Here is a 72,089-nt window from a genome sequence, read left to right as displayed (position 1 = left end):
ATAGTCTTTTAAGGCAGGAAGGGTGATGCTTGGTCAGTAGGGCACAGGTGATTAGGTGACCTTGCAGAAGGAAGGCATGCAGTCCCTGTTACAGTTGGAGCTGGTGGCTGATGCATCTGATGCTGTCTGTATTCACAGTCTATGGAAGTTGCTGGGCATCAGTTGCTGAAGCCAACCCTGACTTTATTTGAGTTCATGTGTTCCTTCATGAATGTGATGACATTATATAATATGTGTCAATCATAGCGATGCACTGATAGGGTTGTTTGGTGATTGACCTAATACAGTTCAATTTATTGGCTATTTTCACCTAACATTAAGTCCCCTTGAGGCACACATCGGACTTCCCCATCCTTCTGCATTACAAACCAAGTGCACCCGGGTCCTTGTGCAAAGGTAATTCCCACATATGGGCTTACCTTTACCTGAAGTGGGAATAACCCAGACAGTCTTCCCCAGCATGTTGTTAAGGTGCACTACTGGGATTTTATCTCCATCTACAGTACGCAGAAGGTTGGACTGGGCAGGGCCAGCCTGGTTGGCAGATCCTCTTCTATTGACTAACCAGGTGGCCTTTGCTAAATGTGTGTCCCGGTGTTTAAAAGTTCCACCTCCCATTGCTCTCAGCATGGTCTTTAGTAGCCCATTGTACCGCTCAATTTTCCCAGAGGCTGGCGCATGATAGGGAATGTGATATACCCACTCAATGCCATGTTCTTTTTTCCCAGGTGTTAATGAGATTATTTCCAAAGTGAGTGCCATTATCTGACTCAATTCTTTCTGGGGTACCATGTCGCCACAGGACTTGTTTTTCAAGGCCCAGAATAGTGGCCTTTCCAAACAGAACCCCTGCACATCACCCACAGCAACCTTGTGGAAAACATAGGCATGATTTGTGTCAAGATAGAGTATGGTGTGATAAGTGTAATTGTTGTACTCTATGTGGATCTGAAATGATTTGTGATCACTATAACCTGTATAATAATTGTGGTGAATGTTGGAATCAAATGGAGACTGTGTAGGAATATAGAGTGTGCTTCTGGCTTGGAACAATGTAACCGCCTTTTAGAAACACTCCCTAGGGCAAATGTAAACTCTCCTTAGAAAACCTTCCCCTAGAGCTGATGCAATAGCTGCTTAGAAAAGGCCCACGGAAAGATGAGACCCCGGGACTTTCAAAAGACCCAATAGGAGGAAAGCACGCCAAGAGGTGGAAACCTTCAAACCTTCAAAAGATCCAATGAGAGGAGGAAACTACTCCAACAGTTCAAATGACCCAATGGAAGAAGTGCAGGACGACTATCTGATGGAAAGGGATTGGTCGAGACGCTGGTGAAAGAGTATAAAAGACATTGCTTTTAGAACTGAGTGTGCATTGTGGCAGAGTTGAGGCTCTCCACGCACCCAGCGCGGCTTTGCCTATTGCTTCTCACCCTGAATTGATTGAACCCAAATAAAATTATATGCTTTTTATAAAGATTGGCTTCATTCATTTGTATCAGCGGGACTTCCTGTGTGCCAGGTGGGGCTTCCTGTTTCAGCAGGCTTGGGGGGTGGGACTTCCTGGTACTGAGTCTGTCTGGGTGGGACTTCCTGGGGCTATAGTGGGGCGGGATTCTCCATTCACAGGGCTTGGGGGAGGAACTTCCTGTTTGGCCTGGAAATAGGGGCGGGGCTTCCTGTTATGCCTGTGGAAGGGGGTGGGTCTTCCTGTTCCGCTTGGGAGAAGGGGCGGTACTCCCCATTCTGCCTGGAGATGGGGGCGGGGCTTCCTGTCATGCCTGGACAGGGAGGTGGGGCTTCCCATTCCCTGGCAGGGCGGGGTGTGGGGGTGTGGTGTGTGGCTCCGCCCCCTGAGGGGTGTGTCCTGGCACAGGCAGGAGGCGGGGGTGGAGCTGTCGGGAATGGCCATGGCCGAGATGTCCCTGCTCAGCGGCTTCAGGCCCCATCGGCTCGACCTCGCATGGTACGGGCGGGGGGGGTTGGGGTGTGGGGGGTTGGGGTGTTCGAGGGTGTTGGGAGTTGGGGGTGTTGGGGGTGTTGAGGTGTGTTGGGGGTTGGTGTTTGTTGGGGTTTCTTGGGGTGCGTTGGGGAGTGTTGGGGTGTTGGGGGTGTTGGGGGTTTTGGGGAGTGTTGGGAGTTTTGGGGTGTTGGGGGTGTTGGGGGTGCTAGGGGGTGTTGGGGGTGTTGGAGTGTTCAGGGGTGTTGAGGGTGTTGGGGGTGTTAGGGGGTGTTGGGGGTGTTGGAGTGTTCAGGGGTGTTGAGGGTGTTGTGGGGGGTGTTGGGGGATGTGGTGGTGTTGGAGTGTTGGGGGGTGTTGTGGGGGGGGTGTTGGGGTGTAGGGGTGTTGGGGGTTCTTGGGAGGTGTTGGGGTGTTGGGGGTGTTGGGGGTGTTGGGGGTGTTGGGGGGCTGAGGTTTGTTGGGGTTTCTTGGGGTTTCTTGGGGGGTGTTGGGGAGTGTTAGAGTGTTGGGGGTGTTGGGGGTTGGGGTTTCTTGGGGTTTGTTGGGGGGTGTTGGGTGTTATTGGGGTATTAGGGGGTGTCTGGGTTGTTGGGGGTACTGGGGGTGTTGAGGGGGTTTGGGGATTTTGGGGTGCTGGGGGGTGTTGGGGTCTTGGGGTGTTGGGGGTGTTCAGGGGTGTTGAGGGTGTTGGGGTGTTGGGGTGCGGGGGGTGTCAGGTGTTGGAGTGTCGGGGTGTCAGGGTGCGAGGGCACAGGGGGTGTCAGGCATCGGGGTGCACTGTTGGAGTGTCACCATGTTCCCCCCCGGCTGCGGGACGTGGTCGATCGCTGGATCAGCCACTACGAGCTCAGCAGGACGCGGCTGGTCATCTACCTTGACGAGGTGGGGCACCCCCAGCCCCTGTCCCCTCTGTCCCCCTGTGTCCCCCCGTGTCCCCCCCCGTGTCCACCCCCCTGTGTCCCCCCACATCCCCTGTGTCCCCCCAGGTCCCCACGCGGCGCCAGTGCATCAGCTTCGGGGCCACCCAGGAGGTGGTCCTGGGGCAGATCCAGCCGGCCATGGCGGCTATCTACGACTACTATGAGCTGGGTGGGTGTGGCCAGAAAGGGGTGGGCGTGGCCATATTGAATTGGCGTGGCCAGAATGGGTGGGCGTGACCAGAAGGATGAGGTGTATTTGTGGGTGGGCTCTGGGTGGGGGGCAGAGCTCTGCTGTGGGTGGAGCACTAGTGGGTGGGTCCTGGGGCAGGGTGGGGACATGTCTCCCCACTGACTCCATCCCCTCCAGCTCAGCACTGCACTGTGTCCTACAGCGACCCCCACAGGAGCAGTGTGCCACCCACCCTCTGCTCCTCCCAGCTCTACCTCTGCGCCCAAGGTGGGACCACGGCAGGGGGGACCCCGAAATCTGGGGGGACACCCCGATATCTTGTTGGGGGGAGAATTGGGGGGGGTGCAGGGGTTTCAGCCTGCGATGCACCTCCCCGCCCCTCCAGGCGTGTGCCCCCGCCTCTGGCGGGCATTGCCGGCCCTGATGCTGGGCGATCACCTGGACTTTGCCTGCTACAGCCCCCACATCAACTATGGTGACCCTTGACCCCGACCTTGACCCCTGACCCCAGCGCCCCAGTAACCCCTTTGACCCCAGCGAAGCCTGACCCCTGACCCTCATGACTCCTCCAAACCTCAGGAGCCTCCTTGACCCTCCAACCTCTGTGACCCACTGTCCTGGTTCAGGCTGGACGAGAGTTCCTGTTCGTTTTAGTAGCGGGAGGAGCTGCAGCCCCCTGAGACCCCAGGGGCTCCCCAGGCCCCAGTGCCCTCACCTGTGTGCGGGGGTGGGGGAGCACAGCTGGAGGGCTGGGCCGGGATTGGCCGATAGTCCATGTCACGTGACATTATGCTCACCATATAAAGGCAGGAGAGGGCTGGGAGAGGGGCCACTTCTGGGAGTGGGGCTGTGGGGCCTGTGTGTTTGGGATTGCTGGCTGGGGAGCAGGCGGGTGTGGGTCGGCGGGTGGTGAGCAGCTGTATTGTACATTACCTGCTGATACTGCTGTCAGTGTATTATTCTGTTACTATTATTAAACTGTTTTTTATCTCAACCCACGAGTCTCCCTTTGCCCCTCCGATTCCCTCCCCATTCCCAAGTGGGGGGAGGGTGGGTGAGCGGCTGTGTGGCGTTTAGCTGCTGAGTAGGCTCAAACCACAACAGTCCTTTTTGGCGCCCAACGTGGGGCACGAAGGGTTGAGATAATAACAGATTTGATCTGTGGGTACTATCAAGTTTGTTATAATGCCGACTGCCCATCCTGTTATAATGTCATTTGCTTGGCTCCTAAAATCGTGGGATTTGTTGCTGCAGTTGTGTTATACATCACATTACTTAACATATGTAGTCCCCATGTCGTTGCTTATTACCCGTGGGAATTGGATTAAGATTTTTGCCTTGCTGTATTATGTAACTCTAATTTATGGCATGATAAAATCTTCGGTCCTGGGAGTTATGGGGCACCTACTGGAGTGGGTTAGTAACTATACCCTCCACCTTTTCTCCTCAGAAAGCCCACCCAAGGGGGAGATACCTTTTTCCATCTTCCCCTTCTCCAAGCTACTTGCAAGTATACTTGAGAATGCTGAGAACTCTGAATATCCATGGAATGCTCATATTAATGTTGTTGTCTTGTTTCTGGAAGCTGTAGTGTTCCTGACTGTGGTTCAGGTTCTGTTTCGGGTTAAGCAACTGTTTCTGAATACCAACCAGAGGTCTACCCCAGGGTTGCAGAGTTATGAGTGGTTGGGAGTGTGGGGTAGCATGGGCAAGTACCTAGGACAGTGGGGACCTCCAATGTTTTGGAATTTCACCCCTGAACAAGTGCGGGATCCTGAGAAATTAGTAAAATATTCAGAAAAGGTGTGCTGTCATCCTGACACCTCAAGAGAGACGTAGATCATTGCAACATGCTGGGGCCTGGCCCGTGGCTACCGAACCCTGCTTGCCACCATGCAGTACCCTCAAAAGGAAGACGTCTCTGCATCTGCGAGCAAAACAACCGGCACTGCAACCACTCTGACACCCCCACCAGGCACTGCAGCCACTCTAACTCAGGCGACCGACGCTGCAGCCAATCCGACCCCTACGATAAGTACTGCGCGTGAACTGGAGCATCATTCCACAACAGTATCAGTTGCTCCCATACAGAAGAAGAAATACACTAAAAAATCCCCTCGCATTATAAAAGATGATGATGAACCAGGGCCCTCACAAGAACGAGGAGGAGGCAGAGCCAGTGGTAATCACCCGATCTCTATCCCTGAGTGAACTACGAGACATGAGAAAGGATTTCAGCTGCCATCCAGGCGAACACCTCCTTACCTGGCTGCTCCGATGCTGGGATAGCGGGGCCAACAGTGTGGAATTAGAAGGTAGAGAAGCCAGGCAACTGGGATCCCTGTCCAGGGATGCAGGCATTGACAAGATTATTGGAAGAAAGACACAAACGCTCAGCCTTTGGAGATGACTACTGTCAGGTGTGAGGGACAGATATCCCTTCAAAGAAGATCTTACATGTCATCTAAGTAAGTGGACTGCCATGGAGAGAGGTATCCAATACCTGAGGGAACTGGCTGTGCGGGAGATGGTTTATTATGATCCAGACGATGCGCGGCTACCCACAGACCCAGATGGAGTCCAATGCAGCCGGCCCATGTGGCAGAAGTTTATACGGAGTGCTCCATCTTCACATTCGAATGCACTAGCAGTATTTGACTGGAGAGACGAAGAGGGACCAGCTACGGATGACTTGGCTCGCCGACTCCGGCACTACGAAGAAAGTCTCTCTTCTTCCATCGTCGCGGCTGTGGAGGAACTGTCACAAGAAGTCCGACAACTCAAAGAGGACATGTCCTACTCTCCACCTCCACAGACTAAGGTCTCAGCTATCAGGAGCAAACGACTCCCTACTCAAGCGAGACGGTATACACCACGGGGGAACCTATGGTATTACCTGCGTGACCATGGAGAGATATGAGGAAATGGGACGGGAAACCCACCTACGTTCTAAGAGAGCTGGTCCGAGAGTTGGAAGGAAGAATGGCTACAAATCAAGGTTCTTCCAGGATAAGTGCTGCTCCAGTCTCAGCTAATCAGTTACCCAAACAGCGTAGAAGAATTGACTTTGCTCCTGATCCTATGAGGAGAACTTCTGAGTCGTACTTACAAGAAGTGAGTAACCAGGATGAGACCAAGGTTCGCACAGACTGCACTAACCCCTTCATCAACAATGGATACTATGAGCAGCATTAGAGAGGCCCTGCCTCCAGCCAGGTGGAGGAGAGGGACAATCGTGTTTACTGGACTGTGTGGATTCGATGGCCTGGCACATCGGATCCCCAGGAGTATAAGGCTTTGGTAGACGCTGGTGCCCAGTGCACCCTGATGCCGTCGAATTTCCAAGGGACAGAGGCTATCTGTATCTCAGGAGTGACAGGAGGTTCTCAACAGCTGACTGTGTTGGAGGCTGAGGTGAGCCTAACTGGAAATGAGTGGCAAAAGCAACCTGCTGTAACTGGCCCGGAAGCTCCCTGTATTCTTGGAATAGATTATCTCCGGAGAGGGTATTTTAAGGACCCAAAAGGGTACCGGTGGGCTTTTGGTATAGCTGCCTTGGAGACAGAAGAAATTAAACAGCTGTCCACTCTGCCAGGGCTCTCAGAGGATCCTTCTGCTGTGGGACTGCTGAAGGTTGAAGAGCAACAGGTGCCGATCGCTACCACGACTGTGCACTGACGGCAATATTGCACCAACAGAGACTCTGTAGTTCCCATCCACCAACTGATTCGTCAACTCGAGAGCCAAGGGGTGATCAGCAAGACTCGCTCACCCTTCAACAGCCCCATATGGCCAGTGCAGAAGTCTAATGGAGAGTGGAGACTGACAGTGGACTATCGGGGCCTGAATGAAGTCACACCACCATTAAGTGCTGCTGTGCCAGACATGCTGCAGCTTCAGTATGAATTGGAGTCAAAGGCAGCCGAGTGGTACGCCACAACTGATATCGCCAATGCCTTTTTCTCCATCCCTCTGGCAGCAGAATGCAGGCCACAGTTTGCTTTCACCTGGAGGGGTGTCCAATACACCTGGAACAGACTGCCCCAGGGGTGGAAACACAGTCCCACTATTTGCCATGGACTGATCCACACTGCACTGGAACAGGGTGAAGCTCCAGAACATTTACAATACATTGATGACATCATTATATGGGGGAATACAGCAGAAGAGGTTTTTGAGATGGGAGAGAAAATAGTTAAAATTCTTTTGAGAGCTGGCTTCGCCATAAAACGAGGTAAAGTCAAGGGCCCTGCACAGGAGATTCAGTTTTTAGGAATCAAATGGCAAGATGGACGTCGTCAGATTCCAATGGATGTGATTAATAAAATAACAGCTATGTCTCCACCAACCAGCAGAAAGGAAGTACAAGCTTTCTTAGGTGTGATAGGCTTCTGGAGAATGCATATTCCAAATTACAGTCAGATTGTAAGCCCTCTTTATCAAGTGACCCGAAAGAAAAATTACTTTTTATGGGGCCCTGAACAAAAGCAAGCTTTTGAACAAATTAAACAAGAAATCGTCATGCTGTAGCCCTTGGGCCAGTTCGGGCAGGACATGATGTTAAAAATGTGCTCTACACTGCAGCCGGGGAGAATGGCCCTACCTGGAGTCTTTGGCAGAGGGCACCAGGCGAGACTCGGGGTCGACCCCTGGGATTCTGGAGTCGAGGATATAGAGGATCTGAAGCCCGTTATACTCCAACTGAAAAAGAGATACTGACAGCATATGAAGGGGTTCGAGCTGCTTCAGAAGTGATTGGTACAGAAGCACAGCTCCTCTTGGCACCCCGACTGCCGGTACTGGGCTGGATGTTCAAAGGGAGGGTCCCCTCGACACATCATGCAACTGATGCTACGTGGAGTAAGTGGGTCGCGCTCATCACAACGGGCTCGAATAGGAAGCGCCAACTGCCCAGGAATACTAGAAGTAATTACAAATTGGCCAGAGACCAAAGACTTTGGAATGTCACCAGAGGAAGAAGTGACCCGAGCTGAAGAGGCACCGCCATATAATGAGCTACCGGATAATGAGAAGCAATATGCCTTATTTACCGATGGGTCCTGCCGCATTGTAGGGAAACATCGGAAGTGGAAGGATGCTGTATGGAGCCCCACACATCAGGTCGCAGAAGCTGTTGAAGGAGAGGGTGAATCCAGTCAATTTGCAGAAGTGAAAGCCATCCAGCTGGCCTTAAGTATCGCCGAGCAAGAAAAATGGCCAGTCCTTTATCTCTACACTGATTCATGGATGGTGGCAAATGCCCTGTGGGGGTGGTTGCGACAGTGGAAACAGAGTGGCTGGCAGCATAGAGGCAAACCCATCTGGGCTGCTGATTTGTGGCAAGATATTGCTGCTCGAATAGAGAACTTGGTTGTGAAAGTACGCCACGTAGATGCTCATATACCCAAAAATCAAGCAACGGAAGAACATCAAAACAACCACCAGGTGGACCAGGCTGCAAAGATTAAGGTGGCCCAAGTAGATCTGGACTGGCAGCATAAGGGCGAAAAATTTATGGCTCGTTGGGCCCATGACTCCTCGGGCCATCAAGGAAGAGACGCAACATATAGATGGGCTCGTGACCGAGGGGTGGACCTAACTATGGACATTATATCACAGGTTATCCATGAATGTGAGACATGTGCTGCAATCAGGCAGGCCAAGCGGTTAAAACCTCTTTGGTATGGAGGGAGATGGTTAAAGTATAGATATGGGGAGGCCTGGCAGATTGATTACATCACGCTCCCACAAACTCGGCATGGTAAAGTGTTATGTGCTCACAATGGTAGAAGCAACTACCGGATGGCTGGAAACATATGCTGTGCCCCATGCCACTGCTCGGAACACTATTCTGGGCCTTGAAAAACAAGTCCTGTGGCGGCATGGCACCCCAGATAGAATTGAGTCAGATAATGGTACTCATTTTCGAAATAATCTTATAAACACCTGGGCAAAAGAACATGGCATTGAGTGGATATATCATATCCCCTGTCATGCCCCGGCCTCCGGGAAAATTGAGCGGTATAATGGGTTACTAAAGACCATGCTGAGAGCAATGGGAGGCGGAACTTTTAAGCATTGGGACACACATTTAACAAAGGCCACCTGGTTAGTCAATACAAGAGGATCTGCCAACCAGGCTGGCCCTGCCCAGTCAAACATTCTGCATATTGTAGATGGAGACAGAGTCCCGGTAGTGCACCCTAAAAACATGCTGGGGAAGACCGTCTGGGTTATACCTCCTTCAGGTAAAGGTAAGCCCATCCGTGGGATTACCTTTGCCCAAGGACCCGGGTGCACTTGGTGGGTAATGCAGAAGGACGGGGAAGTCTGATGTGTACCTCAAGGGGACTTAATGTTAGGTGAAAATAGCCAATAAGCTGTATTAGATTAGTAACCACACCACCCTACCAATGCTTTGTTATGGCAAACATGAACGTGGATGAAAATAGGACTGGTTCCAGCAACTGATGCCCAGCGACAGCCGCAGACTGTGAATACAGACAGCATCAGATGCATCAGCTCCAGCTGCAACAGAGACTGCATGCCATCCTCCTGTCAAGTCCAAGGACACCTCTGCCCTACGGACTGAGCATCGCTCCTCCTGCCTGAAGGGACTGTTATGACAGATGGAACCTGAAGCTATGGACCAAGTCAACTCATGATACATCCTGCAGTGATGGACCATGGACTGAGGGAATGACATCTGTATGCGTATGTCTTTGACCAAGGAAGAGGATTGTAAATAACAATAATGTATTAGAAATATGGAACATGAGCATAATGTAAAATGATATGGAATAAGGGGTGGATACTGTCCTGGTTGGGGCTGGACTAGAGTTCCTGTTCGTTTTAGCAGCGGGAGGAGCTGCAGCCCCCTGAGACCCCAGGGGCTCCCCAGGCCCCAGTGCCCTCACCTGTGTGCGGGGGCGGGGGGAGCACAGCTGGAGGGCTGGGCCGGGATTGGCCGATAGTCCATGTCACGTGACATTATGCTCACCATATAAAGGCAGGAGAGGGCTGGGAGAGGGGCCACTTCTGGGAGTGGGGCTGTGGGGCCTGTGTGTTTGGGATTGCTGGCTGGGAGCAGGCGGGTGTGGGTCGGCGGGTGGTGAGCAGCTGTATTGTACATTACCCGCTGATACTGCTGTCAGGGTATTATTCTGTTACTATTATTAAACTGTTTTTATCTCAACCCGTGAGTCTCCCTTTGCCCCTCCGATTCCCTCCCCATTCCCAAGTGGGGGGAGGGTGGGTGAGCGGCTGTGTGGCATTTAGCTGCTGAGTAGGTTCAAACCACAACACCCCTGTGACCCCTGTGACCATGACCCCTGTGACCTTGACCCCATGACTGCTGTGACCCTAACCCCTGTGACCCCCGTGACCCTGACCCCCATGACCTTGACCCCAGGATCCCCATGACTCTGACCCCTATGCCCTTGACCCCTGTGACCCCCATGACCCCTGACCCCCATGACCTTGTCCCCTGACCCCAGCACTGGTGGTTCAAGCACTGGCCCAGAGTGAGGTTGGGCCCTTCCTGGCCTTTGAGATCGAAATCCTGGAGGTTCTACTGGGAGGTGGGACTGGGGGGACTGGGAGGGACTGGGAGGTGCTCAGGGGGAAACTGGGGGTGGGGGTTGAGAGGACTGGGGGAAGAATGGGGGCATTGGGAGGGACTGGGTGGACTGAGAAAGGAGACTGGGGGGATTGTGAGGGAGTGGGAGTGGAAACTGGGTGGACTGGGATGGAAACTGGGGAGACTGGGAGGACTGGAGGGGCACACTGGGAGAGGGTGAGAGGACTGGGAGAGGAGCCTGGGGGCACTGGGAGGGGCTGAAGGGCCACTAGAGGGCGCTGTGGGACAATACTGGTCTATATTGGGATGTACAGAGAGGTGCTGGTGGAGCACTGGAGGGGCATAAGAGCACCATGGGGGTCCCTGGGCCATACTGGGAGGGGGGTTGGGCCATACTAGGGGGAACTGGGATATGCTGGACCATACTGGGGTGAAGCTAGAGGGGCCCTGAGTTATACTGGGGAGCACTGGGATGTACTGGGCCATACTGGGGTGGCACAGTGGGGACCCTGAGTCACACTGGGAGAGCCTGAGACTGAACTGGGCCGGACTGGGAAAGCTGGGGGGTGTGTGTGGGGGTGTGAGCTGCGCTGGAGGCGTTACTGGTGTGTACTGGTTGTTACTGGTGCTGACTGGTCCCAACTGGGCGGCAGAGGTGGCCCGGGGGGCGTGGCCAGGTGCTAGGGCGGGGCAGCTGCCCGCTGAGGGTCCGCCCCCCTCAGAGGATCCTGCTGATGGGGCGGGGATGGACACCAATGGATGGTGAGAAGGGACCCAAATGTCCCCAAAGGTCCCCGAAGGTCCCCATGTCCCCCCCATCCCCATGTCCCCAAGTGTCCCCCGTGTCCCCCCATGTCCTGAAAAGTCCTCAAGTATCCCCAAATGCCCCCCATGTCCCCAACTGTCCTCAATTGTCCCCAAATGTCCCCATGTGCCACATGACCCCAAGTGTCCCCAAATATCCCTCATGTCCCCCATGTTCCCCCATGTCCTCAGCTGTCCCCAAATAACCCCGTGTCCCCAAATGTCCCCCATGTCCCCCATGTCCCCATGTCCCCCCATTTCCCCAACTGTCCCCCATGTCCCCCCATGTCCCCATGTCCCCCCATTTCCCCAACTGTCCCCCATGTCCCCCTGTCCCCCAAATATCCCCAAATATCCCCAAATGTCCCTCATGTCCACCCATGTCCCCAAATATCCCCAAATGTCCCCCATGTGTCTTCATGTGTCCCCATGTCCTCAACTGTCCCCAAGTCTCCCCAAATGTCCCCCCATGTCCCCCATATTCCCAAGTGTCCCCAAATGTCCCCAAATGTCCCCTGTGTCCCTCATGTCCCCCCGTCATCAACTGTCCCCAAATGTCCCCAATGTCCCTGTGTCCCCAAGTGTCCCCAACTGACCCCAACTGTCCCCCCGTGTCCCCCCGTCCCCGTGTCACCGTCCCCCCCAGCCCCCAGTTCCTGCTGGGTCCCCACCCCTGGGTGGAGGAGGTGCCGCCCCGCCCCGCTGCGCCCCAGCCACGCCCTGCCGCCCCCTGCTGGACTTCCTGCACACCCTGCGCCCCTCGGCTGCCCCGCCTGACCCCGCCACCGGGAGCCACTGGGAACATACCACGAGCCACTGGGACCACGCTGGGGGGCCAACTGGGAGCCACTGGGAGCAACTGGGACCATGCTGGAAGAAACTGGGCCATACTGGGAGGAAGTGGGATTATGGGGAGGGGGGGTAACTGGGACCATGCTGGTGCAACTGGGAGTTACTGGGAGCAAGTAGTACCACACTGGAAGTGACTTGGACCATACTGGGGGGAAGTGAGATCATGCTGGGGGGCAACTGGGAGTGACTGGGAGTGTGCTGGGGGCGCACTAGGAGCAACTGGTATCAGACTGGGAGGAACTGGGAGCAGTGTGGACCAAACTGGAAGCAACTGGGAGTGACTGGAGGTGCCTGTGACCGTGCTGGGGAGACTGGGATATACTGGGAGAAACTGGAACTATGCTGTGGGCAACTGAGTTCATACTGGGAGCCACTGGGAGCACACTGGGAGGAACTGGGACCATGCTGGGGGTAACTGGGATCATACTGGGAGCCCCTGGGATCATACCGGGAGCACACTGCGGGTGAACGGGAGTGACTGGGAGAAAGTGGGATCACCCTGAGGGTGACTGGGAGTGAGTGGGAACATGCTGGGGGCAACTGGGATATACTGGGAAGTACCCAGTGGGTGACTGGGATCATACTGGGAGTGACTGGGAGCATGTTGGGGGCAACTGGCAGCATGCTGGGGGCAACTGGAAGCAACTGGGAATGTGCTGGGGGCATATTGGGATCACACTGAGAGAAACTGGGAATACACTGAGGGCAACTGGGATCATATTGGGAATATACAGGGGATATAATAGGAGTGACTGGGATCGTACTGGAGGTGACTGGGAGCAACTGGGAGTGATTAGGAACATGTTGGGTGAGACTGGGATCACACTGGGAGCAACTGGGACTATACTGTGGGCAACTGAGGTCATACTGGGAGCAACTGGAATCATATGGTAGGGATGGAAGCAACTGGGACCACGCTGAGAGCAAATGGGATCATACTGGGAGCAGCTGGGCTCATGCTGGGAGCAACTGGGGGTGACTGGGATCATACTGGGAGTGACTGGGACTATGCTGTGAGCATCTGGGGTCATGGTGGGGGCAACTGGGAACGACTGGGAGTGATTTGGAACATGCTGAGGGCAACTGGGATATACTGGGAGCAACTGGAACTACATTACAGGCAATTGGGATCATACTGAGAGCAATGAGAATCGTACTGGTAAGTAATGGGAGTGACTGAGGTCATGTTGGAGGCAACTGGGATATAGTGGGAACAACTGGGACCGTGCTGGGGCAACTGGGAGTGACTAGGCTCACTCTGGGGCAACTGGGATCATAGTGGGTTGACAGGAAGCATGCTGGGGGCAACTGGGAGTGATTAGGAGCATGCTGGGGGCAACTGGGATCACACGGGGAGCAGCTGGGCTCATGCTAGGGTCAACTGGAAGTGACTGGAACCATACCGGGAGTGACTGGGATCATATTGGGAGTGACTGGGAGTGACTAGGAGCACACTGGGGCAACTGGAACTGGTGTGGGCAACTGAGATCATACTGGGAGCAACTGGAGTAATATTTAGAGGGACTGGGAATGACTGGGAGCATGCTAGGAGTAACTGGGAGTGTTTGAGGGCATGCTGAGGGCAACTGGGATATACTGGGAGCAACTGGAACTACGCTATGGGCAACTGGATCATACTGGGAGTGACTTGAATCATACTGAGAGTGACTTGAATCATACTGGGAGTGACTGGAACCATGTTGGGTGTGACTGGGAGCAACTGTGGTGATGGTAGGGGCAAATGGGAGTGACTGGGAGTGACTGGGAGCATGTTGGAGGCAGCTGGGACCATACTGGGAGTGACTGGGATCATGCTGGAAGTGGGATCATACTGGGAGGGATTGGGAGTATGCTGGGGGAAACTGGGATCATACTGTGAATATACAAGGGTCAACCTAGGAGTGACTGGGATCATACTGGGGGTGACTGGGAGAAACTGGGAATGATTAGGAGCATGTTGGGTGTAACTGAGATCATACTGGTTGTGACTGGGACTATGCTGTGGGCAACTGGGGTCATACTTGAAACAACTGAAGTCATACTGTGAGGGACTGGGAGCACGCTGGGGCAGCTGGGATCATATTGGGAGCAACGGGAATCATATTGGGGACAACTGGGAGGGACTGGAAATGGCTGGGAGCATGCTGGGGGTGACTGGTATGTACTGGGAGCAACTGGAACTACTCTGGGAGCAACTGGGATCATACTGGGAGCAACTGGAATCATACTGGAAGTAGCTGGGACCATTCTGGGAGCAACTGGGAGTGATTGGGGGGCATGCTGGGGCAACTGGGATATACTAGGAGCAACTGGAACTGCGCTATGGGCAACTGAGATCATGCTGGGGCAACTGAAATCATACTGGGAGTGAGTGGAAGTGCTTAGGAGCATGTTAGGTGTAACTGGAATCATATTGGGAGCAACTGGGACTATGCTGGGGGCAACTGTGGTCACACTGGGAGCAGCTGGGCTCATGCTGGGAGCAACTGGAATTACATGGAACCAGACTGGGGGGAACTGGGATCACACTGAGGAACTGGGAGCGACTAGGAGCACACTGGGGGCAACTGGGATACAGTGGGAGGAGCTGGGAGCACACTGCTGGCTGCCGGATCGTACTGGGAGTGACTGGGAGCAACTGGGGTCACACTGGGGCAAGTAGAGTGACTGGAAGCACGCTAGGGGTGACTGAGAGCAACTGGGGTCACACCGGGAGCAACTGGGAGTGAGCAGGACCATGCTGGGAGCAACTGGGAGTGACTGGGAAGAGTGAGTCCATTCAGGAGGTGACTGGGATCGTACTGGGAGCAAGTGGGACCACAGGGGGCAAACAGATGCGGCTGGGAATCACACTGGTAATGACTGGGAGCATGTTGGGTGTAACTGGGGTCATACTGGGAACAAGTGCCTCCCCCCTTCCCCCGGGAAACGCTGAGCCAGCGCTCACCGTGGTGGGGCGCGGATATGCAAATTTATGCTAATGTCCCCTCTGTCTCTTCCCGCTCCGCGGCCGCCGAGTCACCATCGAGACGCGGCCTCCGACAGCGCAGAACTGCCGAGCGGCCGCCTATTGGTCGGGCCGTGGGAGCGGCGGGCGGAAGTGGCGTCAGGGCGCGGAAGTTTGAATCCATCCGAGCGCAGCGACAGGTTAGGGGGAGGCTCGGGGGGGGGGCTCGGCCGTGACGTCACGGCGCGGGGATGTCATAGAGGGGAGGAAGGGGGAGCGGTGGGGAGTGACGTAGGCTGGGGGGGGGGGGGCTTAGGGGCGGTTGGAGGGGGGCACCGCGGGCCGGACCCCTCATTCTCCCCACCCCTCCCCCCCAAGGGGGTGGAGCCTCGCCATGCCCCGCTCCAAGCCCGCCGCGCCCCGGCGCCGCCGCGTCCCGAGACCCCGCCTCCGGCCCCCGCCTCCGGCCCCGACCCCGGCCCGCCGGCCCCGTCGTGAGTGGAAGGGGAGGGGTTGGGACCCCCCCTATGGAACCCCCCTGTAGATCGCCCTGATCCTTCCCTGACCCCCTCCCCGGCCCTATAGAACCCCCCCAACCCCTATAGAACCCCCCTGACCCTATAGACCCTTCCCTGACATCCCCCCCAGCCCTATAGAGCCCCCCCGACCCTATAGACCCTTTCCTGACCACCCCCCCCGGCCCTATAGAACCGCCCCCCCACCCGGCCAATAAACCCTTCCCTGACCGCCCACCCACCCCAGCCCTATAGAACCTTCCCTGATCACACCCCCCCCCCTATAGACTCCCTCTGGACCCTATAGATCCTTCCCTAACCCCCCCCACCCTCCGGGCCCTATAGACCCCCCCCTGGACCTTATACATCCCTCTCTAAATCCCCCCTGGACACTACAGACCCTTCCCTGACCCCCCTCCACGGCCTTATAGACCCCTCTTGGACCCAATGGATCACTCCCTACCACCAGACCCTATAGATCTCCACACACCCTATAGATCCCTCCCCCTATAGATCCCCCCAACCCTATAAATTCCCCGATCCCCAGCCCTATAGATCCCTCCTACACCCTATGGGTCCCTCCCTACCACCCTGCATCCTATAGACTCCCCCAAACCCTATAGGTCCCTCCCAGACCCTATAGGTCCCTCCCTTTCCACCCTGGACCCTGTAGGTTCCCCCCCCGACCTTATAGTTCTCTCTCTTTCCCAAACCCAGCCCTATAGATTCCCCCGGGCCCCGTTGATCCCCACCCCCTCCAGACCCTATAGATCTCTCCCAGCCCCTATAGAACTCCCGGGAGAGGGACCCTATGGATCCCTGCCTCCCCCCAACCCTGGACTGGATGGATCCCTCTGTTATTCCTGCCCTGGGCCATATAGATCTCTTTGGATCCTATAGTTCCCCTGTCATCCTCCCTGGCCCTATGGATCCCTCCCAGACCCTATAGGTTCCCCCGTCCTCCCCCCCCAGCCCCTACAGATCCTCTGTATCCCCCATGCAGCCCCTATAGATCCCTCCCAGCCGCGTCCCCTCACGCTGAGACCTAGAGATCCCCCGGCCCTGTGCCCTGAGTCCCCCCTGCCCCCCCCCTCCGTGTCCCCTTGGTGTCACCCCCTGTCATAGCCCTCCCCCAGTGCCAGCCCCACTGACGCTGTCCCTGTCCCCCCCCATACCCCATTGGTGTCCCCCCCAACACTGTCCCTGTCACACCTGTCCCCCTCCATGTCCCACTGTTGTGACCCCCCAACACTGTCCCTGTTCCCCCCCGTCCCACCCGCCCTGTCACCCCCCAATGCTGTCCCTGTTCCCCCGTGTCCCCCCTGTCCCCCCGACGCTGTCCCTGTCTCCCCCTGTCCCCCCCGTCCCCCCTCCATCCCCCCCCGCCCCCCCCGAAGCTGTCCCTGTCCCCCCATGTCCTCCCCCCTCCCCCCCCCCCCGACACTGTCCCTGTCCACCCATTGTCCCCCCATTTCCCCTCCCCATCCCCCCTGACCCTGTCCCTGTCCCCCCATTTCCCCTCCCCATCCCCCCTGACCCTGTCCCTGTCCCCCATGTCCCGAGGGTTTCGCCCCAGCCAGCGGGTGCTGCAGGAGATCCGCAGGTACCAGAGCAGCACCACCTGCTCCTGCGCCCCGGGCCCTTCGCCCGCCTGGTGAGCCCCAACACCCACCCCGGGGGACACCAAAACCTCCCTGGGGGTCCCCAAAACTCATCTGCCCGCCTGAGCACCCCAGAACCACCCTGGGGGAACCCCAAAATCAATTCCCAGCGGAACCCAAAACCCACCCCAGGGGGGACCCCAAAACCAACCACCTTCCTGGGTGCCCCAAAACAACCCCGGGGGCACCCCAAAAGCACCACTAGGGACCCCCAAAACCCACCCACCTGCCTGGGCACCCCAAAACCACCCTGGGGAACCCTAAAACCCACCCTGGGGGCACCCCAAAACCCGCTCCCCCTCAGGCGACACCCAACCCGCACCCACTTCCCTGGGCACCCCAAAACCCATCCCTGCGGAGACACCCCCAAACCCCCGTGGGGGACACCCCAAACCAACCCCCCCACACCCCCTTGGCACCCCTAAACCCCCCCCAGATCCCCTCCAGGACCCCCAACCCCCCCCCAGCACCCCCAAACCTCCCAAAACCCCCCCCCGGAATCCCCCAGGCACCCCCAAACACCCCCCGGGTCCCCCACCTCCCCCAGCCCCCCAATGTCCTTGGCCCCTGCGATGACGTGGGTCCCCTCCCTCTGGCCTTGTCCCCTCCCCCTCTCCTCCGGTGACGCAGTGGCCTTGTCCGCCTCCCAATGTCCTTGGGGTGTCCCCGTCCCCCCACCACCACAGTCCCTGGGGGGTACGGGCTGTCCCCTGTGCCCCTCCCCCCAGAGGGGCACTGTCCCCATGCCCAGGGGGTCCGCAAAATGTCCCCAAGGTGCCCCCCACATCCCTGCTGTCCCTCGCCCTGGGGTGGGGGGCCCCAACATGTCCCCAACGTGTCCCCAAAATGTCCCCAAGGTGCCCCCCACATCTCTGGTGTCCCTTGCCCTGGCGTGGGGGGGTCCCCAAAATGTCCCCAAGGTGCCCCCCACATCCCTGCTGTCCCTCGCCCTGGGGTGGGGGGCCCCAACGTGTCCCCAGCGTTGTCCCCAAAATGTCCCCAAGGTGCCCCCCACATCTCTGGTGTCCCTTGCCCTGGCGTGGGGGGGTCCCCAAAATGTCCCTAAAGGTGTCCCCCACATCCCTGCTGTCCCTCGCCCTGGGGTGGGGTGTCCCCAGGTGTCCCTAAGGTGACACCCCAGGGTGTCCCCATGCTCGGGCTGTCCCCAGGGTACTCCCTCCCTCCCCCCCTCCCCCCACCATGGGGTTGTCCCCCCACCTGGGGTATCCCCACGGTGTCACTTGGGGTGTCCCCGTGTCCCCAGGTGCGGGAGATCTGCTCATGTTTACCCGGGGGGTGGATTATCGGTGGCAGCGGATGGCGCTGGTGGCCCTGCAGGAGGTGGGTGCTGGGGGGGGCCCGTGGGTGCTGGGGGGGGTCCTGTGGGTGCTGGGGGAGGCTCATGGGTGCTGGGGGTTCATTTGGGGGGGGTCCTATGGGTGCTGGGAGGGATCTGGGAGGGTCCTATGGGTGCTGGGGGAGGTATTGGGTGCTGGAGGGGTCTGGGAGGGTTCTATGGGTGCTGAGGGAGGGGAGGCCTCGGATGCTGGGGGTTGATCTGAGGGGGCTTATGGGTGCTGGGAGGGTCCTATGGGTGCTGGGGGGAGCCCATGGGTGCTGGGGGGGCGGGTCTGGGGGTTCCTATGGGAGATAGGAAGGGTGTGGGGAATTCTGTGGGTGCTGGGGGGGAACATCTGGGGGTGCTTATGGGTGCTGGGGGGGCCCATGGGTGCTGGGGGTTCATTTGGGGGGGTCCTATGTGTGCAGGGGGGGTCCTATGGGTGCTGGAGGGGGCCTGGGGGGTCCTATGGGTGCTTGGGGGGGGGAGTCTGGTGGGGGCGTCCCATATGGGTGCTGGAGGGATCATTTGAGGGGGTGTGGGGGTGTCTGCAGGGTGCTGGGGGGGGCCCATGGGTGCTGGGATGGGTTTGAGGGGGTTCTGTGGGTGATAGGAGGAGATTGGGGAGGTTCTATGGGTGCCGAGGGGAGGCGCATCTGTGGGTTCATCTGGGGGGCTTATGGGTGCTGGGAGGGGCATCCTATGGGTGATGAGGGTGTCCTATGGGTGCTGGGAGGGGCATCCTATGGGTGATGAGGGTGTCCTGTGGGTGCTGGGGGGGGGTCCCATAGGTGCTCAGATGGGTTTGAGGGTGTCCTATGGGTGTTTGGGGGGGTGTCTGGTGGGGGGGGATCCCTTATGGGAGCTGGGAGGAACATCTGTGTGTCTCCAGGGTGCTGGGGGGGCCATGGGTGCTGGGATGGGTTTGGGGGGGGGTTCTATGGGTGCTGGGGGGGGTGGGTATTAGAGGGGGGTTCCTCTGGGTGCTGAGGGGGGTTCCGTGGGTGGTGAGAGGGGTCTGGCTTTGGAGGGAGGTATCCCTGCCCCCCAGGGGTGTCCCCAAAGGGAGGGGGGGGGTGTTGGATTTTGGGGGGGGGGGGGGGGGGCCCTGAGTTGTTTGTTGTTTTTTTTGGGGGGGTGGGCGCAGGCAGCAGAGGCGTTCATGGTGCGGCTGCTGGAGGACGCCTCGCTCTGCTCACTGCATGCCCGGCGCGTCACCCTCTACCCCAAGGACCTGCAGCTGGCCCGGCGCCTGCGCGGCTTCGAGGGGGGCCTGGCCTGAGGGGCGCCCCCCAAAAAAAAGATAAACCTCTTGGGGGGGTCACCTCCCCCACCCAGTCACCGAAACCCCCCCTTGAACAACACCCCCCCCCCCCCAATCCCTTCCCCTGGGGCACATGCCCGCTACAGAAACACCCTGCAGAGTGTGTGTGTGTGTGTGTGTGTGTGTGTGTGTGTGTGTCCCTCTTTATTAGGGATTCCCCCACCCCAAACATTGAGGACCCTATTGGGGACCCCCCCCCCCCCGGGATTCCACCCCAAAACCCCCAGCCATGGGGACCCTGCACCCCAATATCACCCCCAGAGACCCTCACGGGTCCCCACCCTTTTAGGGACACACACCCCCCTCCAACTCTTGGGGATCCCCCACCTTAATGGGAACCCCCTCCTAACCCTTGAGGACCCTATTGGGGATCCCCCCCCGGGATCCCACCCCAAAACCCCCAGCCATGGGGACCCTGCACCCCAATATCGCTCTCAGGGTCCCACCCCAAAACCACCTATGATGGGGACCCTGCACCCCAATATCGACCCCAGAGACCCCCACGGGTCCCCACCCTTTTAGGGACTCCCCCAGCCTTGAGGACCCCCCAGCATAATGGGGACCCCCCCCAAATGTTGAGGACCTTATTAGGTCCCCCTTCTTTTGGGGACCCCCCCACCTTAATGGGGACCCCTGCAAGGTCCTGCCCCCCAATTACCCCCAGCCATGGTGATTTCCCCCCTCCCCCCAATGAGGGGCCCCCCAAGGTCCCCCCATTTATTGGGGACCCCCCCAGCCACTGCAGCCCCCAATAAACGTGTGTTCCCAGCACCCCCAGCTGCCGCCTATGGGGGGGACGTGGCTTCATTGGGGCGGGGCTTGGGGTGCCCCCCCAATATAGGGGCTCCTCCGGGGTGCACACACCCACCCCCCCTCCCAGCGATGGCGGCCGCGCTGGTGCTGGCGGGGCTGGGGGCGGGGCGAGGCGCGGGAGGCGGGGCCGAGGGGCAGGGCTGGCGCATGGGGCTGCTGCACCTCGCGCTCCAGCGCGGGCCCGTCCTGCGCATGCGCATGGGGGGCGCGGTGAGGTTGGGGGGGGGGGGGGACACGACGACACCACCCAAAACGGCCCCCCACCCCCTGCCAGACCCTGACACCTCCCCCGAACCCCCAAAACCTCCCGTTGGAGACCCCAAAATCCGCCCCCAGACCCTTCAAGAAACACTCCATCCATCCGCTTCCCTCCATCCATCCACCCACTGAGCCAGCCAACCAGTCAAACCTCTGCCCATCCATCCGCAGCTCCATTCGTTCAACCAAAGAGTCCCTTGATCAAACCCTCCTGCCACCAATCTGTCCTTCCAATCCTCCAAACGCTCCCACGCAAACATCTGGCCAGCCCCCACTCAGCACACAAGAGGAACCCATTTCACAACCGTCCCAAGCACCAGCACAGGCCCGGTCCCAGCTCCTGCCGTGACCCAAACCCAGAGCCCAAAGGGGACGGGGATGGGATGGGACCTGCAGGTGCCCCCTCACCTGTGACGGCGTCAGTGGAGACGGGGCCCAGACGTTTCCGACCCCACGCCCCGTACAGGTTGAACTTGTAGCGGCGCGACGGGGACAGCCCCGGCACGGTCACCGTGCGGGAACCCCCATCCACGGGCAGCACCTGCGGCTGGCCTTGGGCATCCCGGTACTGCACCGTGAAGGAGTCAAAGGTGCCCTTGGGGATGCTCCACTCCAGCTCCACGGACTCAGGGGGGACGTGGGAGGCCTTGAGCTCACCCAGGGTTGGCTGCAATGGTGGTTCCTCTGGCTCGGCTGGAGCTGTAATAGAGAGGTGACAAAGCAGGAGATAAACATCCATCCATCCATCCCTCCGTCCATCCACCCATCCATCTGTCCAACCATCCATCCGTCCATCTGTCCAACCATCCATCAATCCAGCCAGTCACCAAGTCACCCAGCCTTCAACCAATCCAACCAACCATCAAATCACACATCCATCTCTCCGGCTCTTTCTCCACTCATCCACGCAGGCCAACATCCCTTCACCATACATTTTGCATGAACAATCTTCCACCCCTGAGGCAACGCATTCAGCCAGCCAACCAACCATTAAGAAGGCCAGATCCCAGCACAACATTCTGTCCAGTCATCCATGTATTTATCAACCCATTCATCCCTCCACCAAATTCTCTAGTCATTCATGTGTCTGTCTGTCTGTCCATCCATCATCCATCCATCCATCCATCCATCCATCCATCCATCCATCCATCCATCCATCCATCCATCCATCCATCCATCCATCCATCATCCATCCATCCATCCATCCATCCATCCATCCATCCACCTCATCATCCCTCTTTCCACATTTCTGGACCATTCATTCCTGCACCCTCCACCCAGTCATCTCTCCATCACTCTGCGAAAGCAGTCATCTGCCCATTTCACCATCGTCTATCCAGCATTCCATTCTTTCGGTGAGAAGTTTTTGCTGTGGGCCTAAAAGTGCTATTCTGGCTCTGCTGAAGATTTGTGTGTTCCCAGTGAAAGGAAGCAGCTAGACAGGGATTGCCATGTGCAGCATGGTAGTTTGGAGGAAACAGTGCTGCACAGCGACGATCGTCCATGTAGGTGCTTTCTGTGAGAAGTTTTCGCTGTGGGCCTAAAAACGCTTATTCTGGCTCTGATTAGTGTTTTTGTGTTCCCAGTGAAAGGAAGCAGAGATAGGCGGATTGATATACCAGTGGAAAGGTAATATTTTTATTGAAACCCTTTCTGCTGCCTTTTGGGGGGAATTTGGAAGGGAGTATTAGAAGGAAAAGTAGCCTTTTTTTTTTTTTTTTTTTTGTATTTCAAATGAGAGATTGTTATCTATGCAGGTAACATTTTTAAAGAACTTTTTGTTTAAAAGAAAGCTATTAATAAAGAGGACTTTTCTTCCTCTTGGAAGACAAAAGAAATAAAAGGTTTATTATTTCATAGCGCCCAGACATCTGGAGAGGAATGTGAATAGCGTTAAAAGTACCTGGTGCAGTCTGCAGTGTGCGTAGTGTTTCTTTATACAGTATTAGGCCTGGCAGGATGAGAAACTGCTAATTGTCCTGGGCATATGACCTGTGTTTTTGATATATTTTCAAAAGCAGACACATCAGGAAGCACACACCTTTTTATACTTGAAAAGGTGGCATGAACTGGAACTTGAAGCACTGGAGTTTCATGGGCTTTTTAGGTATGTGATGGGTAATGAGATGGTTATTATGTGACAGAAATTACTGCTGAAGAGTTAAGTAAAAAGCAAGATTTTGTGCAGAATTTTTTTAAAAATAAGAATGGATGAAGAACAGTTTTCTCTGGTGCATCGAAATATTTTTTGTCCTCTTCTAGAAGAGAGTGTCTTTGGGTGCGGAATTACGAACAATCCCCCAGGAAGAAGCATTCAATTGAAGAGCTAAAATAGCCTTTCCACACATGTTAATTCCCTCTTCGGTAGGGAATGCAGGACAGGGATCACTTTAGAAGAAACTTCTATTTACAAGCTCTAACAGCTTTGTACATGATGATTTCTTTCATGAGATATCTCAACCACTTATAATGTATTCTTACATTTTCAAATATCAAACAAACGTAGTGACAGATGCTGCAGAGCAGCTGAGGAGATAGCTCTCTCCCTGTGATTGAGTTATTACGTATTCCATTAGATAGTGCTGCTCAGCTGAGCTTTTGAAGGCGGAAGGTATGATTAACAGAGGAGGAAAGGCTTCTTATTAGTTACAGTAATGCACTGCCAATTGTAGGGGTGATCAAATATTGGTTCAGTCTTACCGCTGTTGCTTACTTTAATTGGTATGAGTATATTTGATAAAGATGACGGAACTGCCCAGCAGAACAGAGGCCGTATGCAAAGTCACAGCCTCACTGCTCCTCTCGTTTAAGATCAGATTTATGCAGACGGACAAGACAAAGACGTATGAGAAAAACAGTTCAACAAGTGCCACGAGGTCATGATATTGAACCTGAAAAATGAATCTGTTCATTACTTGAACAATGTAACAAGGCAGTTTATAAGGAATATGCTTATTTATTGTAAATGCTACAGCTAAGCAAATGATTTTTGGTTTAGCTGGATTTCAAATTCTCACTTTCATCAGCATTATCTTGCCAAATATGCTCCCAAGCATATTTTAAATTAGGATTTCACACTAGTGATTGCCTTTTTTTTCCCCTCAAAGGATGAATTAGTTCACAATAAAAGATGCATATTAAGCAATTTATTATGCTAATGACTGTCCTGGGTTGAATGAGTGGTGGAGTTTTTTGGTGGCAGGGGAGGGGGCTATCGGGGCAGCCCCCTGTGAGAAGCTTCTTGAAGCTCCCTCCAGCTCCACGTCAGCTCCACTTCTGTTTGGGAAATTGAGCCCATCAGCTGCGCCTCTGCGATAACGTATTTAAGAAGGAATGTGGTGACGGGCAGTCAGACTTGTGAGGAGGAGTTGCTGCAGCTGCATGAACACCAAGGTCAGTGGAGGAACGGAGGAAGAAAGGAGGGGGGAGGTGTGCCGGAGCAGAGACCCCCCTGTATCCTGTGGTGAGACGGCAGGGTGGCCCCCCCCGCCACCCATGGAGATCTACGGTGGAGCAGACACTGATTTATGGCCTGTGGCTTCTGCTTGGTATAATCAAGGTGCTGTGCCCGAAGAAGGCCGGGGTCTCATGGGAAAAGGCAGCCCCGCTGCTGTAATTCAGTGCTGGGAGGATTGCAGCATGCGGGGGAGTCCCACACTGGAGCAGCTCGGGAAGGGCTGCAGCCGTGGGAGGGAATCCAGTCGGAGGTAGTTAGTGACCCATGACTGGAGCAGTGTGGGGAACGCTGCGGCCCATGGGAGGAGCTCATGTTGGAGAAAGTTTGTGGAGGACTGTCTCCTGTGAGAGGGGGGGACCACGATGGAGCAGGAGAGAACAAGTTTCGGACACTCCCCTCACTGAAGTGGCATCCCTGCCTGCACCCCCCATTCCCTGCCCCTGAGCCACTGGGGGAGGACGTAGAGATATTGGGAGCAGAGCTGAGCCCGGGGAGAAGGGAGGGGTGGGGGGAAGGTGTTCTCAAGATGTGGCAATGCTTCTACTATCCTACTCTGTTATGTGTTGTTAGTGTCTGTAATAAATGTCTGTTCTTTTTTTCCTCTCCTAACGAGTCTGCCTTTTGCTCGTGATCATAAAGGGGAATTTTCCCCCATCCCAGTCCTATCTCGAACCCCAAGCCTGGCTCTCTGCCCCTTCCCATTGCTGGAGGAGAAGGGAGAGAGAGCTGTTGCGTTGTGGTTGGCTGCCAACCAGGCCCAAACCACGACAATGACTTGCAGAAAAAAAGCCAAATTACCTTGATGGTAGATTATATTGAACAATCGAAAAACACACTCATCGGAATTCTCAGTGAATGCATAGTTTAGCTGTAGTTTGCTACAGGAAGTTTCCTGTTAATAGTATCCACATTATAGACAAATAGTCGTGCATTAGCAGTAACCACCTTCATAGTGAAACAGTGCAGACAGCTCTCACTCAGATTTGTAATTATGTCTCATTATCCTTCAGCAGTCATTTTTAGCTCAGTTTGGAAGCAAAGCTTGTGTGATCATGGCGTATGGTGCATGCCCTGGCATTTCCTACCTGCTTATCTTAAAATCTGTCATCTGATTCCAACCAGACTGAAAGAGAAGTTGAGACTCAAATGATGCTAAAGTTTGTACAAATTTTACACTAACAGGGAGTCAGGTAGAAGAAAAAGCTGACAATAATGGATACAGAAGCTTTGCCTAAAAATATGAATTCATAGGAAACAAAGTGTCCTGACTTGCTCCCAGAACGGTTTCTCCCTCTGAGCTGTGAAACATTTCCTATGGCATGCTGTGTGCCCGGCCACTTTTGCTGACCTCCCTGGCACCTGGGGACATCCGCAGTTTGGGGCACGGGGCTATTAGTCAACTGGAAAAGTAGGAGAGAGAGTTGCTGCAGTGTAGTAGCTACACATCATTAAGGTTACATAGGGATAAGGATATAGGTGGAGAGAAACACTTTCAATGCAATCTTGAAATGACACATGGATTAACATTCCTAACTTCAGTCAAAGAAAGATTATACAAAATACATAGACTATCAAAATTATTCTTTCAAGTTGGATCAATAACAAGATTCAGTCAGAGAAAAAGCTGTTCTGTGATAATGGCAGGAGATAAAATAATCAGTCTTAAGTGAGCAAGAAAATAACGAAATCAGTGTAATTGGAGGAGAAACAGTTGCCTGAACACTCATCCTGCACCAACTCTATCAAACATCTTGTTATAATTGACTGAAGTCCAATCTCATAACAAGCATACAATTTTATTTGGGTTCAATCAACTTAGGGTGAGAAGCAATAAGCAAAGCAGCGCTGGGCGCGTGGGGAGTCTCAGCTCTGCCACACGCACCCCGAGTTCTAACAGCAGTGCCTTTTATACTCCTGTACCTGCGTCTTGACCAATCCCCATTTACCAGACAGTCGTCCTGCTCTTCCTCCGTTGGATCATTCGAGTTGCTGGGGTACATGTCCGTCCCTTGTTGGGTCCTTTGAAAGTCTGGAGGTCTCTGCCTCTTGGCGCGCTGTTGTACTATTGGATCTTTTGGAAGTGGCGGGATTTTGTCTTTCAGCGGGCTGTTCTCAGCAGAGGTTGCATCAGCTCAAGGCGGAGTTTCTAAGAAGTGGTTACATTGTTCCGAGCAAGAAGCACACTCATCTATATTTTATTCTTGCATATTCTCGATTTGATTCCAACATTCATCACAATTATTATACAGGTTATAGTGATCACACATCATTTCAGACCCACACAGGGTACAATAATTACATTTATCACACCGTATTTTATTTTGGCACGAATCATGCCTATGTTTTCCACAATCTGAACAACCTAAATCAGAGGGAAGCAGCTCAAACACAGAGAATCTTCCAGATTCTCCAGCTCTAAGAAAAGTCAGCAGTAGTGTCAAAAAGCTACAGTGTAATGAGTTTTGACCACACACAAAATGAAAACAAGTCATTTTTAGCAGATGATTATTACCAATACGAATAAAAGCAAATGCCACTTCAGAATCTGGTCAGTTGAGACTTCTCAGTGCACATAATCATGGATTTTTCTTCTCCAATCACTGCAACTGTTACCTAGTACCTCTGAGTTAATGGCCCTGGCATAAACATTGTGCTTATTTTCAAGTGCCTAATTACAACTCACTTTGTCTTTGCACTTAAGTAATCTGCACAACTGAAATTAAGCTTTTATATATTTAATTGGTATTCATTTCCCTTTTTGTGAAAAAAAACAAAACAAAACAAAACAAACCCAAAAGATTGGTTAAAGCCTGCAACTTCCTCCACTGGTTATCGTGCACACACAGACCTTATATCTATGAGTGGAAAGGCAATGCCATCACGCAAAAACCAAGGACAGTGCCCTGGAGTTGAGTTAGTGACAAAGGTTTGTGTTAGCAGTGAAAGTTCAGCATCACTGTAATAACATCAAAAGATGGAGCTGCAACTTATTGGTTCTGAATTATCATATTATGAAAATGAGCATTTTCAATGTGTTCTGTAGCAGGAAATATTTTATCTGCTATAAACCCAACAGCTTTTGTAAATGATTAAACTCTCAAGCTTCTTTTCAGCATTTAACAAGCTGTGAAAGTTGTTTGCAGTGTTGGACATACAGCACCACTGCTTTTATCCTCCAAAGTAGTGACAAAGGTACAACATAAATGAAACACTATCTGCTTTTCCTCTGTATCATTGTTCTGTGCTTTGTTAAAGCATGCCATATGAAAAAAACCCTGTTATATAAATAACTACTCAGGACCAATTTAGTGTTCAACATCAGTTTGTAGGAAGAACTACCTCTTGCTTTCACGACTATCATTAGTTGAAGCTGAAACCACTTAGAAAGCAGCTGCAGCACCAGAGCGCAGCATCTGGGGAAAGCTGCTCCAAAATGCAGTCTCTGTATAAAGCTAAGGCCCGGCCTGCACGGGGTAGGTGCATTTTCCAACACAGCATATGAGTTAAGAGGGATGACTTTTTCGCTGCCTGAACATGAGTACGAACCTTTTGACACCAACACAGCAGCGCTGGCGTGGAAGGAACCTGCCCAGCTAGCACACGTACTCCGTATTAGCAAAGTACTCTTTGGCCATGTGAGGGATTTATGCATGGAGATTTTGCCTTTATGGGCAAACACATCCAGTTTGCGTACACTCAAAGAAATATTTTCCAGTCCAGAAAGGATGACATCGTTGAAAAAACTTCGTTTTCTGCTTCATGATAAAAAACAGCAACTGATAAATTCCTGATTTCCCTAAATCCTATTCCATCCCCCTGTTTCAATACCTGATCTAGTTACTTATGAAACGATGAGTAATTTTATTATTCATGGATGTGTGCATATCATTCACATGAAAAACCACAACATAGGCTGAAGCAATACTGCAAAGAAAAAAACCACTAATGTTTAAAAAATTCAAACAAAACCCACAAAATTACTAAGAAGCTGTGACTAAGACAACAGGCATAGATTCAAGTCCTCAGCTTCCTGCTATTAATACTGCATGACACCAAGCATGTCATTTGAGCATGCTGTGCCTGGTTTCCGATCTCTAAAACAAACACAACAGGCACTAAGATGCTGCAAGTGTATGTGGAGAGATTATTTTGAACCCAACTTCATTTTCCACTCGTTTCCATGGAAAATTAGCATCTCCCCTGCTCATGGTGCTCATTTTGGTTAGAGCAGGCAAGCCCAGTGAAAAACACAAGGAAGTTTAGGCAATGGTCATTTTTCTGTGTACAAAAATCATAGTGTGTGGGGTACAGAGGAAAAAGGCAACAGTAAGTTTGACAGGGCAGCCTAGGGGAGGGGAAAGACATTTGGCTGCGGCCTGCGAGGGGTGGAAAGCCTCTCTCACGCTTCCCTGCTCATCTGCATTTCAACACTGGCACTCAGCTCTTCCTCACCTTGGGTGAGCTGCTTGCTGCCCAGCTCCGACCACTGCCATGCACCCCTGCGCCCAGCAGTGGAGGAGGAGGAGGTTCTGTTTCCATGCTGAAGTGATGCCAGTGGGACTTTCCTTTTTTTACTGGTTCCTGAAACAGAAAAGGCCCAAACAATAGGCCTCAAACCAAGGTTGACTTCTGAGTGAATTCCCCGACCAGCAATCAGCATCTTATCATCAGAATGAAGCAACCAGCATCTTACCAGCATGAAAATGCTGCAACCCTGGGAACAATCCCTGGGAACTATAAGTAAACAATAGGAAGTAACTATAAATCCCAAATGTAAAGAAAAACAGAAACTCCTCAGACGTGCCCGGATCCTGGCCAGATCCGGACATGCCTGACTGAGGCATATCAATCTACCAGCTATCTCCCGTGCGTTTGTTTAGACTTGTTAGTTAAACTGTACAAAAGCCAGGCCCCCTCTCAACAGACGCAGACCTCCCCTACGAGCAGACGCCCTGCGTGGGACTTCCCAGCTGCCGGGAAAGGCTCTGCGACCCTTCGCTGGGACGGGGCTCCCCAGCTGGTGCACAGGGCGGGGGGATGGTAAAGTAGGAGGGCAACTGGTGATGGATCTTTCTTAATCACTATAGCTAGCTTTATGCAGTAATGACGAGGTGCGTTACCTTGCTTATTCTTTCTGCTGCTTTAAACTAAAGTAAAATAAGCCCATTTCTTTAGCTTGGTGTCTGTGTCCTTTGTGTTAACCCCGTCGATTGGCAAAACAGTTCCCCAGTCACTATCAAGGGTCAACATTTGCCCAGAAAGAGGTGTTCAAGGATTCAATTGCATACTCTTATGAATTTCACTCCTTTCCATAAGCAGATCCATTCTGTCTTACTTTAGCCATCTATGGATTAAACCATCAGTCAAAACCACTCACTCGGACTTGCTCACTTCTGGATGGAAAGGGCAACTTGACTCACCTGACTTAGAGAGAACAATTTTAATGTGGGATAAATTGTCCTTTAGAACAGCTATCCTTCCACCACCTAGGGAGGCTGCCTAGAGACTAATTTAAGACTGTATGTTTAATGCAGGTGATGTGGAGTACCAAACGATTTTCTGGCCCTGTATTTATTGCCCTTTTGTGTCAGAGATACAACATATTTACCTTAGGCAACTAGGGAAAAGATTATTCAATTAAATGTACAAAACTTGGTTATTTAGAAAGTTAAATTATGACGGCACACCACGGCAGCCGCACAGTGCTATTGTCAACAATGGTCCTCAGTTTTGGTAAAAGAGTGCTGAAGCTGTGCTTAAATGTACCTGTAAGGAAGAAGGAGCAGAAATACAATTACTATACAACATCTGTTAAGAAAGTAAGAACACAAGAGCAGCTGTATTTAGTGAGGCTGTGGGCTATCTGACCCAGTGACACATTCAGAGGGAACTTGGGAGGTCTTTGTATTTTAAGAAAACATGCCTGTCTCATCTGCCCATCTGTATTTCCTCTCAGATCTTGCTTCATTCTCTTCCAAAGGACTCGTCATTCAATTTAGGAACACCCATTAATAGTCTGATAGGAGTAGATCCCTGTTAAGAAGTTCTAACTACAGCTAAAAATAGTAACATGCTACACTGTTCATTTAGTGTGAAGTGTATGCCATGATGACCACTGATGAATTTGCATTTTAATATAAAACAAGCCCTTTATTTCACGCATGCAGGCAGACTTTCTCAGGGCGACATGCAGAACAACCAAGCACTTTAGAGGTGAAAGGCCTCAAAGACAGCCAAAATCCAAGCATTTAGCTGACAATTTAGATCATGACAACTATGAATGGTTTGAACTTTCTGAGCTTTTCCTCTGTCACCACTAGGACCAGGGAAACAGGGAGCTACCAACAGGAGACATGAAGGCTTTGCAAAGTGTCCACTTCGGTAGCATTGGTTGGTGTGGCATGTATTGCCACATGGCAGGACGCTGCCACATCCCCATGGCTGCACAGCACGCTTTCCCTCCCTGGCATTTAATTCAGAGCAGTATCCACCTGAATCAGAGAGGCCCGTCTGCTTAAAAAGAAAGTTGACGTTTTCATGAAACCAAATACACCCAGGAATGGCAGATGGTGTGTGTGTGCAGGGAGGGAGGTGGAGGAAGGAGAGCGTGGTTTAAAAAAAGTACCTGCCCCAAATACAGTGCAAACTACAATCAAATTACAAGTATTGGTAAAGTGAAGGGAAGAGAAAGGAAGGAAATAATCATCTGACAAAGGTATAGGGAGAATGCTGGAATGTAACCAATGTGATTGGTGTGTAACTCTGTGGATCCAGCAAGCAAAAAAGAAGGAGAGCACCAGGTCAAAGGGAGTACCCGGGGATTACGCACTTCATGGTTCATATCCATCAGAGAAAACGTGCATGAGCTGCACTCGCCAAAAAAATCTCCATGCAGATTTGTAGCAGAGCCTTCAGCAGGACAAGTTACAGTTGATAAGCCCAGAGGCAGCAGTCACCAGATGACATGTATGCCTGGTGAAAGCCTACCTCAGAGAGATCGCCTTCCTCTCTCTCTATTTACATACCCACACCATTAAGCAGACAAAACCCTTTGGCTGTCATGATGTCCAGGATACACTCAAAAATACTGACAGTGTTCATAGATCCTGGTAGTTAAGCTGATTTTTTTTTTTTTGGAACATGTTATATAACCACAGCAAATCCCTCAGTGTCTTGGAGATCACCACAGAAACAGGCTGACAACTCTCCGTGCAGGAGGAAGAAGCCCTGATCTCAGCTTGGAAAAGATGCTGATTGTGCCTGGTCCAGCACACGGGCCGCCCTCCCTCCTTCCCAGCATCGCGGGCTCCTGGTGCTCGCTCGCTGTCGGCCTTTTGGCTGCAGGATTGCGTGAAGGGTTTCCCACTCCACGGAGCAACACATAAGACATTGAATCATTTTCTACCAAAGAGAATAAGACATTGAGGCTCTATTCCAAATTAAAGATCACAAAGCAACAATAGCAAATTTGATAATTCAGTAAGAAAAAAAGACTGCTTTAACTGTCTGAATTGCTGAACACTGGGGTTTCTGTGCACATGAAGGTGCAGTGGTTGGTGCCATTAGCCCTTTTTTGGAGCTGCCTCGTCCATCTTCTCGATGACCTGGGCCGCAAGAGTAGAGAGAAATCACATAATCTATGAGGTCTCAAGGTAGAATTACTCTGCTGAAGGGTGAAAAAGGGGGTAAAAGGAAAGCTTAATATTATTCAAGGGGACAGGTACTAGGGTCTTCTCTCAGCTCCTCCATTTCTTTATTTGTGGTCTTGAACTAGAAAAGTTTCCATGGGCTTTGTTCCTTGCTGAAGTATTTTCCTTGACAAGTACACACTCTTCAGTGGCCTTCGCATCATGGGAAGTAAGAAATGTGTGTGTTTCCACATAATTCTTCAAATTAATACACAACAAATGAATTGATTGAATTAATAATTCATAAATACTAACTGTACTTGAATGGAGAAGTATCCAACCATTTCCCTGTTCATTGGCCTGAAGATATATTCCTCAACTTAAAATATTTCTCTAAATTTTGATGACAGCAAATCTTTTAATCACTCTCTCATAATTTTACGACTTCAACTTAAAACCATTCCAATCCTTCAAAAAGAATTGACATTTAGTCAAACAAAATGACGAATTTCTTTGCACTGCAGTAAGCACTCATATGCTCAATTTATCTCAAGCTTGAAGATTTCTTAGCCAAAGCTTGTCCCAAAGTTAATTCAGCTTAAATATGCATTTACACAGTAATTATGTCTCAGTACAATTTAAACTCTAGTGAAAAACACAAAATGGGTGGTACTAAATGCTACAAAAAAAAAAAAAAATTTCCTTTTGTTTCATGTTAATGTCCATGTTTCAATGTGTGGTCACAAGCTCAGTTTAACTGTATTTCAAACCGCTATACTTGAAATGTTTATTTTCTGTACATTTAGTTCTGTAATCTCAAATTTAAGCATGTTTTAGAACAGTTACTAATCCATGATGTTAACTATAGCAGAAGTCCACAGAATTCTTCAGCATTCTTTTATTGTCATTCTATTCTATCCTACGATTATGCTTATTGTGCTTAATGATATATTAATATTACAATGCAAACACAGTGGTATTTTTTACTTAAGTATTTTGCTATGTTTGATTTCTTTTAGTGAATTAAAGTCATTCAGGAAGGCATGCAGAGGCCTAGAGTTGAAAAACCTAGTTTCTGTGGAAATGTTTACTTAAACTATCGGTTTATCTGGAGAAACCTTTGGGGAAATTACAACATAAGCAGATGACTTTCAGTATTTATATAATAATTCATTACTACGAAATAAGAACTCTGATTCCTTCTCAGTGAAGCTGTATGGTGTCCAGTGCTCACAGACACAAACGCTCCTACTTCCCTTGGAAAGGAAGGTCGCTGGTCAGTGACCAGCTGAGACACCAGGCTTGCCCATTCAGTATGTTACTAGTTACCATCCCTTTATTCAGTTGAATATTTTATTCTGTTAGCACCTGGAATTTTGAGAAGAGGGACTGGGTGATTAGGTGGGGGAATCTGGTAGGAGTTTGAATCCTGGTATGGAATGTGAAGCAGTGTCAGTTACAATCGTGGAGATTTAGGGTTATCACGCACTTCTTACTGTGCAAGTTAATCCCTCCAAGCCTCATATAGCCTGGGACCAGAATGTCTGTCTGAGCTTACTGACTGACTGAAAGAGTAACCAAGTTTACCTTTCACCTAGATCAGACATTCTGGTTTCACCTCAGCATTAGGGTTTACTACTGATATGTAATACAGAGTCAGTGGGTAGTTTGCTAATGAATTCACTGTTCGTTATTCCTAACTGCTCTGGAAATATGAAGCAAGCTGAAGTAGGAAAAAATTATCTCCCTACATGAACCATTCCTACCTATGTCCATGTTGAATGACAGCTAATACTACTGATTCTTCATTTCATACTGCAAAGATTAGGTAGAAGTTAACAGTCTACTAAAAACAGGTCTAGCCCCCTGGATCTCTGAGCAAGCCTGCACAGGGCTCCACGCTGCATGGGAAGAGAAAATAAGTACAAGATCTGCAGGTCTACAGACATGGTGGGCTAAGAAGGGGTTATTTATGAAAGCCACTCGATCTTCACACGTTTTAAACCCCAGCAAGCCCAAAGTTCGGCAGTTTAGAATCATCAGGTTTAATAACTGAACATACATGTTTCACTGCTGAAAAGATTATTCCTTAAGAAGGTGCAAAAGCTAATCTATACTCCAGTAATTTAGAATACTTATGAGAACAGCAATGGTAAAATCCAACAAGCAGATAAATCTTACTGCAGCAAAAGCCCCACCTCCCTAAACGCATTCAGGAAGATGATTTTGCTTTTTGCCTTTCAACATTTTTGATGTGAAGTGCCGCAGCCGGAGACGGGGAAGCAAGACACATCAATATGATGAGTAAATAAGCTTCGGTTTATTCCGTGAAATGTTCTCTTTTTATAATGTCCTAATGCAAGCACGCGCCTTGTCAAGCAAGCTCATTGGCTTATTACTACTGTTCACGCGATAAACACAAGCATAACATACATTCTGCTTGGATAACAATGTTTTGCATACTTTGCAATACTTCAGCATTTTTGCGGTAAGCACATCCCTGTTCAGCGTCCTGTTTTTCATAACTTTAACCAACTTCCCTGCTTCAAGGACAGTGTGTCCTTCATATCTTCTGATAAACATTTCTTACTGTTAACACTCTGGCCCCAGCATCTCCCCCTCTTTTTTCAAACATCGCATGGGCGATATCCGACATCCGCTGAGTTAAGCAACTGACTAAGCATGGCCCGAACAGGAGGCAGAACCCTATGAGCAATAAGGGTCCCAGACAGGTTTTGATCAGATCCCTTAGCCAACTTCCCAATCCCCATGAGGCTAACCATCCATCTAGACCATCAGTCTCCTTCAAAGCATGCAATCCGTCTTTCAATTGTTGCAGTTTCCTATGTAAAGACTCTCCAGGTCCTGTCAAATTCATACAACACATTCCTTCAAACTCTTCACATCCGTGACCATGGGCTAATAATAAAAAGTCAATTGCGGCTCTATTCTGCAGAACTGCGTGGTTTACACTTTGTACATCTTTAGTTAGTTCGTCTAAAATACTAGATGTTATGTTTATTTCATCACGAGCCCAGCAACCTAGCTGTGTGGCTAAGTTTAGCGCTTTTGCTGCCGCCAGGCCAGGCAGGAGAGTAGCTGCGACCACTTGTTCAAATCTTCCCCCAAATTTAGGCTCTCCCACCCCATCACATGAGAGTTCGTGTAGGGCTCTTTTTTGTCTACTGCTATTATTCCTGGCCCACCTCATCAGCATTGATATGTTAGGATGAAACAATGCCAATTGACCTAAATAACAAGGACCTCCTGTTGGCCTCCTCGGAATACCGTTCCATGCTCTGTCTCCACAGATCAAAAAGATTCCTTCAGGTAATCTACGAGGCTCGGTTATGTTACTACCATTGCATCGCGTATAGACAAACAAGTGGATCTCACCAATATCAAGGCTCGAATCTAAGGTTGCCCATAGCTTCCTGTTTACATTCAACTCTCTCTCAGTTAATGGTTCAAACGATAACCATCCACCGTTATCATAACACTAGGTTTCTCAGACCGCTATTCCTAATTCCCCTTAGCCTGCTTTCAACACACCACGGTACACAGGGCTGAAGCGTCCTTGACATTCCTCCTGTATCAGCAGCTGCGAGCAGCTGCAGGCAAACCCTAGTGAGGCCCAGCATCAGCAGCTAGAGCAGGCTCTAATCATACAATTGCTCGGTGGGCTCAGGACCCTTGTCTCTGAGCCATTCTCCAACAATTCCCCCTTTTTCTTTTTGTATGAGCAGAGCCTGCGCCAACGTTCGTTCAAAGATTTTCTTAATACATGACAAGGCACAACTTTAGCATGCAAGCTTACAATGTGTTGGCTAAAGGCACTTATCACGCACCTGGAAGTGCTGTGATAGGTCTGCATCGTTAGCACGCGTGAACAAACTAAATCTACTTTGTGGTTAGTGCATCCAGGCATTCAAACAGGAAGGAAGCACGTCGCTTGACTTCCTCCTTCTTGCCCTTCCAGGTGACCTCAAGGGCAGGATTACCACGTGGCAGTTTTCTGATCAGAGACCCAGCCTGGATTGTCCAAACCCTGTAGGATCAGTGCATAACCCTGATCCCCCCCAAAAAATTCCTACCAGGTTTTCCCCCTTTTTCTTTTTTGGACAATCCAGACTCCTTTTAACATTTGAATCATAGCATTCATAAAGCATTTCCACACAGACCACAATAGCATCATGACTATCATAATGAGAATCAGCATTACCAGTCTATGCATCAACAAAGCTTTCAGCCACTCAGTAATTTCCAAGTTTTGTAGATTTGCAACCATCATCAGTCCATTTTCCAAATTCCCAAGTCTTGTAACCATTCTGTCAGTCCATGTTCCAATCTTATGCAGTCTTATGTAGCAAGAAAACCATCCTTACAGTTTTAAAAGTGTCCCGCAATTGTAACAACAGAGTATGCAATACAGAATGTAATACAGGTTTCACCATGCTATGTTCAAAACATTGCAATGAACCCACAACATACAATGAATCTGATACTACACGAACAATTTTTTGATACCAGTGTCGATGTTGAAACACCATACAATGAACCTGATACTACATGAACAAGTTTTTGATACCAGTGTTGATGTTGAAACACCCAGATGACAGTTCAGAGTTGTAAAGTTTGTAAGGAGTCTCCAGACCCCCCGAGGAGAATCTTGTGATCTTGAGTTCCAGGTGTCCCCCATTTGTTGTCACTACCAGGCAGGCCAACGCTCCAGCAGCATGCCAGTCCACTTTTAACAAGGCATCACGAATCACCCCACTCCATCGGGACTGAGCTAAAAGCGGAGGTGGTTCTGATAAGGGTGATGGGAGTGGGTTGTGGTGGGGGCTGCCGGCAGCGCTTCCTCTTCTTGTAATTGTAAATGCAGAGTTCTGTTCTGTAGCTCAACTTCTGTAATTTTCTTTCAAGTTCTCGGACTTTGTCACTGTCCCTCTACCGATGTGTGACCCTGTTGCTTTAATTCGGACACAGCCGCCGCTTTTCTCTCCGAGCCAGACGCTGACGCGCTGTCAGGGGCGGAACCATCCGAAGGGTGGGGGGGCGGGCAGAGTTATGGTGGCACGCCGCTCCCCCCTGTGCCCCCGCGCCGCCTGATTTCTCTGCGCTTCTTGCGCGGTGGAGCAAACAGGAACACTTGGTGACATGTCCCTTAATAGAGCAGAGCTGCTGATTATACCCCGAAGAAGGTGGCTAATCGTGACTGGACGATTGGTTTCGGCAGGGACCCGGTGGAGATGGTACAGCGCCGACAGCTGCCATGGCAGCAGCAGCTACTTTCTTTTCTGCTGGCATGCTCCCTCAGGGCTTTTACGATCGTTCGCCAGACCACCCCGTGCTGTCGTGCTTCACTGCCTTTATTGCCTCCAGTGATGGTCTCGTCCCACAATAAATCACCTACTTCGCGCCACTCCTGTTGGCTAAATATTAGCGAGGGGCCATCGTCCCTCTGCCCCTCCGCCTCTGAGGTAGGGGGGGTGGGGGGGGGCATGACTCTAAGATTACTGGGGGGGGGCTGGCCTCCAGGACTTTCCCTATTCACATTAACTGTAACTGGCCCTCCTGTTGATGGTACAGGAATATGATCACTGTCAAAAAGCATAGATCCAGGATGCCTCACTATCTGGGGTAACAGTGGAACTTTCCCCCCCCAACTTTGTAGTTGCCACAGCTGCAAGTTTCTTTTCAAGCTGACACCGCTTACTATTATTCACCACCTCCCGCCATGGTTTCATCATTTTCCTTGCAGCTTCATCCTCAGTCTATTACCATATCCCATAAAATATCACCTAATCGTCTCCACTCCTTGACATCAAAAAGAGAATTAGGATCCTTGAAAACATCCTTTGACCCTGTCCTAATGCTACTAAACCCACGAGTGATTTTATGACAATCCACTCCCTGCTTTTCTAAAAAGTGCTGTAATAAATCCAGGGCTACCTCCTGTCCATCTATCAACCTGGTGCTCCTTGGATTAAGGCTACCTCCGGTCCTGTGCTCCCTGGATAAGGCACAGTACTGTTACTGCTGACCCACCCCTGATTAAGGCACCGTCGGCCCTTTGCTCCCTGCTTAAGGCAAAAAAAATACTCCCCCGGCTTGTGCTCCCTGTTTAAGGCACAAAAATATACTCCCGCCGGCTGTGCTCCCTGTTTAAGGCACTAAAAATACTCCCGCCGGCCTGTGCTCCCTGTTTAAGGCACTAAAAAATTACTCCCGCCAGCCTGTGCTCCCTGTTTAAGGCACAAAAAATTACTCCCTTACTGTGATATGTTGCTGATGCTCCGTGATAAGGCACCAGGTGCAGCTCTTGCCAGCAGCCCTTGCGGAGAGCGACCCTCTATCTTGGTTCAGGACCTCGGAACGACCTGTCGGAGGCCCACTGTCCGATCGTTCTTCATTCGGCTAGGCGCTGCTGTCTCTGATGTTTCCCCGTGTTTGTTTCTGCCGCCGCTGTATGCAGCGCCTTTCCGCGTCAGCTTCCGTCGCCCCTCTGCGTCAGTTCCAGCGCCTCCCTGCTTCCACTTCCGGGGCCACCCTGCGCTCGCCTCCAGCGCCCCCTCACGTCCGCCCCCGGGGCCGCTCAGCGTCTGCCTGTGGCTTCCCTTCGCATCCGCTCCCGTGGCTGCCGCAGTCGGCTCCTTACCACATCAGTTCCGGCGCCTTTCCGCTTCCGCTCGCGGGTCCACTCACTTCCCGTCTCGGGGCCGGTCCGTCTCCGCTCTCCGGGGCCGGTCCCTTCCGTTCTTTGGGCCGCTCCGCCTCCACTCTCGGGGCCGCTCCGCCTCTGCTCTTTGGGGCCGCTCCGCCTCCGCTCTCGGGGCCGGTCCAGCCGGCTTCTCTCCGCGTACTCTCCCTGGGCTGCCGGGGCCGGCGCCTCTCCATCTCAGCTCGTGGACCCTGGACGCTGCTGGATTTGATGTTTCTCCGGGTCCGTTCTCGAATTCCTCGGTCGTTGCTGTTTTCTCCGGGTCCGTCACCCCGTCTGTGTTATTCTTCTATTCAGGTCCCTGTTCGGGCGCCATCTTCCGGAGCCGCGGACGAACGACACACCAAGACGGGTTCAGTGTGAAAGATAGAGCATCAATCACCGCGCGTGTTTATTGGTCCAGGGTACATATATTTATACAGACAATGATAATTATTATGCCTACTAGTCACTAGCTGATTAGCTTAAGCTCTAAAGGTTGTATTTGCACGGTCCACCTACTTGCAGTTAGCTTACAGCACAAGCTTCTCATAACACTAAGTTTCTCATGCTACTATTTCTGATTCCTGTTGACTTGTTTTCGATACACGACAGTACCGTAACACAATGTTTCTCAGACCACCGTTACCATAACACTGGGTTTCTCAGACCACTATTCCTAATTCCCTTAACCTGTTTTCGACACACCACGGTACACAGGGCTGAAGCGTCCTTGACATTCCTCCTGTATCAGCAGCTGTGAGCAGCTGCAGGCAAACCCTGGTGAGGCCCAGCATCAGCAGCTAGAGCAGGCTCTGATCATACAATTGCTCGGTGGGCTCAGGACCCTTGTCTCTGAGCCATTCTCCAACTATTCTTCTCTTGTTCGGCACTTTACCTGTCTCACGTTAATAGTAATGGCTGATTTAAAAATGTTACCAGTTCACAAGCAATTAGGGCAAAGATAGATCAACAAAAGCAACTTTTTTGTGTGTTAAAATTTAGTTACAATTCAACCCAAATAGTATTAAAGAGAACGGAAAGTGTTGAGAACATGACTTTTGGTTGCTTTTCTTCAAAACTATTATACAGTCTGATTTATTTCAACTGTTGAGTGTAGTAGGACTGTCTACAAATGGCAGAATCACAAACAAAATGAACTTCTAAAAATGCTGATTTTAGTTGCATGCACTAATTAGGAGAACAGTGAACTCTCGGGCAGATAACAAATCATGGCACATCCATCATTTTACACCTATTTGGTGAGGTACTAATGAAATTTGAACACTACACAGGTCTGGTTCTGGCCTCTCCAGCAAACCAGACAAACACTTCAGAAACATTTATTCAGTAGCTATATTAATTATATGTGATATCAGTTACTCCTTTAATAATGCAGCTTTATGTTTATTGTACTGGATCGCAGACCTGCTTCTGTATGCAGAATCTTTTCTCTTGCCATTTTTTCTGTTGGCAGGACAACTTATCCGGTGCTAGTACATCGCCAACCACCTGCTGTGGGCTATGTATCTGTTTTCGTAATTGCAATGAAATCATTTATGCCAAATAATGCCACATTACAACAGCATAATTTAATTTGGAGCTGTTCATTATAGTTTTATTACCCTTCAGCTTTGGCACCCTCCCAGAAAAGGACCCATGAGTAGCAGGTTAGACAGTTTCCTGAAGTGATAAAAATGCACCCCACACAGCTCGCTGCCAGGTCTTTTCTGCTGCAGAATTCTGGCACAATTACATTTCTTGGGTGCTGCTTGTGTCATGCTAAAAAATAATAATATTAACAGTGGGTTTTTTTTCTTTACGGTGTGCTGTAAATTTGAAGGAATGTCCTTGGGTATTGAAGGACTACAGGCTAATGACATGTACCCATTCTAGGACATGGCATTTACTCCAACGTGCTGGGATTTCTTGGTGGGGTTTCCTGGGCAGTGCCAGTAGCAAGAACAGGTCAACTCTATCCAAATACTTGCGCTTCTGCTCTTGTGATCAAGTTCTTCTTGGGTTTTTTTTGTTTGTTTGTTTTGTTTTTTTTTTCAAAATGGTAAGAGCTAGCATTTATTTAATTTGCATAAAGAGTAACTCTGCTAGAGGTAGTTCTTTATGTAAGATTTCCATCGGCAACAGTCAATCCTACCCTGAACTACATGGCAGAGTTCTAAGTGGACGGTTAGTTACTGGCTTTTCTTATACGGGGCATGGCCAAATCCTTTATTGCTGAAACAACCTGAAGAGAGCAATTCTTAATTTACCAATATGGGACACTGGGTGTGTAAACATTGAATTCAGAAGCCTTTAAACGTTCTTCTAACCTAAACTGATGCTAAGCACAATTGTTTTAACATCCTAGGGGAACCCATGAAACAGATAGCGTGTAATGCCAATCCTCCCCCCGCCAGGCCTCAGCAGAACTCTGCAGGCAAGGTATCAGTCTCAATGCGAGCAGTAGTGGTAGAGGAGTTCAAACGTGGTAAAGTTCTTCCCGTGCTTATTAACTGATTAAAAAGTGTAATTGTTGCTAGATGAAACCACATTATCTGAATCGGTACCTCAGCGCAATTCACAAGTGAAGCGCTCCTGTCAGCATAGCACTTTCTGCCATCAAAATACTTGGTCAGCAGCAGTTCAGTCCTTCAGTCAAGAGGACATCAGGGCAATTAAAATATGAAAAGGGAACATGTATCCTGAAAGACAATGCCTGAAGAGGCAGTTAATTGGAAGGAAGGAGAGGTTGGAAGAGATCTCCAGGCCCATCATACACTTACTGAACTCCATAGGAAGCAATAAGGGGCTGGCTGGTTGCTTTCTACTTTTCTTTGTTTCCAGGGAGGCTGTTTCAGAACCAAAATCATCCAAGTATTAGGAGATTTCTTCCAGTTTTCAGCTTAAATTTACTCAGGGCCAGGCCATACACATTTTTTCTGGTGCCCACACCTTGAAGCTTAGTAACTGTTCCCCCTAAAGGATACTTTCCTCTTCTGCATTTAAAGGAGTCACCCCACTCTTCTTCCACTTGCTTTTCTAGCCCAAGCATTACTAAACATAGTACAACACTCTATGAAAGAGAAAAAGAATGCAGAGAATCAGCATTTTGCTTTTTGACTAGAAAATGAAAATCTCTAACAGCAGATAAGTCTGAAGTAAAAATCAATCAAATCCGTTCCCCAGGTGGGTGTGGGTTATGATATACCACATATCTGGAGTCGACTCCTGAATGAAATCATGCACTAAGGTTGTTCTGCAGAGGTTTAACTAGAGTCTTGGCAACTTCATTTGGGACATGAAAGGTGTTGGCACTAGAGTACCATGGGCAGTAAAGAAGACTGCTCTTGCAGTTCGATTCCAACGCTGCATCCTCAAACAGAACGGGGCTGCTACGTTGGAGGAGCACTGATGGAAATCTCACCCGCCATCCCGAATGACGCTCTGGCATTTCTTCACTGTCACTTTCCTTGGGCTTGGTAAATCTTTTGCAGAGTCTGAAGCAAACGCCCACAGCTTTTCCCTGTTTGTAACAGTGGATGTCTGAATTTTCACAGCCTTGTTTGTGGTGGGGCACCACTGGATTTGCCTTCAAAATGCGTCCTTGTACGAGAAGAGAAGAGGAAAATTACCAGTCATGGTGTTATACTATCCACAGGGCAATAGAGAGCGCTGCTTGTGGGAGACATTAATACAGTAAATAATCTTTAAATGTCTTGATTTTTTAAGTTTAATCACATGCTTAGAGTCTGACTGCTAACAGAATCTAACAAAAAGAAATAGGAAGATAGGTGGAGCTGTATTTGAAAAAGTGGGGTTTCTCTTTCCTCTCTGGAGGGTTTATTGCCCAGAGCAGGCTGACAGTCTCATCCTGCCAACTGCTCCCCGCTGCTTGTACGCTCACTCTGGGAAACAAAGACAGCTGTTCAAGTTCTTCTGCAGGTACAATCTTTGTTTACTTTCTTGTTTGAATGAAATGAAAACGTACCTTTAGCAGTAAGTGCAGCATGGTGCTCTTTACCTTGCACTCATTTTTCTCTAATAGATGTGTATTTTAGAAAATCTGAGTGTATTCTGTCCCAAACCAGGCACTGAAAATAAACCACTACTGTATCACCTCATTTTCAGTAACTTCTGATACATTCATTATCCCAGCGTTCCTTCCAAAATGTACCATGCTGCACGGCTGCATAAAATAAACTGGCACCACTTAACACTTTCCTTGGCCTGTAGCACACAGCACACATCTCAGTGTTGGCTGTGTTCTTGGTAGGAGGCAGCAAAACGGAGGAAGCCAGGCTGCACACAGCAGGGCCGGGGGAATAGGGCTGGATCCTACACAGTTTGGGAAGGAGGGGGAACGATGGGAACCTATTTGATTCTCAAAATCCAGGAGCGATGTTTCCCCGATACCTTGCTGCCCAGGCCAAACCAACATGTTTGAACACTGAGAGCAACGAAGAGAGCCCATTTTAGTATTTGAAACGTGTTGCTAGGCAACAGACTAGATCTGAAGGTCAGTAGGATGGGAAATACAGAAATGAAAGATGTAAACAGGAGGCAATAAGTTGGGGGATTGCATACAGGATGGCAGCATTGCCTCTTGGCAGTGCTCCCCCTTCACAAACTGAAGAGAATTTGTCATTATTCAGCGCGTCGCCCTGATCCCGGCTGGACCGAGACCACCGAGAGTGTGCTCGGCGTCACCTCCTTGGTGAAGCAGTTCCCCGGGCACTGGTGACTCGAAGCTTTGCTCGGACCTGCTAGGCTTCCCCTTTTTAACTTAATAAAGACCATTAAACCATTACAGCCCACCTTTCCTTCCTGATACCGGCATGCCTGCACCCACAGAGCGTTCGTTCTCCCTAGTCATGCTGAAACTCCTGCAGCTCTCTCTGGTAAGAGGCATCACTGAAGAATCTGTTTTAGTGGCTCATGTCTTGCTGAGGTTCAGCCTGAAGTGCTCGTTCTCTTCTGCAGTGTGCTGAGCCCACCCAATTGACTTCATTTTTCGTGTTCACAGAGGCAGGTGACAGCTGCTCAGCCTTGAGTGAGACCAGCAGCTAATTTAGCGAGGTCTTGCATTCAGCATTTTCAACAAGGTGCGAGTGCATTTCCCAAAGGGAGTTCTGTCTTTCCCCACCCTTGTTCAGCACGGGATAGAGGTGCTATGTAACGCACATGACTGCTGTTCCTGAGAGCACCTTGGCTGGATTTGCTTGAATTGCGTATTATGTCACTGCAGCCTTAAAACCAGGGTTAGCAAGAATGTCCCAATCCCCAGCCACAAGCTTTACAGAAATACTGATAACTGATAGAAATGAACAACATCTGGGCAGCGAGTCACGTCTTTTAAATCCTCAATTTCTCTCTTTCTTTGTTGCTTTATTTTGTTGTTTGTTTTTTTTTTTTTTTCTTTAATCACTTTAAGACTTTAATTACATCCAATCCAGTTTCTCATCTGTTGTGTCATTCTTGTGTTCTGCTATATAACAGAAGGGATAGGAAATGAATTAAAGATATTCTTAAAGACAAACTCATGGAATTCAACTTGTTTAGCCTGGTCCTTTTTGCACAGCAGAACCAAGGCCTGCTTTGGAGCATCCACATGGACACCTGCGCCAGTGGAAGCCGTGGGGGCTGCTCCTCTTGAAGGAGGGGCAGGAGGACCCCTGGTAGCACCTGCCTGAGCTGTACGGCTGTTGAAGCAGGGACTCCTTTCTCCTCTGGAGTTTAGTGCAAAGGGGATTGTGGGTGCAGCATGTGTATGATTTCCTCCAAGTTAGGTTTTATGTCAGCTTGGATAATAATCCATAAAGAAGTCAGTTAAATGCTTTCTCCTGCCAGTGTCCACCAAGACTGCTAGAGAATCAAGAAGAAGCTCTTCCCTTCAACGCCCACCCACCCCCCACCCTGAAAAAATACTCGTTCACTGTTCACCCTTAATCCTTCGTCCTTCAAAGCTGTATGGCAGCAATGTTATGATGAAGTCATAAAAAGCTTACTTTGGAGCTGAAGGAGGAAAAAAACCATAGAGGCCTTTCAAGACTCATTACAAAGACTGAGAAACCTGAAAACATGGAGAAGGAATATACTTGCTGTATCCTGAGTTTGTCAGCCACCTTCTGCTCTTTCTTCAGCAAAGATGCCGATTTTCTTAGTTTTATGTCTTTACTAACAATCGCCTCTTTTTATTTTTACCTTTCAAGCCATTTTCCTTAATTTCTTGAGCTTTTTGATGCATCCAATACGAGAAAGAAAACAAACATAAAAGGGAGCTGTCCACTGGACTGACCAATCAAGTCATCTTCCAGTGACCTGTCATGGCTTGTAATATACAACACATCTAATTAAAGACATACCGAATCAGGTTTCTTTCTATCACATGTTGTTTATTGTTTGAAGTCATGTCTTCATATTTGTATTAAACGTAACAACAAAAACACCAAGACTTGTATTAGGAAGATTAAAGCCATTATAAACTCAAATCAAACTAGAACCAAAACAGCACTGACCAAGTGCTATCTAATTAGAGCAATTCCCCAAGTCAGAATTAACAAACACGTTGGACTACCCAAACCACTACATGAATACATAATCAGTGCTTATGAATTCACAAATAAGAAATCTAGAGAGCAAGCTGCCCATTTAATTATCCGTTCCAATTAAGATTTTGGTCTGAGGGCAGTAAGCTTATGTGAACATCTATTAGCCCAGCTGAGTTACTTGAAAGTCACGTTTGCAGATATTACCATTTCTTCTTAAAGTGACTGTTACAGGGCAGATCTTTTCCTGAGATTGCTCTTGCTCTCCTCACAAAAAAAAAAAAAGTTTTACAGCATAACTCTGCTCTGGAAAGGTTGGCAGCTGTAGCTAAATACCAAGAAAAGAGAAATGATGCTGTGTGCTTCTCTTCAAAATAAAGAGCATGCACAAGTTCAAAAATGCCTGACAAGAGATCATATGAAGATGAATTAAGAACATAAAGGAATTAAAGTTGTCTACTCCTCCACTTTTTTCACAGGAGGTTCCTGTCAAGGAGATTTTTCATGATCGGTGTCCACCTGCTTTTGGGAACTGGAGCTGGAGTTACTATGTTGTCTTTCTTGGGAGGAACGGCCACTTCTACTTTCTCCTCTGTCGCTTCAATTTTTGGGTTTGGCTTATTCTTCTCTTTTGGCTTATTCTTCTCTTTTTTCTCCTTTTCAGAGGTTGGTCTGAAAGCAACAGCATCTGCTTCTATAACTTATCTCTCACAGGGGTGGCATCATATCTGCTTGGGAACAGAGAGTTCGTTTTAACATCTGCTGCTGTAACTGGTTCCCTTGGTTGTCTCCCACCTCCCATACCACTCAGGACTGGGAAACCCTTAATTCTCCTCCCACTGTCCTCTCTTCTGGTAATTTTTATGTTTCTTTCCTTCGTCATCTTCCAGTGGCTTTTCCACCACCTTCTCTTTGGATTTTGTAGGGTCTTTGATGCCATCGCTCTCTCTTCCAGAAGGTTTTTCAGCGTAATTTCCAGCTCTATTATGACTTTGGTAGCTCTGTCCACCAGAATAATTCTCCCTACATTCCCGAGCATTTGGTGAGGCCTCCCATCTCATCCCAGGTGGACCAAACCTAGCTGGAGAAAAGTCCTCTCTGTTTACTGGAGGTCAAGGTTGAGCGCCAACAGCACAGCCCTTGTAAAATTTTTCGCTATAGTTCATTTCCCATTCTCTGCATCAGTCCTTTGTCAAATGGATTGCTAAAGCCAACAGATCTGCCATAAGAAGCTTTCATATCATATGGTGGAGCTCTGTATATCTGTTAAAATGCTCCCTCTCTCCTTCTAAGTTTAGGGGGAGGCTGGCCTTTAAATACTGGAGACCTTGACCGTGAATGGGACCTTCTGGATGTGGGTGATCTTGACCTTGAACCTTGATCATAACCACGTGGCCTTGACCTAGAACGATGGTTGTGCCTCCTCCCTTTGCCTCTTCCTGGGTAGGTGGCGATCGCGAGTAGGAACGAGAACGGGAACGACGAAATGATCGAGAGTAGGAGCGAGTGCGGGAAGAACCCGATCTTGCCTCGGAGTAGCTATACAAACTTCTACTGTAAGATGAAGCACTGCAGGGAAACTTGGACCTTAAGAAAGACACAACACAAAGTAAAATAAATGAAATTAACTCAAAAGAGTAACTCTCCCCAATTTTTTCCCCTCCCAAATTTGGTTTGGCTTTTTCCCTCTCCATAGGCTCATGTCAAAGCTTCTTTCAGATGCTGAAAATGCTACTGCACACGGAAGAATTTGGCAACACGCAAAGGTTTCCACTTACAAGACAGAACTGCTGCTTTGTTAGTGTGAAAATATACAGGAAGGGTACATCTATTTCCACTTACTTCTGTCACGTGAACTACCAGAGCTATTGACTGATTTAAGGGGGTGTTTACTGGCTTCTACTGCTATGTGTACATTTTCACTACTCCGCAACCACCTGCGGTGCAAATCATTTTTGTTGCAGTAAGATGCAGAAAGAGCAAGTTTTAATGGCTACAGCGCAGTATCAAATATCAAGAAAACACGATTTAACCTGAAGACAGTAAAGCTCCATTTTACAGTGCCAGCTTAGTCTGTTTAACTTCCCTACTTATTTATTTGGGACCTTGTACAGGATGCAAAGTACTTGTGCTGCAATCTTACATACAGGACTTCTAGACAGATGCCCTAGCAAATTTTTGCACGTAGCTCTAGCTCTAACCAAGGATAGTGCCCGCATTTCAAGAAAAGGCATATCTAAAAGCTGTTAAACTCAGAATCTAGTAATATGCCATGAGGCCATTACTCAAGGAAATATACTGGCAGCAGTACTAAGAGAGAGCTATTCAGACTCCTGCCCAAGTCAATTCTAGGGATAAAAAACATCAGCTACCCTGAGTTTCTTCTTCACAAGTTTTGTTATTTTTTAAAGAGCCTTTTTACATTATTCCACATATGTTCATGAGCATCATGCCTCCTCTCAAAGTCCTTTACCAATTTAAGATTTCTCTACAAACAGCTCTGACCTTTCAGTTCCTAAGAAAAAATTTAAAATGTCAACAAATTACTAGTGAAAGCCACCAGCTGGCAGTCCAGGTTAAAATCCCTCCATGTATGCATATGAGGTAAACAGAAGTGGAAATGAAGACAATTTCTCTCCCATATCTCCTCCGAAGTGCTTTGTGGTAATGGTTACAATCAGAGCAGGGAGACACACAAAATCCAGCAGCTGCACCTATTCAGCTTCTGGCCTCCTCACGGCTGTCAGGAGGTGAAGGACGTCACTGCAGAGAAGCTTTACCGAAAGACACACCTGCTCTGGAAGAACTGCTGCCAAATTATCGCTGTCGGTCAACTGTAATCTCTACCATATTGGAGCTACTAACCTACGTATGGAACTCCTATCACTGCTAATCCCTTGAATCACCCAGTCCACCTAACGAGAGAGAGGTGGAGTGGATCTCCTCCTGATTCTTCTAGCCAATCTGCTGCTCCATTGCAGACAGGGAAGGCAGTTACCTGGAAAATGAACGCCTATGCTCCTTTTGAATCTTTCTATATTCCATCAGTTCCTTTGCAGAATGATTTGTAAATTCATAGAGTTTGGACTTTTTCTTTTCCCTGTTAAAAGAAGTTTCACCTTTATTCCAATTCTAATTTGACCTTTTTTACCAAAAGACACCAAGAAACAAAACATGGCCAATATGAGAAAATGCATACTGCATGCAAATGCAAAAGGTGGACATCCTATGTAAGCAAAAGCAGTTTAGAATTCCTACAAAGCTTAGGGAAAGTTTCAGAATTACATTTGTCTTGTTTTAGTTTTGCACATTTGCCATCTGCAACGAGAAAGTATATTGGAAGGAACACGATGCCATTTTTGCTCATGTCAGATGCAGTGTAACTGCAGTGCGATACGCTATCAAAATATAAACACGAAAACCAGCACAACTTCATTGAGCCAAATGCATACTCCACTTTAAGTCTCTGTTGTTCTCTGGAAAACTCCTCCCTAGGGAAGGGAGGCCGAGAGCAGCCTGGCTGGTGTCAGGAATCCCAGCAGGACCAGGGCAGTGACCGTCCCCCTGCACTCGGCCCTGGTGAGGCTGCACCTCCTATACTGGGTTCAGCTTTGGGCCCCTCACTGCCAGAAAGACATCGAGGTGCTGGAGCGTGTCCAGAGAAGGGCAATGAAGATGTGAAGGCTCTAGAGAACAAGTCTTGTGAGGAGTGGCTGAGGAAACTGGGGGTTGTTTAGCCTGGAGGAAAGGAGGCCGAGGGGAGACCTCATCACCCTCTACAACTACCTGAAAGGAGGTTGCAGCGAGATGAGTGTCAGTGTCTTTTCCCAGCTAACAAGGGATAGGACAAGAGGAAATGGCCTCAAGTTGCTCCAGGGGAGATTTGGATTGATATTAAGAAAAAATTCTTCAATGAAAGGGTTGTTGAGCATTAGAACAGGCTGACCAGGGGAGTGGTGGAGTCACCATCCCTGGAGATATTTAAGAGACGTGTAGATGTGGTGCTTGGGGATGTGGTTTAGTGGTGGGCTTGGCAGTGTTGGGCTAACGGTTGGACTTGATGATCTTAAAGGCCTTTTCCAATCTCAGTGATTCTGTGCTTCTGTAAAGGAGGTGCTCGTGTCGTTGGGGTGGGATTTGAACGAGCCGCTGGTGCTGCTGTTGTCACCCAAGCTGATGACATGTTTACAGGAGCTGGGGGATATCCTGGAGGGGGGACAGTGCACTCAGCAGGTGGGGGCTGACCAGGTGTGTACTGAGGAGGAAATGGTGGTGGTGGTGGTACCCGCGGTGGGAGAGGAGGTGCAGTGGGGTGGTGGAGGGTGCAAGGGAGGTGTAGGCACAGGCACAAAGACCGGTGTTGGTGCTGGTACTGTTGGGGTCTGAGTCCTTTGGACATGTTCCCTGTGTGGCGTCCTCAGTCTGGACTTTTAAAGAAACCCCAAAACACGTATCACTGTTTGTTACACTCTGCTCTGATTTGAAAGAGTGAAGGAACGAAGCAGGAGCACGGTGGCAAGCACTTCTTGTTCTCACCTTGAGCACTTTCCCTCCCTGATTTACCTTCATTTGAGACAACGCTTACTTCTCAATCCTCATACTTCCTTCCACACCCTCACCCCCCGCAGCTCCCTCAGTCTTCTCTCTGTATACTCAGCTTTGCAACTGTGGATGGAGTCTGCCTGTGCTTAAAAGAGACTCCCATCTCCCACGAGCCAAGTGCCCACTGCTCCTCTGCCACTCCTTGATACACTTAATACTTCACACTTCTGATCTTCACCGTACTGCACAGGGATTAACTCATCTGCTCTCAGACTTCTAACCTCTTCCACACGTTTCCTGCGTTGTTGCCTCGTGATGATGTATTTGGCCTGTTCTTGTCCCTGACTTTTTATTTTCTTTCTTACTGAGTTTGAGGTCTTAGACAATCTGTGCGATGGATCCTGGTTTTTGTTCTGACTGATCTTTACGATTTTATAAATACAGTGCACCCTTACAATCTCTCTACAACAAATACATACCAAAAGGAAGGAATAACTTGACATTGCAATAATGGATAAAACAGAATCCTCTCTCTCTAGGTGAGAGGAAACAGTTTGGCTATTTGAGATGACTAAACTGAAGACAGTCAAAATTGTCATAAAATAACAGCATTGCCTCCTCCAATAATTTGCTCTGTCAATATTAAATAGATTGCTAAAAAAATCTATTGGAGGCTGATTTCTATTGGGAAATCAATTACTTCAGTCCTATTCAGCCAGCAATCAAAAGGCTGGCTTTCCATCCGGTCTTTTAATTTTATTTAATTTTGATATGTAATTATGGTTTCCTCAAAAAGAGTTAATTTTTCAGAGTCTTCTTTGAGTTACACACTGGAGTTTTATTTTAAATAACCTTAATGCAAGCACAGGACCCCTTTGTTAGGCCAAATGAAGCCATTTAAAAATTAATTGCCATTTGTATTCTCCACAACTATCTGTGCATCCTTATTTCATGATAATGTAGCTGTTTTATAACTTACGTGTTACTGCATCGTTTAGCAGGTTACAGTATGTATAATATGTTTAATTTCTGTAGAATACTTACAGTTCCCAGCCTGGACTGGCAGCTGCTGAGCGAATTCCACCAGCTCTCATTGGATGAACTTTTGGCGTGGGAAGAGGAAAAAGAAAAAAATCCCATTCACTTTACCTGAAGACAATTTTTTAGAAGAAATTCTAAAGTTGCAGTTACTTACCAGCTGTGGGTATTGATTGTCCTTGGGGGCCCAGAAGACTTGGTAATGTTGGCTGCTTGAGAACAGGAACCTGATAGCCCTGGTGAATAAATGCAAACAGTTGGAAAATAAGCTCCAGCAAAATACAAGTATTATTGCATATGTTGAAAGAAAACTTATGTTCTCTTCCAACAAAGTGCTGATTGTCAGAGGAAGATTTAGCAAGTCAGAGGCCGTCACCAGAGCAGCAGGAGGTGTTGGAGCCCTGAGTGGCGGTGGAGGTGGTGGCGGCTGCTGCTGCTGTTGCTGCTGAATCTGCTTACGGAGCCTTTTTGTGTAGCCTGTTCCATTTTTGAAGTTGTTCACAGCCTGAAGGCAGAAAAACATTTACAAGAAGGTAGTAGGAACCTCCAGGAGATATACAGACAAAAGCCTCCACAGAGTAAAATGACTCCTGTGTTCCCATAAATACTATCAATCCTAAAATAAGCCAACATACAGATATAGTCAGATTAGACATAAGGCAGAAACTCTTCCCTGTGCGGGGGGGGAGGCGCTGGCCCAGGGTGCCCAGAGGAGCTGTGGCTGCCCCCTCCCTGGAAGGGTTCAAGGCCAGGTTGGATGGGGCTGGGAGCACCCTGGGCTGGGGGAAGGGGTTGGGGCTGGATGACCTTTAAGGTCCCTTCCAGCCCAAAGCGTTCTGTGCTGTATGAACACATCACATTAAACACTGATTTTAACGACTGGTAACTCAGAGTATCTGTATTTAAAGTACTTCAGTGTTAACACCAAACTGAGGCAATCATGTTAAACAAACACGTGACCTGAATTTGCCAGGTTGTCTCTAAAGAGTTGCATGCTTCTGTAACAACAGATGAGGTATTTGAGAAATATATTTAGCTTTATTCGATTCAGCCTTGCTTAAGGAGATGTAAATTAATATTTTCCTCCCTTTCACCTTTTTACAGACAGACTTTTCTTACAAACAGTTGATGTAAAAATCTTCCTGTTACCTGGCGTAGGCACTTGTTGGCAATTAAAGAATCAGGAGAAACATCTGTCTGGTGACATGTTGGGCATGTGTGTTCCTCAGATTCCAGTAATGCTGTTCTAATACCTGTGAATAATTAGAATCATCAGAATAGTTCGTAGGCAAATTAAGGAAATTTTGTTGGTTCTAATCGATTATAAAAACACTTAAATGACTGATGGTGAATATGGTCTTGAATCGAGAGCCTGAATCTATAAATGTTCAATCATGTAAAAACTTGATAGTACGCAGCAAATCACTATACAGTTTTGACAGTTCAGTCTTGTAATATTTGAAGATGTAGAGTAGGCCGTGTCTTGATGTTCCAACTAGTCTTTTTTCCACTATCTAGTACAGTGCGAAGTCACCAACCTCAAGGTTAATGAGTAAAACGCATCTCAGTCATTAGTATGTTCAAGTCCTGAAGGTTTTAACCGACTCTCCCATGGAGCAGAATGTGGATCACATGCCTAACTAGCCATTTGTTGCAGATCACAGGAAGTCACCCGAGTTGGCCATAGAGTTTTGCAGGAGAGAAAAGGCTGTGGACAGGCTAAATGCATTTGATATCCAATACTGTAATCACCTGCACAATTAAGCACTCCTCTCATACTTGTCCTTCTGCAAGTAAAGAGGGTTGAACTAGATGCATAAAAAAAAAAAAAAGCTTTCTGCTTTTTTTTTTCTTCATTTCTATGAGCAGGGTTTTTCCCCAATCAGGGTATAGTTAAGTATTAAATAGAGCTGTTAGCAAAGTTAATTTTGTTATCTCCTGTTTCTGCTTTCAGAAGATCAGATGTGGTGCTTTGAGCTAACAAACATGGGAGGAACACTTACATTCATCACAATAACTGTTTCCACAGCAGGGAATAACAGCGGCGTCAGTCATGATATCTCTACAAATGAGACATAACATCTCCTCTGGAAGAGGATCACCACCTGAGGAGGAAGAGGATGGCTCCTCTGGTAAGAAGGGAGGCTTCTCCTTCTTTCCTCTAGCATAAGCTTCCCTGGAGGGTGAGTGGGGAAGGAAAAAGAAAAAAGTTAAAGATGGATAAAGGAAAACTTTTCCAAGCTTTGGTTTTTATGAAAGGAGGATGATCGATGGAATTCTCACTCCACATTAGCCTTCACAACCACAGGCGTTTAGTTTAACCTACTTTTCTAGAGTCACAACACTGGAAGAGGGAGGGGGGGAACAACCTTCCTTCTGCAGAACTTTCCCATTTGTTGGATCATCTAAGAAATTAGCTCAGACTGGAAAAATCATTTTTGACAGCTAGAAATCAGGTGACATGAATCCCACCTCTCCTTTGCCAGAGGGTGAATGTAAATTGCAAGCTCGGGGTAAAGTTAGTCACTGTGTAATTATGTTTTATAAATGGAAGTCCATGTCACAGCTTCTATGAAAGGAGATCCATGACAGAAAATCAGAAGTGCTGCCAAGTGCATTTTAAAACAGCCACTCTTGTCAGCACACAGTAGTATTTTCTTCATTTATAGCAACAGGAAATTGTCAGTCTGTTTCACACGTGGGCTTTGGTAAAAGCCAGAGGGGAAGGACATTTCAGTCCAACAGCTATTTGTTAAATTTTGCCAAAAGCTTTCAAAACATAAACCAGAAGCAAAAGCAGCTTTCAAAGGGAAGGGCTCCACTGTAAACAGTACTGAAATGTTTTGTAGAAATATCGGCTTAGCCAACTTCCAGGGTCGTGACCAGCAGGAGCGCCCTGTTTTAATATTAGAAAGTATCACAGATTTGAAGGTTAAGATACAATGACAGTGCTTCCTTCCTCGTACTTACAGATGCTGGCCAACTTGGTTGCACTGTCACTCAGGCATTTACGCACGGCTTCTCTCGTTCACTTTTTGGTCAGTCCCATTAATTCCATACTTACGCATTAATAGCTGGTATTGCATATTTTCCTGTCTTGGTCAGCATAGCACCCTTAGTATTGGGATCTTTCACCTCCACCATGAAACTCCTCGGAATTCCTGTGCTCTTTTTAATTCTGGGAACAGACTCAAATTTTTTGTCCTGATAAGAAAAGAAATATGGACATATCTCATCTTAAGACCCACACTTACAATGACATTTCATTGCTTATTTTGAGCAGCAAAAGCCTCTAATCCTCCCCTTTAACTCAGCCTAAGGGTTGCTTGATGAATATAGCCAGGATGCTCCACAGGCTTGAGCAGTGTTTTGAACTTTTTAACAAAAAAAATTCCAGCAAGATTGAAATATATAAATATGCATTCAAATTCACAGAGAAAGATCTCTGGGCATATGTAATGTCTATGACCTAGAAAAAAAGAAAAGTTTATGTTGAAAATTCCATCTTTCCCTTGGATTTTGAAGGGCTTTGCACCATTGCCATATAACCTCTGTATTTCACCCCAAGAGGAACAATTCTCAAGATGAATATTCATGTATTTGTCACATAACTGCCGAGGCACAACAATTAAAAACAAAGTAACACCAGAAGTCCCCCACAATCTTACCCCATTTGTTGGGCAGTTCTTTATATAGTGGCCAGGATTTCCGCAACGAAAACAAGTATATGATGGTGGAGGTAGACCCAAGGATTTCTTCATGTAGCTATGATTTTGAGGGGAAAAAAGAAAAAGACATGCATGTGTCACTCTTGTTCAAGCAAACATCTCTACAATTTTTCCATAGCCTTTAGAGAACAGATTTGACATTGTCAACACTTACTTGATTGGGTCATACTGTCGGCAAGACTGTATCATCATAGCTTTTATCTTGTCTTCTTCGGAAGCGTTGGCTTCAGCCAGATTGGCTGTCTGTTTAACAGGCAGTTATTTGACACACACATCAGAAACACATCTAAGCCCGCACACCTGAAGACAACACCACTCAGCTAATCCTGTAAGAGCAGCACCACCCTAGCTGAGGTTGCATGAAAACAGCTGCTTATATAAAATATAGTTCTCCTGAAGGTGTTCTGGGGAGTCCTTACGCCATGACGGGGTGTTTATGTGCCTCTTAACCTACTTGAAAAGAGCATTCTTGGGCACTCAAAACCTTAGGCTCTGTTTGTGCCTTACATAAAGACTTGCGTAACCAGTCCAATTTTCTTCCAAGTGGACTGAACTTATGTGTAGAAAAAAAATTATTATCCAATATTTTAAAACTTATTTTTATGCTCCAGACTATTTGAAGGGGAAGGTCTTCACTGTACATTTAATTGAGAGAGTTCTATGCAAGTATCATTATTTACATTTTCCAGCATTAAAAGGACACACAACTTAAGAGTTGGGGAAGATGTTGCTCGCTGAAATTTGGCTTCAGACACAGAAGCCTTAAAAGGAATCAAGCCTTTTATAATGCCTCAGCAATAGAAAAGGTTCTTTTTGGTAGAAATTTGACCGTCATGTGCTGCAGGCAGCCCAAACGGCACGTCCCCTGCCTACTAACTTCTTCATATGAAGGGATTTAACTACAGTCAGCACAACCTGCAGTTTTTCTCCAGTTGACTGTGTCTTTTTAACATGCAAATTGTCACAGAAACTTTACACAGAATGAGATCTTCACGTTATTGAAGACAGATGAGATTTTTCAGTAGTATTTGTCCAAATGTTTTTATTACACACTAGTGCAGACACAAGCAGGGCCTAAGGGAGTGACTGTAAATGATTTAGACCTTCAAGCACCTAGCACTCAGATCAACCACTTGTGGTTTTGTTTTTACATGCATTCATTCGCAAAAGTAACCAACTAGTTTCAACAGTTTATTAAATGGCCGTTTCATAGACACAGTTTTTTCTCAACCGTAACATAATCCAGGTTGACATCCATGAAATGAATTTCATTAACATTTACAGAAAACTTTACAGATACTCTACTAGTTTGTTTGCAAAACACGTCCCAAAATGACTAAGCATTACTAGGAATAGACCAAAATTCAAATAAAGCATTTCATACATAGTAATAATAATGCAGAAAACTTTTCGCAACACGTTGCCTCCATGCTAAACCAGTCTGCACTGAAGAGGTTAGAATAAGTAACAGTTTTGAGCTGCTTTATGCCACGTTCCTGCATTTTTCTGATACACATTTTCTCGAAAGATTCAATGCATACACCACTTTGACAGCGTTTCACATTTTAGAGTAAAACTTCACATGAGTTTACAGAACCAAGGGCATGTTTAGGGACAGCACTAATGGAGACTAATTTCCTTTGGTGGCTACCTTCCAAAGTAATTAGGTTTAGTGGGGTTTTTTGTTTGTTTGGTTTGGTTTTGTTTTGTTTTGTTTTTATCCCAAATATACACAATTTAATTCTGCACTGGGAGGGTGAGGAGGTTTCTCTTTCTTGGAAATGAACTCCGGACTTTATTTGCAGAAGAAAGAACTAGCTCCTCTGGATCAGGCCTTACCTTCTCTAATCCTTATCGCTTTAAAAACTAGTAATTTCCCTGGCTAGCACTCCTCCTTTTCACACAGTGCAATCACTAGTGCTTTCCCAGACAAAGTTACACAGCACTGAGCAAATAATGCAAGCAGTTCCATAGCAAAACATGGCGTTACAACAGCTTCGGAAAGTCACATCTGCTAATATGCCACACGTACATGTGGTATGTTCCTACAAACAATTAGGTGCATTTACACAATTTCCACAGCCTGCATTCAAACAAATCAGATTGTGTTGTCCACTGTCTACATGAAACTGTGCAGCGTTCCACAAATGTATCTATGCAGTGGCTAGAAATTAGAAAATAGCCATGCAGTTGTGCATGGTACAGGAACGCTTCTCTTTCGGCTGTTCACAACTTACAGCAAATTAAAATCTTCTATGAAAACTGTGTAAGTTTCCAATACAAAATTATGAAAAATCTGAGAAACAGCAAAACAGCTTCTGAAGTACTTCTTCTTTTTGTTCTGAAGGTTATACTGCAACATTACGTTGAGTCTGTGAAGTTACTCCCCTTCTATCTTCCCAAATTGGGCACTAATCCTTACAAGATAGTAACAAAATATACACACATTTAAAGTTAAAATAAATACCGTACATTATTAAAAAATAAGTTTTGTTCACATTACAACAGTTATCCAGCTATAGATCACAGTATAAGATTTAAAAATATGATGAAAAACCTTTTTTTTTTTTTTTTATTGAGTACTTGATAAGAATATATACCTTAATAAGCTGGGCCAGAGAAATTGATGCAGAAGAGTCATCAATCTGTTAAAAAAAAAATAAACACATATTCAGGTTCTACAATCAAAATATAGCAATAGTTAACCTCTACTGTATCCTGAAAGTCTGCACTATATCCTCCGAGTGTCACTGAAAAAGCCATTTCCAACCTAGAGTAATTGTATCTGTTCAAAACAGAGTCCAAACCTATGACAGCTTAAGAGTGCCCGTGTGGCTAATGAGAAGGAACTAAAACAACCGAACGTCCTTGAGATCCACTTATTGCTCCAGAATATCTCAGAGAGGGACCCTTGTCAGATGCTCACAAGTGCTTAAAAGTTGAAGGGGGAAGCTGTCAGTTTTCAGCTAACAGGGAATTTTTAAAAAAGTTATCTTTATTTGAGAGGGAAGCAGGAGACTTCTTTTCAGTGTAGTTTGTAAGTTAATGAGTTAATGTCTCATAATTTATAAATGTACATGGTTATGCTTTCACGAACAAAGTATAGTTGTGTGTCAAAATAAAGCACGGGCATATGAGCCCTGAAACATGAACTCTGCCCCTCCTGTCAACAAGCTTAAAAATGCCAAACTCACCATACCCCACCAAAGCCAGAGAAAAACACCAATCGGAACCATCAGCCATAAATGTAACCCACTACTTAATCTAGAAAAAAACCAATCTGCTCAAATTAGTGAAACAAAGGTGTTTACCATGACAGAGTAGCCTATAAAAACTGAGAAAACTGGTTACTTGTATTATCTTAGACTGCAGGCTGTGATCGACAGCGATAAAACAATGGGCACAACTCTCTGCATTTCTGCAGCCTCTAAGGACAAATACCAACTAGAGATCCTCGCAGTTACTGCAATAGGAATGCTAAACCAAAAAGGATCCACTTTCTTGCTTTGACTGTGGCAACAGGAGGACAGCAGCACAGACTTGGAAGTGTAGAACGACAGCAAACATAAGAGCAAGACAATGAAGAAATATTCAAAGTGTAAGCTTTTGTGCATCCTTTTTAAAAAATCTTAACTCATTTTACCTTTGCTGCTTTACCATTCATCAGTAATGGCAAACTTCCCAGTGATTTATTCCTGCCACACTAAGATCCCGGTTCTGCTTTGAAATACATACAGACAGATGCGTATTTAAACAAAAACAAAGACAAACCCCCCACACTTCAGACCAAGACCTGAGTTCGCTGTAAGAACAGAGCTAATAGTGTCTCTAGCACTAGAACACCTGAGGCTGGGTGCTTTCCCGGTGAGAGAGAGAGAGGGCTTGTACAGAGAGATGCAAGGCTTCCACCCTCCCTACGGCTCCCCACAGCCCGAATCAGGTGCAGTCAGAGCAAACAAGAAGGGCATGTTTTGGTTTTGTCTTTCCTTTACTTTAATGGGCTCTAACTAACACTAAGTCTTCCCTCCCACTCCAGGATTTTTCCTCTTTCTGAAATTTTTTTTGGAGACATCTGTGTTGGTTTCGGTAAGGTGTTATGCAGCAATGTAATAAAGGCATGCCAGGGAACACAGGAGGCTAAAAGAAGGTTAACTTTACCTAGGAACACCTGATTTGTGTTTATCCACATACTAGGTAAACAAAGAGAAAAAACTGTTTTCAAGAAATAAAAACCCATCTAAAGTAGATCAGATACTATAAACATGGTTCACGTAAATGCATTACATGACTACAAGGGTCACTAGGCCAGTTAAAGTGACTCAAATTCAGAATGGGAGGCATTCATGTCCTAAAAGGAATCTGAACCAGTCGTTGAGAGAATTACAGATGTCAGATTTCGAAGTAGTGTTCTAGGCCTACGTACAAAAAGTTTTCAATTTTGATTGTATGCCATTCCACAAGAATCAAAGGCTGTATTCTTCACAGAACACAGACCCAGAGTTCATGAATTTCTACATGAAGTTATCCTAATAGCTTTTCAAGTGATCAGATCCAGTGTTCCAGGGTTAATGTAATGCCTCCCGCCATTCTAGTGATGAAAAAGCAGTTATACTTAAAGATGAAAAATAAAAAACATCCCGCAGTAGTTTTTATACTGCAAAGACTATTTTGAAATGCGTTGTTACACACAGGATTTAACCCAAGGGGCCAATCAAGATCTAGACCATTACCAGTCAAGTATTTCCTTGTGTTACTTACTTCTGGTTTAGTAACACAGTGACAGTATTTTCAAACCTGAACAAAAATGCTGCCCCTTTTCCAAATGTAAATGCAAAGTGGTGATATACTAAAGAAAAGTTTAACCTTCAGGAAATTAAAGCAGCGTCCAACCCTGAAGTCACCCAGATCCAAGAATGTACTGCAGGCAGAAGTTAAGAAAAAGGACAGGGATTCTACCCGCAAAAGTGCCAGGCTCTAACCCTGTGCAAAAATTTGTACACTGGGGTTTAGATATTTTCATTTGCAGACAAACTATTAAACTAAACTGCTTCATCTGATCAAGCGGAAAGGCCAAGTGCAGAACTTTAGAATACCACTTTGGGTAGCAAGGATATTTACATTCGCGGCAGTCTATGAGAGCCATTTATGCACTCCGAGGGGCCCAAACAGTACTGCTTCAGCTATACAGTTCTGGGAACAAATACCCAAGTATTTCAGGACACAAAAGGGAATCATTTAGCTGCACAGAACTGTCCTCAAAACGTATGGGATATGTTGGTTTTAGTATATGCTTGCACCCCCGAGTCAAAACAAAGAAACAGTACCGAGTTTAACAACAATGGTTTCTCAGTGGGTTTTGATAACATTTTCCAAAATCATTAGGCAAAGAAAGTATTTAAAAACAAAATCTAAGTGATGCAATGTGAAAATGGCGAAAAAACCCACTCCAAACAATTTTAATTGCAAGAAACAAAATGCACACGGCAACACGGAAGACAGATGTAGAACATGACGCCATGTTCAATTGTGCAAACCTTGAACCTACGTGACCTAAAACCAATCATCCATTATCTGTACAACACATTGTCATAAAGGAAATATTCTAGTGCATTCCTTATGAAATGCATTGTGTAACTAGCCGCAAATACCAATATTCACATTAGAACTGTGCCAATGGTGGCATTACTCGGTTTTTACTGTGCTGAATCAAATACATTGTCTTTACAACATCTACTAAGTTTTACTGGAAAATATGTTAAGTTTATGTTTGGAAAATTAATACAAAGCTACATTGTTTAGAATTAAGTGCAGCGTGTAGAAAAAAGTCAGAGATTGTGTTTTTACATACTGCTCTTGATGTTCCACTCACTGGCTCAGTTCGACTCCTAGAAGAAGAAATAAAGGTGATCAGAACTTCAAATAAGGCACTTGTACCCAGCATAAATCAGTGGAAACACATTTAAAAACCTGAACATCAAAACACTCTGTTCTGATAGTCTGGTGAATGTGGAAATTTATTCGTATATGTAAACTGTTCTCTCTTGGTACATTCAGTGCAATGAAAAAGAAATCCTCAGTATCCCACTTTTACTTTGTCACCAATTACCCTCAGACTTACAGAGACAGGACACAACGGTGCAAGAGCAAGTCCTCAGCTATTTTGTCTCTGCTACATAAGTATCAAAAAGATGAAGTCTGTATCACAGTTTTGTGTTATTCGATAATCAACCATCAAAATAGGAAGGTAACTCTAGCCAATCTGTGTATCCCTACTCTTATAAATAGGTACCAGATACAGTACTTTAGTTTCTAAGAAAGAACAGCGATTGATAGTCCAGACACTTCAAAGTGCAAGGTCACTTAAGTGAAAAAAATCAGTCATCTGACAATGAAATAACAAAAATGTCAGCAGCACGGTCTTTAGAACACTGTTTCTTTGTGGAAGCCCAAGCACTGTGTGCAGTTATCTACCACACATAGCCATAAAAGGGCCAAAATACTAAATGGGCTACATATGCTATATTGACTAAATGCTACAGAACTTTAGCTAATCTTCATAACATTTGAAAACTTGACAAGATTCCACATGCTCATCGATCTGTATCTGCACGCTACTCATCATTAATCAGACACGTAACCACTGAGAGAGTTAGCAAACAATCCACTCATCCTCCAAAGTGTCCCATGAGCAGAGGCAATTCAAAGGCTGCTTTGGAATTTAGGTACAAATAGAAAGGCTCATGCTTCCTGGCACTGCTGGAGCACCACCAGCCTTGCAAGCACAGCCAGGTACCTCCTGAAGATGAGGAAGGACAAGGAAATACTTCAAATTACCACACAAGGGTTTCTTCAGCCGTTTACCTTGAAGAACACACTACAAGGTGAGTAATGCATTTTTGAATCCACCATCCCCTCCACCATCCCAGCACACATTCATCATTCCCAAACATTCACCACTCTACCAGTTGTTTCTGCAATGTTTCCAGCTGAAGGAACAGAAAGCTAATTGGCCTGGTTAATTTTCAGTGGAAGAACAGCAGGCCCGTTCTTTCTTTATCCCCACATACCGGTAGCGATTTGATCTTTGATGCTAACAGCATCTATCCCCTCATTTTAGGGCAGCATTACACCACCAGGAGAAGGTGCCATCCAACCAGAAACGGAGGATGCATTGACCAGACAGCACTAAGCAAGCGTATTTAAACTAACCCCCAAAACAAGGTCATGTTTATAAGCACAGTGCTGTGGCGTCCAGAATTACTGGGTAGTACCTGAAAGCACCGCAACAACTACTGCGGTAATATGCCCAAAGTTACATGCAGAGCCTCGTAAATTCAGGGGGTTATGCTGGCAAATGCTTCACGGGTACCAGGATGCCGTTGTGCTGCTTGTTGGAGACACACTGTAGCTCATCAGTATACTTTATTTCTTGAGAACCAACATGAGAAAGGCATGGCAAACCCACAAGCGAGTAATATCTACCAACTGGGGTGGATTGGCATCTCTTTGAGAAGGCTGGTAAACATGAGCATTCAAAGAGTGCTAATGCAGCTGGTACAGAACTGGCCTGTATGAATGCCTAAATGACAGCAATCATCCTGTGGTTGGGACTGCATTTGATTAGCTGTAATTTTAACCAATACACCCGGTATTTATTAAAAGTCTGTACATTTTAGGAATAAGGGATTAAAGCCTGAAGCAGAGATATCAGCTTGGGGTAAAAACAGACTTAGAAAGATAACTAGTAGTATTTGGTAATGTGCTAAACTGCTGAGTTTCAAGTTTGGAAAGGATTAACCATTTCTTTATCGTACTCACACAAAAGGCAATACACTTCAGGATATTGTTCTTTTTCTCTTGCCCAAAATGGACATTGTCTTTAGAAAACTAACAGGACTCACTTATGAATGAAACTTCTTGTTTGCATGGTTCACCAGATGGTGACCCTCGGTCCCTCCTCTATAGCTAGTATGCAAAACCCCTGGAATTCAGGTGTAAGAATACCTGCCTTATCCGCCTCCCCTCCGCACCCCCCTTCCCCCAAGTGCAAGAAATAGACAAACACTGAGAATCTTCTGATTACGGGTTTACACTACAGTGCATATCTGCCTTTACTATAAAAGCAATAAAAGCGCACACATAATAAGGAATCTCCACACATAGAGGAAACGGGATCTACAACTCGGCTCTCAGAAAATTCAACCCCAAGAACAAGCCCAACAGAATCATCTTGAAAGTCACTGTTGTTGGATTTTGAGCTCCACGTCCCGGCAGGACTAAAAACTTAATTATACTTTGGGACTGATACATTAAAATCTACCCCATGACAACAAAGATTAACAGCAGCTTTCACAAGAAGGATACAATCTGAATGCCTCTGTAAACTAATATCCATAGACGAAGTTGACATACTGAAACCCCTCACAACGAATACAGTGCTTTATGGGGACTTACCTAACACATGTTTTGCTGGTAGCTTTAACTCCTCCAGCAGGGATTCTTCTAACAATTACCGATGAGTTCTTAGGAATCAGGGCATTATCGTCCGTGTATTCTGAAAACAACATCAATACAGAAAAAAAAACATTAGTCAATTTGTAAGAATGTATATGAATATGTAATTTCATAGCACTTCAGAGAATCCCTTTACAGATAGAAAAGCAAAATTTTATATGTAACATCGCACATTTATCATCTCAATGCACTAACAGTGGCTTTCAAGAAATCTTCAGGCTTGATAATCAAACACAAGCAGCAAAATCTTTTTCATTTTAAAAAAGTTTGAAAGCCAACAGCAAAATGGTCTCAAAGGCCACTAAAGGAGACTCTGCGAATGCATGAGGTTCTTTCCTGCTCTAGCTTAAATTACTTTTGCCTCCCTTAGACAAAACCAGTCGATCTTTGGAGAAAAACAAACCACAGCAAAGTCTCACCTCCATAAACTGGATTCTAAGGCCTGACTAGCTCGCTCCGCAAAAGAACAGACACTTAGCTAAAGCATGGATGCTCTGAGCCACTGCTGTGGTGGTCTGACTCAAAATCCACCATTCTGAGGCTGACAGCACTGCCAAAGCATCTCTCTGAGCCCCATCTAGAGAAGTATTTTCACCCAGATAAAGTACGGAAGCTCATCAGAACAGAAGTCATCAGAAGGCAAGCTTGTATGTGAAACGACAAAGAAAAGCCTGTGTTAGGCTTAGATGCCTTGCTAACCAGCTATTATGCTGCTGGGGGAAGGACGTACAGAGGAAGAGGTGAAAATGACTACTAACGTGCCAGACTGTCTCTACCAGAAAATGGGGTAACTCTCAAGAACACATTTCTCCTGGCACTTAAAAATGTGCTTTGTCATCATGTGATTTTTTAATTCTCTTCTAATCAACCCCACTTGCACACATTGAGACAAACAAATCGTCTATGTAGCAGGCACTGAAAGCACTGCCTCGAAACACCCTGAGTAATAGATTGGACTACTCTTTCCGGGTTTTCAGCTTCCACCAGAATAGCTATCAATGATCTCACCTCCACCTGGTATATCATCATTTCTTGAATCAGCTAGTTCTGTGGGCCAAACAATTCATGGAACTTTCATTTGCATTATTATTATACAGTAGTGTGCTCCAAAAGAGCCCCTATATTGCTTTGAAAGGAGGAGTCAATGAAATCTTTACTATTTTAATATTTAATAATTTAAAAAACTTTCAATCCTTAATCTGATTATACAGACCGCTCGAAGCCTTAATGTCTTCTTCGCAGCGCTTGCTGCCAAGTGTGTCACTGGGAAAGCAAAAGCAGTGCTGGAGACAACGCGGTAATGAGCCAACCTGAGCCTGCCCTAAGAGCCTTTAAGGGACATTACCCCAGCCGACAGCACACCCCGGAGAGGTCCCAGACCTGCTGGTGACAGAGTCAGAGCAGCCAACTCCCAGACAGGCAGTGCCTGAGCTCCACCCTAACACCATATTTTGTGAATGGCTATATGACTTACCCTCCATTCAACCAGGGAAACGGGGAACTCCATACCCTTTCTGAAAGCTCTACCCAATGATGCTGCATGGCAGCCCAAGAACTCACTGCACTCTGAGGTGGGACCAAAGTAATCCCCCCCTACTAGCACTGCCATGCAAAATGGCACAGTGAAGGGCAAGGTTTAAAAGTTGCTTAAATGTCTTCTCTAGAATGCTAAGTTGTTTGCAGTGTTGAAGGCATTCCAGCAGACAGACAGACCGACAGACATCAGCTGTGAGGCCAAATGATGTCATTCAAAGTTAGCATGAGTCTGCTCTGAAGACATCACATTGTGACATTACTAAAACAGTCAAGTGCATGCTGCAGCACTGGACGCAAGCAAGTTCTGAGCCCAAGACACAGTCTTATAAGAGCAGTATTCTTCCTTAAAACTATTAATCTAAGACCAGCTCAGAGTCCATTTTTGGATTTTTGCTTTTTTTTTTTTGTTGTTGTTGTTGGTTTTGTTTTTTTTTTTTTTTTTTTTTGTTTTTTTTTTTTTTTTTTGTTTGTTTTTTTGTTTGTTTTTTTGTTTTGTTTTTTTTGTATTTTGCCTGATAAGCAAGTGTTTTGAGTCAGAATGTTACAGGGCAGGAAAGAGTACTCAAGAAACCTGAGTTCTGGAGTCTGCAGTTCTTCCACAATATCGCGAGAACATCTATTATAAAAGACAGGCCATGAAATTCTCATCCATTGAAAAGGAGGCAAGTTTAAATGCATCATGCTCGAGTATAGGCTTTTCGAAGGGAATTCTACCTGTTTAGAATATGTCTCTATAGTGAGCATGGAAGAGGACACACCCCCATCCCCTTCCCCTTTTTAAAATGGGCCCTAACCATCCATTTTGCATTTCCAGCATCTTAAAAAGAGTCCATCCTTTCATTTTTTTTCCACTGATACTTAAAATCCTGTTTACTTTTAGCTTATATTAGCATTTCTTCTATTACTAGATTTCCATTATGAAAAGTAACAGCTACCGAACTGTAAAGGTTAGAGTACTCAGAAAAATCTGAACAAGTAGGCCATCTTCACTCAACGTTCACTTTGCTCTTTCCAGCATCGTTTCAACATTTACTCAGGACTCCTGTGCGGACAAAGTGGTAAAACCCTAATAATTTGTGCCCACATTGCAAGAATTCCAAACACCCCATTTAGGCAGAATATTCTGGTCTCGCTTTTTCCTTTACCCTCTGAAGGTGAGCTTAAGCATCTACATCTGATTCATAAAAACTGAAATTCACAGTTATGCATATAAAACAGATATTTGGCATACATATATATTACACTGAAATGTATTCTCTAGCTTTGCTCTGAAAAACACTGGGGGATTTTTGCATCTTCACCTGGAAAGCACCCTTACAAAAGCTTCAATAAACACCTGTGGCACTGATATACCAAGTTTAGAATTTTGTACTGTACTCATTTTACAAAGGTCAAAGTGCAACACGACCTACCCAGAGGCAGATCTTGTCACTGTTAAATAAGAGTGATGGTCTTTGAAGTATGAAAGATATTCCTTCTTTAATTTCACCTTGGGGCAACACCACATCTAACAGAACCTAGTGAAGCTGATACTTTTTCTTCACTGGATTCTCATAATGTATGAAACCAAAGCAACAGGCTTCGTAAAACTGGTATTATGGCTATCCGAGCAACACTTTAGGGGGTAACAGATTTATAAGCATAAATTTTTCTTCAAAAACTTTGCTTTCTGTTCTTCACCTGCTATAACAGAGTCTGCACGCTGCCTATTTCAAAATACTTTTTCTTCTGGTGATTATAATCAGGCTCCATCACAGTTTATTACCATCCAACATTCTGGTTCTAACTCTCTGTCTTACACAGACCCGACCGTTACAGGAGTGACGGCAGCCAGCTGGCCATTCGACCTGCTAGCACTTGTGAAGCTGAAAGTACATGAGCAGCTGAAGACAACACTCAGAGACCCTTCTGCAGCAAAGCCCTCCCAGCACATTAAACAGTTTCCCAAAACTCCCGACAATTCCATTCACTTCTACTAGAAAAACTCAAGGCTTGTGAAACACGGATTTCTGCCAGGCCGCCAGCCGGGCTGTCCCCAAGGCCCCGCGCCCGCCACCCCCACGCACCTTCTTTGCTCTGGGCGTTGCTGATCTGCAGGTGGCAGTTGGCCGCCTTCAGCTTCTCGCGGGCCATGATCTGGCGCCTGAGGTCGCGCAGGGAGATGTGGGGGCCGCTGAAGGTGAGCGCATCGTAGTGCAGCTTGCTGGCGAACTTGTAATGGATGCACGCCATGGCTGGGGCCAGGCGATGCCCGCTCGGTGACAGTGCTGTGGCCTGCGGGTCAGGGCCCGCGGCGGCACAGGGACGGGCGCACCGAGGGGGCCGGGGCCAGCAGCGCGGGCCGAGCTCGAGTGGGCTGACAGCGCTCAGAGCCCGCGGCACTCCTGCCCCGGGGCCTCAGGCAGACGGCAATTCCCTGGCCCCCACCTCTGCACCGACTCCAGCCTGCGGCCCCCAGCGACCGAGCTGGGCTGCAGCGGCAGCGCCCGCCGGGCTCCTCCTCGCAGCCCAGGCAAGCGGGCGGACGGTGGGGAGAGGCCCCCACGGCCCCGGCTCGGCCGCCGCTCCCGGGCTGACACGCAGCGCTCCCAGGCCCCACCGCTCGCTGTGGCGACTCGGGCGCCCCTGCCTCAGCGTTCTGTGAGGGGCTGCCCAGACGCCACCGGCACGGACGGCCACGAGTGCGTCCCTGCGCGGTGCCGCGGCACACCGCACACCCCCGCGCATTGTGACCCCATGCGTGATGACAAACGGCCTGTGTCCTGTCACCGCCCGGCCTGTCCCTGCCCGGTGTCCCTCCTGTCCGTGCCCGGTGTCCCTCCTGTCACCGCCCGGTGTCCCTCCTGTCCCGCCCGGTGTCCCTCCTGTCCGTGCCCGGTGTCCCTCCTGTCACCGCCCGGTGTCCCTCCTGTCCCTGCCCGGTGTCCCTCCTGTCCGTGCCCGGTGTCCCTCCTGTCCCCCCGGTGTCCCTCCTGTCCGTGCCCGGTGTCCCTCCTGTCCCTGCCCGGTGTCCCTCCTGTCACCGCCCGGTGTCCCCCCTGCCACCCCCTGGGGCTGTGCTGTCCCTCCTGTCCCCCCCAGGCTGTCACCAGCCGCTGTGCCCCCTGCCAGCAGCACCCAGGGCAAGGCAGCCCGGGGCAGAGGCAGCGGGCTGTGCTGTGTGGCGCTCGGCTGCCCACAGCGCGGGGCCAGCGAAGGGAGGGGACATCTCGGGGTGTCTGAGGGTATCTTGCTGCATTTCTGGAAAGTTCAGTCAAGGAAGCCAATGAGCATTTATTGCCAGAAACCCATGTACTTCCCAACTCTGGCATGTCTACAGCTGCTTGAGCACTGGAGAGGAGGACTAAGAAGGAAGAAATGAACCAGCAACGTTAGCAAGTGCCCCAGGACAGTACTTCTTCCTTCCTCAATCATCACAGCTGCTGCTGCAACAGCCCTTGCACATGAAATCATGTCTTGAATTACCAACTCTGGTTCTGCTGAGTATACGGTACAGCTTGCAGACGTTTCTGCACCAACTGGCTATTCCTTTCTCCTCATGTAAATATAATGTAAAAGGCTTGTCATCTGGCAAGGATAACGAGGAAGCATCCACGACTGCTTGGTTAAGATCTTTAAACGCCTTTTGGGTTTCTGGAGTCAGGAAAACCTTTTGATTTCAGTGCTGTCCTCTGTATCCAAGGGATAGTTATTTTTGCTATTTGTGTCTGTCTCTTTTCCCTGTTAATAGTGATTTGGAAGCCTAGGTTTTAATTTGGTAGCTTTGCTTATAAACCTGTGGTAGAATATGGGTTATACATACTGATGCCTTAATTCGGCCATAGCCACATTCCAAACCACAGCAGCAGAGGCAAACAAGCCCAACTGTTGGATACGCGCTAAAAGCCCATCCTCTCCCAGAAATCAAGTCTCCTGGGTATCTGTCCCATCAAACTCTCAGTGGCACAAGGATGGGCATCTACATTATGAATTTTCACTGAAGAAAGGAAGGATCCCGCCTTTCCGCCAAGAAGGCTTTGTCACTAGTCTGAAAGGAGACGTCGGGTATGCTTGGAGAGCAAACCTACTGACAAGCTTACTCACTCTATGGGGGCTGGGAACTGGAAATGAGCATATATTAAAATTAATAGAATGCAAATGAATAAAAAATAATAATATTAGGAGCAATAGAATGAATGGAAATGGACAATTCACATCTTAGGATCATATGGGTGAAAAGGAGAGTCTTATGCCTGGAATGTTCCTATGCCTAAAGGCAATTGGCACTACTCCACAGATTCTTCCAAAACCTTACTATATACCGCATCCTCTGAGCATGAAAGGGAGAGTCTCCAGAAGCCTTTACATAAAACCTCTTCTAAAGCTGTAGATTTGTTCCTGAATGGAGTTTATCAGGCCCTGCAGACTCCCGAGATTATGTGGATATTCCAGAGAGATTAATTTGGTATTCTGCAGGAAGCCACAGTCAAGCTAAAGATAACAACACAATTTTCATTGCCACTACAGGCCTCTAGGATCCTGATGGCTCTGAGTCATCTACCCTGGGTCTGAACCTTACTGGTTTACCTCAACAACCAAATCCGGCACATGCCAACACTTTTACGGGAAATAATTTACACGCTTCAGATTTTTTTGAAGTTTATACTACCCATTGACACAACTACCAGGGCAATATTGGCTAGATGGAGAAACAGCATTTGAGGATTTACCCTCAACCTGAGACAAAAAGTGGATTCTAAGTGCATTAATACCATCCACACAGGTTAGAACCAGTATCTCTTCTGTCTCTTTAGCTCCTAACTACTGATATCTACAGGAAAAAGTGTCACAGCCTTGCGACAGAATGTGGCATTAAGTTCCACCTGTGTGTAACAGCTTTTATCCCATGGTTGGGGGTTGCAAAACTAGAAAGGGCTATTGCAAATGTGCCAAGAGAATTAGAAAAATCCATTAACAAAAGTGCAGAGAGTATGACAGCCCTACAGGAAGACATCAAATCATTATCACAAATGGTAACATAGCATCAGCTAGCCCTAGAGCACCTTTTAGAAGTACAGGACAGAGTATGTGCATTATTGGATAACAGCTGATGGGTTTGGATGTAAATCAAGACCAGAAAAATGACACTGATAGAAACAAGATACCTCTGTAGCAGTGTGAAGATTGTTTTTTAAATGGGTAAGGCCTCTGCCAGTACCGAATGCCACTAATGCAATGTATGAAAACTCAGTTTGCAAGCAATGTTGCTTGAGAAGGGCGATTATGCCCTCCACTGCTTCATGGAACAGAAGAGAACATAATGTCAATGTAGTCTCTTAAAATTTCTCAAGGAGCTCCATGGGTAGTTAGACACACAACAACTCTTTTATTTAAGATGATTTAGCTTTAATGGGAGGTATGTGGCTAAATACCCGTGCAGCTCTTTCAAAGTATGGTAGCTGAGCAACTGTAACTGAGTGCTGTTAGAGGAAATTTATCTGATGGTCCAAACCCTGAAATCAGAGATCAGCCCAATTCTTTTTCACTCTCTAGTGCAGTAATCTTTCTTTCATGAGAGAGTTCTTTTTTTTCAGGAAAATACAGCAGGATTTTTTGATCTTCTTTGACAGCTGTAGGTTAACTTTGTATATGTGTGGCTTCAGTGTTTTCAAACATCCTTATTTGGTCAGGGAAAAATTTTTCTCCTAGATTTGACCAGAGATTTCTCCCCAGACTGTAATTTCAGTTGTCATTCTGTACTGCTTGCTTAACATTTGTGCCTTTTCAGCTGAATAAGATACTTTGCAATTGTCATAGCACTATTGTATGTTAATTAAGCACCAGTGCAATTAAATACCATCGGCACCTTTGCCTCTCAGAGGAGGAGGTGGCTATGATTTCAGATGCTACTTGGTTAATAGTCAGGGTGACTTCTTCCCGAGTACCAAGAAGAGCACACCCATCTCCATTTCCCGGATCACAGGGGTGCAGGGACTTGTCTCTTGGCTGAGCGAGAGAAACAGAACCCGGGAGTGTGGACTGGGATCCAAACCCCGCACCCGTTAGCCAGCGCTGATTCTCAGGGTGAGGGTGAGGGACTGGGACTGGCGCTGCTCTCGGCAGTGACTGGCCCCACAGACACCGCTCTCAGCTTGTCAGTCCCGCCGGCAGTCCCTGAGCTCAGCAGAGACAGATCCTCTGGTGCCAGCCTGGGCAGCTCTTCTGCTTCCAGCATCTCAAGGGGGGCTGCAAAGAAGAGGGAGACTCCCTTGTTACAAGGAGTCCCGTGGAAAAGCCAAGGGCGAGTGGGCACGAGTTACTGCTGGGGACATTCCAGTTGGACACAAGAGGAACATGTTTCACCACGAGAACAATCAGCCGCTGGAATAATCTCCCCAGGGCAGTGGTGGATCCCCCAACAGTGGACACTTTTAAGATTCAGCTGGACAGGGTGCTGGGCCACCTTGTCTAGGCCGGCCTTTGCCAAGGAAGGTTGGACCAGCTGATCCTCGAGGTCCCTTCCACCCTGGGATTCTGTGATTCTGGTTCCGCTGTCTGAGATGTGGGCGAGCAGAACCATGAACTGTATCTGACCAGTGCCTTCTACCATGTTATTGCTCTCCTCTTGGAAATACCTTACTTGATACATTCTATGATTTCATTTGTGGGCTTTTTTCCCTTCTGGTTTTCAGGCTGAGATAATCACCCCCTGGAAGAGATGGAAAATACACAAGTAAGTTTTTAGTCTTTGGGGTGTTTTTAGTTCCTCCTCTGAGTCACCTTCTCAAAGACCGTGTCATTCATCAGTGTCTAGAGACCCCACAGAAACCAGCTTCCTAACACAGGAATTTAAATGGCTTAAGATCAGGTGGTGAATTTCTCAGAATTCTTGACAAATTTCAAGGCATGTTTCAGGTTTCCCTGCACGTGAACCTGAAGCATGCAAACAGTCTTTGCTGTCCATCAGCAGCGGTACAAGAGCCTCAAAATTGGGGTGGCAATCTAGAGGAACACCCATTTGGCTTTTGCTCACTACTTTTTGTGTAAACAGAGGCAGAAGAGGACCAGGGTCTATTTTTATTTGACTGTAATACCATGTTTTGGCCGGAATCTGCACAGTTAATGACTGCAGGTGAGCTGGGTTTGTGTTGTACCTTCAGCAGGGTCAGTGAGCACAGAGCTTACACAGATTAACCTGATTAGACACCTGCACATCTTTTCATTCATCAATAGGTAAGATTTGTATTTTTTTAC

The 72,089-nt window shown here is 47.9% G+C and overlaps 1 protein-coding gene and 2 pseudogenes across 1 annotated transcript; 2 read left to right on the top strand and 1 right to left on the bottom strand.

The window, feature by feature from the left end:
• Positions 1 to 1,904: 1,904 nt before the first annotated feature.
• On the top strand, positions 1,905 to 11,662 carry LOC122154081 (complement C4-like). Its single transcript, XM_042799928.1, has 7 exons — positions 1,905 to 1,966; positions 2,680 to 2,845; positions 2,950 to 3,052; positions 3,251 to 3,340; positions 3,459 to 3,548; positions 10,570 to 10,653; positions 11,649 to 11,662. Exons 1-7 carry the CDS (start codon positions 1,905 to 1,907, stop codon positions 11,660 to 11,662), a joined length of 609 nt encoding a protein of 202 aa, XP_042655862.1.
• A 3,987-nt stretch (positions 11,663 to 15,649) lies between these two features.
• On the top strand, positions 15,650 to 20,111 carry LOC122154091 (annotated as a pseudogene).
• Positions 20,112 to 45,954: 25,843 nt separating this feature from the next.
• LOC116961000 lies at positions 45,955 to 67,458 on the bottom strand (annotated as a pseudogene).
• Between the last annotated feature and the right edge of the window lie 4,631 nt (positions 67,459 to 72,089).

This window comes from Tyto alba, unplaced genomic scaffold (genome assembly GCF_018691265.1).
Source record: "Tyto alba isolate M040663 unplaced genomic scaffold, T.alba_DEE_v4.0 Super-Scaffold_30, whole genome shotgun sequence".
Classification (NCBI taxonomy): Eukaryota; Metazoa; Chordata; class Aves; order Strigiformes; family Tytonidae; genus Tyto; species Tyto alba.
The sequence above is the reverse complement of the archived record's forward strand: the minus strand, read 5'-3'. Positions and strand labels throughout refer to the sequence as shown.

Coding starts and splice junctions, on each gene's coding strand:
- LOC122154081 (XM_042799928.1), top strand. CDS start 1,905: ATGGCCATGGCCGAGATGTCCCTGCTCAGCGGCTTCAGGCCCCATCGG. Junction 2,846..2,949: donor TGGTCATCTACCTTGACGAG/GTGGGGCACCCC, acceptor GTGTCCCCCCAG/GTCCCCACGCGGCGCCAGTG. Junction 3,549..10,569: donor CAGCCCCCACATCAACTATG/GTGACCCTTGAC, acceptor CCCTGACCCCAG/CACTGGTGGTTCAAGCACTG.